A 60948-nucleotide genomic window follows, 5' to 3' on the forward strand; every position below is an offset into this window, starting at 1 on the left:
CCAGTAGTCACAACCCTTTATACTGCCTTCCTTTGGCCTTCTCTCAACAGCTTCCGGGACTTGGTCTGGATGGCAACCTGGTTTTGAGCTGTGGCTGTGTCATTACCGCAACAGTAATTATGGCGGAGAGGGAGATTCTCTGTCCTCCCATGCGCTTGTGCTTTCTTGCTCTAGGCCACTCTGGTCATCAGTAACTGTTTTTTTAAGTCTGCTGATCCCTGCTGCCTCTCGCTGGTAGAGCATGTGGTCATCCATGGCCACCTAACAGGTATCACCACTTTCACCTGTGCAGAAGCTACTGCACAGATCTTCACACTCAATCCCTTCCAATTCCTTTGGTCAGCTGGGCTGTTTAATTTCACCTGCTTTAGCAGCCACCTCAGCAGGCCTTTGTAAGAGTCTCCACTTATCCTCTGGGCTCTTTTAGTAGCTTGAGATCCACACTGCGTCCCACTCAGCATGGGGACACAGCCACCCACACCTACAGTATGCACTTTACTTGTCGCTGACCTCCACCACTTCCCTCAATTTCAAATTCACAAGACACTGGGCTCAAAATGGTGCCAGTCATGGCTCTATATAGTGCTTCTATTATCCTCTAACATATGGCTCCATAACTCCAGAGGGCAGAGCCTGGCTCCCAGTGCTTCCCTACTGGTGCCCTTGTCTTCCATGTCAGTGACATATTGATCACATTATCACTTTCATTATTAAAGGGGCCGAACTTTCCTTCTGGTACTCCAACCACCTGTGTTGCTGAAAGGAGTGGAACTTCAGATCCGGGACCTGTTGGAGTAGCCGGAGTTGTTCTTTCCTCAGTGGAGGAGCCACCACTACATATGGTTCTCCTTACCTTTTCCTGAGTGTTATACTGTATCTTTAAGGGGTTGGACATTGACTTTCATGGTAGCCACTTATAGGTAACACTAGATACACATTTTTCTTCTTTTTGGTGGAGAGCCTTGCCTACTCTATCAGCTAGATCTCTAAAGAGGGAATCAATATCTTGCAAGGGTCGTTAAGAACCTTGTTATTCATGTGACCATCTTCTGAATAGTTACGTCAGGACTATTTGCACTTCAAGTCTCATTGATGCATGTCTGCTCTGAGGTAGTATAAGTAAGTTTGTACAGTGCCGCAGAGACGGGAAGGGCCCACGGCTATGAATCCAAAACCTAAAAATGATATATTTAATCTGGGATCCAAGGAGGGACACAAACAGCTCATTATTCTGGATGTCTTACTCTCTTGAGAAAAATCAAAAGCATCAAGTTATTGGGGATGTGTCCGCCATCACTAAACACATTGTAGTCAAGTTCAGACAAACATAGCATTGTTACATGGAAACGAGGAGATCAATTTAACACGGTGAGATGAAAGCCTGAACAATGTCTCCTCTTATTACTATGAGACTTGGAATGTTCTTCTAAGAAAGTGCAATTAGTATAAGAGGAATAGCTCTTAAGTGAATGCACATCGTGGGACTCTTTCATTCCCCGATCCTTAGTTTACATATAGAGCATTCTACTTCATATAACATCAAAATGTCTGTCCACAATATCAGGCCCGGATTTCAAAGAACCTAGATAGATCCCTAGGACTATACTGTATATTTAGCCCAAGTTCATTAACTATGGGTCATAATGGCCTTGGCCCTTTTAGGGCAGGTGCCACAGGGTCATTGGCTGTTAGAGGACCAGGAACATTCATTTTTTTTTAATGAAGGCCACTGCAAATTCTGTGGTTTAAATACAAGGACGAGAGCTCCTACTGTGGCGAACCGCAGGACACAATTCCCTGCAGTTCCCAAGCAAAATCCTCCTGTAAAACAGCAGAAGTGGCTTAAGAGAAGGACTCTGGTAAGTGTAACCATGATGGGCCCATAGCTTGACCTGTATCCCTATTAGGAGGCAATTGTTTTTTCATTTAGATTTTTTCTTTCTTTCTACTATTCCAGTTACTGTTTTTTCTGATAATCTTAAATCTGCCAAGAACATCCCAGAGTTTTGCACAATATGAACAATAAGGAGTAAACTTAAGATGCCCCATAGACCCATTTAGAGAGTCCTCCCCAGCCCCCTTCTCATACTCGAATTTACAGATGGCTTAAGCACATTCGAGCCACAGACGTAGCTCACTTCATAGATCACATCCCTAGATCTACATTTAATGAAGTCAGTGATTTTATAAGACTTTTGGTTGCATTACTCTTGAATGTGGCAACACATCTGCTGAATCTAAAGCTGGCTCGTTTTTCTAGCAAATTCCCTTCTTGGAAGACAGGAGTAAAGTGCTTCTGTACCAAGCTATCTCAGGGAGGGTCCTCTCCAAAAGTGAATTTGGGGGTATAGACTGATAACATCTATGATGTCTGTATCTCCTCAGAATATCCCACTGCTTCTTCTTCAACTTTCTTGAGCTTTTATCTCACTCCCCTTCATAGGTTGCTATCCATCTGAAAGTATCATCCCACTTCCCTTATTTTCAGTTTTAGGGTTAAGTACGGCTCTACAGGCACATCTCTGGATCTCATCCAGGTATCCCTTATTCAAAAAATTGTGCCTCAAATCATTGGCTTGGCTCACAAACTTTCTCTTAGTGGAGCAATTCCTATGGAATCTCAAATATTGCCCACCTGAGATACCTCTTTTTAGAGATGTGGGGTGATTGTTGTCCCACTTTAGTAAAGAGTTTATACTGTTGGTTTCCTATACACTGTAGTTCTTTATTGAATAGCAGATGACTCGCTAATCCTTGCATCAATGAAGAACAGTGTCTGTAGGTCTATGTCAAATGCAAATCTCAAGCCAATCATATTGTCATTCAAGCAGCCGACAAAATCCTCAAACTTCCTTCCCATGCCACTAAGTAAGGAAAAAACATTGTCTATGTACCAAGCCCAAATGCAGACCTTCTCAACACCTGCTAGGCCTTCATCACAAAAGACTAGAGTCTCTTGCAGGTCCCATTGGGTGACTCTGGACACAGGGCATACGTTGAGGAGCTGGGAGGGTTCAGTGGTAACTGGTCACGGTGGCACTTACCAGGCTCCCTCCTGGACGGACATATGTAGTCTCGGCCAGAGCAGCACTGGGCCTCTTCCGGACACCCCTAGGAGAGGGATGGCCAATAAACATAGGAACTGCAGGTAACGCTGTCATGGGTGATGCCACAGTTCCGTTACCCACCAGAATGACGGCGGTAAATAAAGGATCCGTAGACTATGTAACGTACCTCAGGTCCCTGGGAATGGTCAGGGCCTGGCCAAACGTTACTGCATAACTTTGCAAAAATACATTACTCAAAATACTGGTGCAGGTAGACAGAAGATTAGAGGTCATGGAGGAAGCTCAGGATGAAAACGGTCCTGCAGTCCCAGTTCTGCTAGGCACCGCTCCTGGAAGGGGAACTCTCCAATCGAGGATAGGGGTAGGATCACTCCACAGACACTCATGTGGTACAGCACCTCTGCACGAGGAATTTGGCTTTCTGTTTTCACGCTCTCTCTTAGTCTCTCCTCCTTTCTATTCGGTCCCTGGCATTCGGATCCTCAGGGTATCTCTCTTCCTCTTCCATTCTCTTCACCACATGAGGGTTAAAGGTACCCCCATGTGGCCAGCACTCCACTCCTTTCTACAGTAAAAGAGGATGAATGGACCCTCTACCACACCCAAAACACTCATACATATAGATTACACAAATCACGTGACTAGACAAATATTGATACATTTGCAGACATCTCCCAGTCTCATGCAAACATTAACCTCTCATTTGCTGCAGCTGTGCAATACATATAACAAATGACGACAGTTTTTGCACAGTGTACCTACAAAAGACATGACCTGGGTAAAATGGAGTGATCTCCGCTGTAGCCATTCCCCCTTCAAAAACCTCCCTCACCCCACTTACCTAAAGTAACCTCTGACACCATTTCATTTTTGGATAATTTTGGCCACAGAGGCCATATTTACTGACAAACAACATTAACATAAAACAACATTTTAGAACCCTCTGGAAAAACTGGGGAGAGATCTGCCGCCCGTCGCATAGTAAACGACTCGGGCGACCCTATTTCCAAACACACACCTCCCGCCGCAAACCAACTGGCTCGGGAGGCTCACCAACTCGCCTCTAGTCGCTGACCTCCCGACACCGAGGCCGACTAGCCATACCCTGGCTAGCCACACCCACCAACTTTGCAGGGCACCGACCTGGCAAAGCAAAGAGGTGACCGACCAACCAATTAAAGAATCACCAAGGACCACTCCCCTCACCGTTGCCATGACAATGCTTCCTAACCCCTTTTGGCCATCCTCCCTCCCTCCTGTAATCCTAGGGTGGGCGGGTGGGACTCTTCTTCCATGGCTCTGTTTTTTCTTAAAGTTCTTTAGCTACTGGTCTGGCTCCTCCTCTCTTCCTCTCACACTTTCCTGTAAAAACTCCACCCCCTTAGCTCCCAGCATTCCCCTGGATTAGTTAACCCCTTCACGCCCCGTTAACCCTGTCATGCGACCTACTTTTATTGCCCTCTGTGCTCAGCTCCGGTATTTCTTTACATGTATTACATTTATGGAGGAGCCAACAACATAGACTTTTGGCCACTACACTCTTCCCACCAGCTCAGGAACAAACATGCATATGTGAAGACATATGGGCTACTCATCACAGTGCCCCTGGGGTGTTGGTAAAGCCTACTATTAAACAAAAAGAAGTTCCTTTTAGGGAGAACTTTAATACTTGCAGGATAAATGCATGGTATTGACATCCTCTGGTATTGAGTAAGTATTTGTTCATTTTGATGCCAAAGTGATGTGGGGTTGAAGAGTTCTATACCTCTATATTGATGCTAGCCAACTGTACTTCATCCTCTATTGAGATACTTCAAGGTGTTTCACACATTAGTGATAACTCTAACATATGAGGGTAGGGCTGTTATAAGTGTTCTCAGTATCCAGGTATATCACCACATTTTGGCATAGGCTACCTATCCCCAATACTGTTTGCCCTTGGGAAAACTATAAAAGGTGGTATAACTAACACAAAAAAAAATCAAACGTGGCGTCAACATTCTAGTGGGTCTTTCTTGTTTCCAATAGAAGACTCAGGTTCATCCCGATAATTATCAATTGGATCAACCAACAGAAACTCATATTCACTATCTACAAAAAGTTCTTCAGGCGTTACTTGGTACTTGTCCATATTTAGAACAATCCCATTCCCATTTTTGTGTGATTGTTTTTTTGGGTTAAGTTTGGGCCACTTTCAAGAAACTTCAATGTCTCGATTTCTTATCACTGGAATTGCATTGAAGTTATTGTTTGGTATACCGGTATGTATTGTAATATATGAATGCTGAGTTTCAATCATCACGTTTTAATTATGGAAATACATGTTTTTATGTGTCACCTTTTCTAAGTATTGTACTGAGCTAATGGTAGCCATTTGTTTTTGTTGACTCTAATTAGCTATTTGGACTGTTTTCATGTTTGCTCTCTCCCACACACAATCTGTAGGTATGCACACACCTTTCCCAGGCATCAACTGACTCCTCTGTCTACTGCCTACCACAAGTGCTAGATTACTCTAATAAACAGCATTCCATAGTATGAGGTTTGGCATAGAGGAGTGCATTGAATGGGAAAAATCTGATACAGTAAAGTCCAAGGGTATGTCAATGTTCCACTTAGTGCTCCAGTTGATAACCAAAGTGGTTGCTAATGGACTCTAGAATTTGCTAATGATGACATGCACTTACATGCATGTCTCCACTTGTGACTGGCTCCACCATCCCTTCACTGTGGTTGTAATTTTGCACAAAAATGTTCAACTTTCTTTTCTTTCTCAACTCGCCACTTTTCTAAAAAGTGGGTGGGGTTGGTGAGAGCCTCTGGTGGTCCAAGAAATGTGTTTATTTTACTCATTTATATAGCATGTCTACAGTCCACAGTGCTGAATACAGTATAGATTATTATCAGTTATACTAGGCCCTGACCCATGGGGGCCCACAGTCATTTGCCTATTAGTATGTTTTGGGAATGTGGAGAAAACTGGAGAACTCTCCGTGAACACACAGAAGACATACAAACCCTATTCAGATGTTGCCTTTGGCCGAACTATAACTCGAGACCCAAGTTCTGAAAGGCAACAGCGTTAAAGGGGTTGTTCAGTTGTAAACTATTAATGGCCTACCCTTAGAATAAGCCATCAATAGTAGATCAGCAGGTATCTGCTACCTAAGACCCCCACTGATCAGCAGTTTACCCCCACAAACATGCGGGGAACATACAAACTTCAAGCAAATCTTGCCAATGGCCTGATTTGAACCCAGGACCCAAGACAAGCAAGGTACGTTTTAACCTGTATAGAGGTCTTTGTCAAGCCTATCTCTCTAGTCTCCACTAGTACTAGTTCTCATTAAAGAGACTCAGCAGGTGTATGGGAACTTATTTGTTATGCAGTGCTCCATGGGAGAAAAATATGTACATTTGCTCATATCAGCCAAACCAGAGATTACTTCAAAAGGACCCATCTGCAGACAGCTATTACGGGGTTCTTACCCTTGTTAGTACAGAGTAGAGTACTTGCTGGCCCAGTGAGATGCTTAGTGGTCCTTTACGCTGGCAGTTAAACTGCCCGTGCTAATAACCACTGACTGACAATAAGCATGTCATTCATCATTCCTCATTTCCTCTGTGTACATGAGCAGATTATCTGTATTATGGAGATGATCAATTCTTCACAGGATTGATTGTCCTCATACAGCTGAAACTAACCAGTTGCATGTCTCTCCATTCACATGGGTGGATATGCAGCCAAACAATTAGCTTTTTTATGCTCACATAAATGGCGCATTCAGCCGATGAATGAACGCGCATTTATCGGTTGCTTGTTGTTCCCTTTACATGGCCCGATTGCTGGGTGAACGAGCATTTGGAGGTATGCTCAGCCATGATAATCTACCTGTGTAAAACAACCATTAGACACAGCTTTGGGAATAAGTCTACTGGTTCTCATTGAAGAGACCCAGATGATGTATGGTGACTTATGCTCTAGGCAATGCACCATGGGAAAAAAAGTATGCAAAATAGATCATGCCCACCAAATCTAGTCTTAACAAATTGTGAGAGAAGTGTAACAGACTGCTCACAATTTGTGCATGTAGTTTATCATTATCAACATCCTTGTTTACAAGAGAAATAAAAGTTTCTACGGCTTTATCAGATTTGGGGGGAGACATAGTTCTGTGACACATAAGGACATGTTTGATTTCACCCACACACAGTCTGCAGGTATGCACACACCTTTCTCCGGCAACAAGTAGCTCCTCTGTCTACTGTCTTCCACAGGTGTAACATTATCCTCGTAAACTGCATTCCATAGTGTGAGGTTTTGCATAGAGGCATGTGTTGGATGGAGAAAAACTGATACAGAGAAGATTAAGGGTATGTATACTTTTCAACCATTTCTTATTGTTCCAGTGTTTGAAAGATTAATCAACTTTGCAAATACTCCTAAAGGTTTTTTAGGGACATAAAAAAAAAATTCTACAGGGTTAAAAGGCCTCTTCTGGTAGCTCTTCATCCAACGCTGCAGCCCTGATGCCTACAGGTTCTCTACTTTGCCCAATCCCTACTTGTGATAAGAGTCCCTTTGATAATAAGCAGACCCCCTGCAATCAGCTGTAATCTGTTGGATAATCTGTTAGTAAGTCCTAAATATTTCTGCAGCGCCACCACTGAAGAAATGAAGTATTACACAATGGCCATTCAAATCAATGGATTGTCTGTGTAATGCAAACCAGGACAAATCCCCCCAAAATAGAGACGCTCTTTGCAATTACTCTCCACATTGGCTAAGAGATGAGAAACAGGGGACCCCTTTCTATTAAGTCACAATTCCCTAATAGGGTAAATATAAATGGGCATTTTTAAACTGGACAACTCCTTTAATGGTAATTGACCGTCCCTTAAATGGGAGAACCTTAAAGAGACTACGGAACAGCACCATAAATTAAGTAATGAACTGTTCCAACAGGCAATGGGAAACCAGAGAATATTTTTATACTTACCCACTCCCCAGTTCCCACGGTGACCTTACATGAAGTCCATGCGCAGCTTAAAAACTTCACTGCTTCCAGACTGCGGTGCGCGCACTTTCCTAAAGAAGTCTGTGGGAGAGACTCAATTTCTGAGACCACACACAAACTTCACAGGAGCTTATTGTGGGAACTTGAGATTGGGTGAGAATAAAAACCACATCCCCTGGCTCCCCAACACCACTCGGAACAGCACCACAACTTAGTTCATGGTACTGTTTCATAGTGACAGCGTCCCTTTAAAGAAAGATAGAGTACAGTGGCACTTCATATAGATGAAGAATCAGTTTGCCCCGGCCACTCAGATGAGCACTCGTAGCACTGGACTGAAGCCCCACCACCTATCAGAGGCACAGCCAGGAGTTAGGGAAGATACAACCAGCACATTTCCAACCCAGAACATTAGGGGAACAGTAGCGAAAGTCCTGCCTTCCTTGGTGATACAGATAATGCATCAGCAGCAGCTTTGCCTAGTAGGAGGAGGCTTAATATATAAGGTGCATATGTCGTCATTTTGGGGCTTTGTGAGTGGCAGAGTAAAGAAGCAGACATGTGATGGACGCGCCTATAAAGAAAGCACATGTATGCACCACATGTGCGTCAAGAGACCCAGGAGAAAGAGGTCCATGAGTAAAGACCCACTACGGCTGTTATCGATGTATATGAAATAAAGAGTCCTAGTAACTATTCACCGAGTGAGCCAAGTGGGGCCAGAGGAATGGCTTCCGCCACAGCAGGTAGAGGGAGCAAAGCCTTTGCCTGAGTGTCCATCAGGCCCAAAGAGGGCTGGAGAGGCCAAAGAGTGTAAAGGTTGGTGCAACGACTGGTGTGCTGGTGGAATAGACTCTCAGCAGACCGGAGAGCACCAGCACAAGAATGGTTATCTGACAACTGCCACACATGCTGTATTTGTGACCCTGAACAAGGAGATGGCCTTGACATCCTGGATCTAAGATTACAGATCGTAATGCCTCAAACACCATGTACTGCATTAATAAATTTTTTACAATTCACCCATTTTGGGTCTACATTTCGAAACCCATACAGACAATGAATGTCAGTCACCCGGTATCAGTAGGCATCTTACAAGCTTGTAGACTGTTGAACTATGTGTGACGGATAGAGTCTGTCTTGTAAAGCTTGTTGTAAAACAGTCTGATGTATTATCATTGGAGTAAGAGACAGTGAGAAGTGGATTTTATTACATGGATGAACATTACTGTCTGTAAATAATACTGTTTTATAGAGGGGAGGCCTCCCAGAAGAGCAGGCATGTCTCCCACTGCCAGGTCCTGACCAAATACTTCTCCTCATTCCTACAGTTCTCTTCACTCTCGGCTGCCGCCAGAGCCGGTGTCAGGACATTGTCTACGGCGGCACCCGGAAATGAAGAGGATTGGATATTGTAAGAATGAAGAGAAAGTGTAGAGTTTTGTCTGGGCCGATATATATTTATTTGGTGTGGTTGGGGGTCTGGATTAGTTTAGTTGGTCTGGGGTCTGTATTTAGGGGGTCTGTTCTGGGGTGCTGAATTTAGAGGGTCTGTATTAGTTTAGGGGTCTGGTCTGAGCTCTGTATTTATTTAGGCAGTATGTGTTTATTTAGGAGGTCTAGTCTGGGGTCTGTATTAGTTTGAAGAGTTGTCTCGGGTCTGGATTATTTAGGGGCTTCATATTTAGCGGTCTGGTATGGGAATTATATTTAATTAGGTTCGTGGTTTGTGGTCTGCATTTATTTATGGGATATTGTTTGGGGTCTGTATTTATTTACAGGTTCTGAAGTCTTTATTAGTTTAGAGGGTCTGGTTTGTGGTCTGTATTTATTTAGGGGGAGTGGTCTGTATTAGCTTAGGGCATCTGGATTGTGTATTTTTCGGAGGTCTGGTTTGGGGTGTGTATTTCTTTTTCGAAGTCTATATTAGTATAGGAGTATGGTGTAAGGTCTGCATTATTTTAGAGGGTCTGGTCTAGGGTTTGTTTAGTTTTTAAGGTCTGATCTGTGGTCTGTATTAGTTTCTGGGGTCTGGTTGGAAGGTGTATAGGTCCATTTTATTTAGCAAGTCTAGTCTAAGATCTATATTAGTTTAGGGGTCTGTACTTGTTTTGGGATGAAGACAGTCATTTTGCTATTTGCAGTGGTATGCCATCAATGTAGGCAGACTAAGTGACTGCTATTGAGCCCGTGGGACAGGTGGACCTTGGGCCAAATGGCACTGTCCCTCTGCTGACTCGCCTCCCCTTTCCCCTGAACGCAGAGCAGCACAGTCTCACTTACATTGTAGCTCCTGAGAAAGGAGCTCTCAGTCAGTGCAGGCTGCTCCTCCAACTTCTCTCAGCAGCACTGACAGCAGGAAGGAGGGCAGAGCAGCCTCCACTAACTGAAAAAGCTACATCCCCAGCAGCTACAATATAGGTGAGACTGTGCTGCTGCTAGCCTGACATTTAAGGGAAGGGGGAGACACAAAGAGGGAAAAAAAGCTTCAGAGGTCACAGAAGGGACGCCATTAATTTGTGAGGCCACAGAGGGGACCCTAGGACTTTGTGGGGCCATAAAGAGGACGTTGAGACTTTGTGCGGCCATGGGGGGGACTGCTGGACTTTGTGAGGATGGTTCTTTGTGAGTAGTGATAGGATAGGGAGAGTGTGCAGAGATGAGTCATGGCTGGAGGACGTCTTCATGGTGGTCTGGGCCCACATAAAGAACAAATAAAAAAAATGAAAGTCGCCAGTCTGAGAAGATGCTACTTGTGATCTCTGGAGGTAACCACTGTATTCACTATCACAGTGTAGAGTTGGTATCTGACTATTATATAGTGACTGCTTTATTCAGACCTATACTAGAGCTGAGCTGCTATATCTAAGTCCACCATTATATATATATATATATATATATATATATATATATATATATATATATATATATATATATATATAGATACACACACACACATACATACTATCATCACTAATATAAATTTTATTGGGGGGTGGGGGCAATTCTGAATTCTATTATGAGCCCTATGAGTTCTGTCTACACCCCTGGCTACATGTCATTGAAACACCCACAGCTTTCTTCAAAGCTCCATTTAAGAAATTTTGTACTCCAACATGAGCTGCAGCCAGATAGTATTTCCCACGGTCCGGGAGGCCCATGCCATTCCACCTTTCTTATTAGGTTTAACAAGGGTGTCCTAGTGGATGTACAGGCGACCATTTGACCAGAATTACAAAAGTAAAATATGATCGGCATCCAAAGGGCAGATGGTATAACAATTGCGATGCTTTCAGGAGATATAAAAAGTCTAGAGAGGATGCTCATTTTAATGACAACCATCCTTCCTTCCTTTCTCTGTTGTGTAAACATCCCTAAAAGCATGCCCTAAAGCAGATACACCATCCCGCAATGACAGGCCATTCCAAAATAGATTGTAAAGAGGACCCCCGGCTGGGGACACCTCCGACAGGACCAGAGATAGACTTAGTGTCACTGTAGGGACCACTGGGCTAGCCGTAGATTCGGGTCAGGGCCTCACTTCTACAGGAAAAGGGGGGGTGAATGCTCTATCACTGGGCTTTCCCAAGCCACGGCCTTGTTTCATGTCATCAAGTAGTAGACATCACATCTTTGCAACTAATGAAAACTTTTTATTGTTGGAACAGTACACTTGAAGTTGGCATTCTCCTGGTAACGGCCTTGATATCCAGATGGTGCATAAGTGGCAAAAGATAATCAGCGGCAAACTCTGCCTTTGAGGAGCACTCAGCCTTCATCACTACTCTCAAACCGACATGGCTTACATAAACTGGCCTTTCTCATAACAGTCCATGGAAGTAGGATACTCAACCACTCCCTTCTGCTTGGCCAAGTCCGGTTGCGTCAACTCCCCACCCTTCCACAACTCTCCTCCTTTCGTACCTTTAGGCATCGTTTAGCAATGCTCCAACCCATCTCCTCCATCCCACACTGCTCCATCTGTCAATCAGAGAACTGGCAGCTGGGGATACAAAATCTTAAAAACTGCTGCAAACAATGAAACACCAGCATTTGCACCCAAAGGTACACCAGACACCTTATACGCCATTATATCAGCAGTCCACTTCCTTTACCCAACATCTGCCCTAAGATATATGATAATACATTCAGAATAACTACAATTCCCCCTGCTCCGGGAAGCCATAACTGATTGGAGCTCCTAAATTAGACCCCAAGCAGCAAGATGGACCTCAAGATCTTAATGTGTCTTGGATCTTTTGATTTTTTAGAGCCCTGAGGGGACCTTCTGAGCAGTGGTGTATGTAGAGCAAATGTAGCCCCTTGTTAAAGCTGATTCGTGTGAGCATACCCCTTTATCCCACCCGCCACTACCTTTCCATCCTCACTGTGAAGGCATGCACAACTGTGCTGGTGGAGGGGTGAGCTCTACACAGGTCCATGTGGTCCATAGCAAAGATCACTAAATGGATCCCTTTTTTATTGGATCTAAAGCAGTTTAATTGGTTGTCTCTATGGTAAGTACAACCCTATATATGCCGGTCCCAAGGGAGAGTTAGGGAGAGACCTGGAGACCTACCCTGTAAAATCTTTGCCTTGAAAACCCTATGAAAGAGCTTTCAAATGATTCAGATATGGTATCCAATGGCAGGCCCTGCAGGCCAAAGAATTCTTTAAATGCTACTGGTGAAGAGCAAGGTCTGAGTACAAGTAGTAGGGATTTTCTTCATGACGCAACTGGGGGAAAGCCTTCAGGAAGCCCAGCTGCTGATGCACCTCATGATAAAAGGAAAGGACTGCGCTGCACGAAAGCTAGGGAAGAGTCTAGGGAAATTGGACATTGTGAAACACGAAATAACAAGACTTAACATTAATATTCTTGGAATTAGCGAATTACACTGGACAGGTATTGGATATTTAGTCCGATTATGTCACATTGCACTATGCCGGACATGAGGAAATCAAGAGGAATGGAGTAGCCTTCATTCCAAAAAAGCAGACCTCAAAGGCAGTAGAAAGTTTTTGAACAGTCAGCAACCGTATCATTGCTATCTGGATACGTGGTAAGCCAGTGAACATCTCAATTTTACAGGTCTATGTCCCAACAACAGATGCCGATGAGGAAACCATTGAAGATTTTTATGCCGACGTCCAGAAGACTCTAAACGAAGTGCCAAAGAAGGACATCATTTACATTATGGGTGACTTCAATTCCAAAGTCGGCAGTCAACCAGAAGCAAGCATCACAAGAACATTTGGGCTTGGGGAAAGAAGTGAAGCCAATTATCGCTTGGTACAGTTCTGCCAAGAAAATCAGCTGGGGATAGCCAACACATGGTTTATGCAACCCAAACACCGACAGCAAACGTGGACATCTCCCAATGTCCTCCATCGGAATGAGATTGATTACATCCTGCGTCATTATCGTTGGCGAAGTTCAGTCGTTGCAACAAAAACCTTTCCTGGCACTGACTGCGGAACTGATCACGAACTCCTTGCAGCTAAGATCAAGATCAAATTCCGTAGTATTAAGAAAGGTGCTCCATTGAAAAAATATGACGCCTCTAAAATCACCCAATCCTACACTATTGAAGTAGCAAACAGATTCACATCAGAAAAGCATCCAGAGGAACTATGGCACGATATACAGTCCACAGTTATGGAAAGAGTCACTAAGCATCTCACCTATAAGAAGGAGGAAAAACAACGCTATTGGTTGTCCAAGCTACCAAAAGAAGAGCAACAAAGGTGGCCGGCAACAAAGACAAAGTTCGGCAAATAAATGCCGATTTTCAGCAAGCTGCAAGGAAAGACAAGGAAATGGACTGGATGAGCTTTGCAAACAACTCGAAGCAGAAGCCATGAAAGGCCATATGCGAGGCTTATTCTCACAGGTCAAGATGGCCAGAAAACCTTTCATGGCACACAACAACACAATCAAAGGCAAAAAGGGGAAGGAACTGAATGACCAACAGAGTATCAAGGATCAGAGGAGGGAATACTCAGAGGAAATATATGCCTGCAACCATATACCTGGACCATTGCATGAGGTGGAGCCTGTGGACTTGGAGCCCTCCATTATGGAGTCAGAAGTGGTTATGGCAATGAAACAACTAGCCAAAAATAAAGCATCAGGCATAGATAACATACTGGTAGAGCTATTGCTGCCAGTACCAGTGAAAACCAGCACAGCGCTGTGCCAGCCAGTATGGGCATCCACACAATGCCCACACGACTGGAAAAGATCTGTCTTCATCCCTCCACCAAAGAAAGGTGACTCCCAGAATTGCTCCAACTACCGAACAATAGCCCTCATTCTGCATGCAAATAAGATCCTTCTCAAAATTATACAGGAAAGACTGAGACCAGTAATTGAATCGGCTCTTTCTGATGCGCAGGCAGGATTCCGGCGAGGATGCAGCACCCGCGAACATATTGCAAACCTGTGATGGACCATGGAAAAAGCTCGAAAATACTAAAAGAATATCTACATGTGCTTCATTGACTACATCAAGGCTTTTGACTGCGTCGACCAATACAAGCTATGGTAGGCCCCACAAGAGCTGGGCGTATCGGCACATCTAGTCAAGCTGATAAAATCACTTTATACCAATCAGGAAGCCACTGTGAGAACACAGTATGGGGACACAGATTGGTTTGGGATCAGCAAAAGCATCCGGCAGGGCTGTGTCCTCTCACCCTTCTTGTTTAACCTATATGCAGAAGTGATCATGTGTAAAATGGGCATAGACGAATTGGAAATCGGGGTGAGAATAGGTGGCAGAAACATCAACAATTTCCATTATGCAGATGACACAAGTCTGCTGGCCGAAATAGAAGCCGGTCTGAAACAGCTGACATGTAAGAGTAAATCTGAAAGTGAAAAAATGGGCCTCTAGCTGAATTTAAAGAAGACTAACATTATGACAACTGCAAAAAATGGCCAAATTAAAATCAAAATAGACAATGAGGCCATAGAATTAGTGCGAGACTTCATTATCCTTGGCTCAAAAATTGACCAGGCAGGAGAATCTGTGCCAGAGATTAAATGAAGGATAGCATTGGGGTGAAGCGCGATGCTAAACATGGACAAAATCTGGAAAAGTAGGGATATCGGTATAGATACTAAACGCAGGATAGTGCAAACCACTGTTTTCCCCATAGCCATGTATGGATGTGAAAGCTGGACAGCGGAAAAAGCTGATAAGAGGAGGATTGAGCTGTGGTGCTGGTGAAAGCTGCTGCATATGCTCTCGACGGCAAGAGTAACAAACAGAGAAGTTCTGAATCGTATAAGACCCGATATATCACTGGAGGGGAAGATGGCCGGGCTCACACTCACAGACGGCAAGATGACCGGACTCACACTCACAGAGGGCAAGATGACCGGACTCACACTCATAGAGGGCAAGATGACCGGACTCAGACTCACAGAGGGCAAGATGACCGGACTCAGACTCACAGAGGGCAAGATGACCGGACTCAGACTCACAGAGGGCAAGATGACCGGACTCAGACTCACAGAGGGCAAAATGACCGGACTCAGACTCACAGAGGGCAAAATGACCGGACTCAGACTCACAGAGGACAAAATGACCGGACTCAGACTCACATTTATATATTTTTATAGTATTTTACATTATTTTATATCTATAGTACTTTATTTGACTTGTATTGGACTGCACTGGAACCAGCGGGAAGAATCCCAAGCAGTGGTTTGTAAAAAAAACGTTTATAGTATGGCAGTACCATATGGGACCCCACTCTCGTTATTGTCTGCCTATAGTACCTGCAAGTACTATATACTTGATAGGCTAACTACGCCTTTAATCAGATGGGGGCTTATTTTAATGTAATCCTTTGATACACCTTTTCCCACCTCTTCCCCTTAGCATTGATAGCATTGTTTGACATGTCAGTCATCCAACTATCCCTGCATTTAATTCCACTTATTACTAAGGTACATTTAGGCATATGTACAATGTGATCATAGGTGGCCGTTTGGGTGTCATGGTAGCCTAAGCCCTTGTGAAGGACCCGAGGGCTTCTATGATTGTTTGCCTGTTATGCCCTACCTGTGGTATGACTTAATCGAATGCCTGTCAAAATATAGTATTTTGAAGTACTACAATTCATTGTATATGTGATCAAACCATTGCAAGTTCAAATCCCCTATGGAGACTAAAAAAAAAAAAGTAAATAAAGATATATTTTTTTAACTATTACAAAAAATAGGAAAAGTAATTAAAATATTAAAAGTTTATCCTGCCTTTTCCCAGTCTTTACATCAGAAAAAAAAACTAAAATATGGTATCACTGCGTCTGTAAAATTTCATTTTATGAAAACACTGTCTTAGATTTTATTAAAACTTCACATTTTTAATTCCACACAGTGAACGCTGTCAGAGAAAAAAAAAATTAGCAACAACGAATTGCTCTTTTCTTGGTCACCCCATATCCCCAAAAAATGGAATAAAGAGCGATCAAAAAGTCGTCTGTATCCCAAAATGGTACCAATAAAAACTACAAGTCACCCTTCCAAAAACTGAGCCCTCACACAGCTGCATCAACAGAAAAATAAAAGCGTAATGGAGGTAAAAGTTCACATTGATTGCTCTGTGTAAAAGCACAGAGTCATGTATGCTTTATATGCTAGCTTTCCCATTACTTGTGGTTGACTGCACAGGAGATAAGGACCTTCTGCTCTGGAGGAAAGTGATAAGACCAGTCAGTCTATCTCACAAGCCTGTGCTTGCATCAAGAGGTGACTGTAAAAGCAACTTGCACAAGTATCCTATCATGAAGTAATGCAAGTAATGCAGAGGCGCGCTGTCAAAGAAGAGAGGTAACTATTACCGAGGCGGGGGTGGGGGTGGGGGGGTAATCATGCAGGATATTTGCAACATTTAGAATAACTATTAGAAGAATTTAATGGATTCTTAATGGAAATAGGATGCGGAATGCGGGATGGGGGGGATCTCAATAAATAAGCTAATTTAGCTTTAGCACTGGCCAGTGGTGAAGGGGTTAAAACCTACATGTCCAGTAACTGGCGAGCCCTGTCCTCCCTTCTAACATTCCTGATAACCACAGCACAAACTTCAGTCCAGTCATCCGAACCAAATGAACTACTTTCGGCCCATGCTCTAACATTACATCCAGGGTCTGCGCAGGGTCAGGAGTCAGTCAGCTGCAAAACACACATTGCATGACTCTGCTCTGCAACTTACGGCTGATGGTTACGGTATGCCAGGGAAGTCTGGGAGTTGTAGTGTCACAAGACCTGAAAAGCCAAAGTGCTATCTAAGTGGAAATCAATATGGCTGCCATTACAGCTCCTTCAGGGGTGATTACCGACCTCTGAATGGAAAAACTTTTTAAATAGTCCCCCCCCCCCCATCCTATTATCACAGCATCAACAAGATGCTCAGCAAGCTTGAAAAACTAAGTGGAATATCTGTGGAATTTTTGGTCTGTAATACCAAGTCTCGCCACTACAGGGGGAATGGAGCTGTCTGCTTCCTGCAAAAATCAGCTCAGTGCACTATCACACCGGCTTGGTGAACAGCTAATCAGTGACGATCCCGATTGACAAACCCCTGTGGATAAGCCATCATTATCTGTGGAATCTTAGCGTGAAATCACCAGCGATAATTCCACAGTAAATTTGGGATATGTCAACACACCGTTATTCTGTCATTTATATATGTAACTAATATACATCAGTGACATCAAAAAGTCTTATTCACACTTTCTTGCTTCATTTACTCTTCAAAGGGTGGAACAGCTAAAGCTCCCTTTACCGATTATTGTGCAAATTGCTCATTAGATCGATTGGTTTTCACGATAATTGTGCTGTGTGAATGCATGCCGTGAAAGTCTGATCAGTAATAAATCGCTGATCGGATCTTCCATGCAAACCTAAAGATCATCGCCGGTCTGCCACTGCATTGTTCTGTGTGAACAGGCCATCCTTTATCTATAATGCCAGCCTCTTCACTGTGAATGGAGGAAGGCCCGTCCCTCCGTCCCGCTCCGCCTCTAGTCTCAGAGCGATGATTACTGAGAATGCAGTTGGGTACTGAAGTGCTTGACAGTTGCCCTGTGCAGAATGAGCTTTGTATCCAGTACAGAAAATGCTCTGTGAGCTAAATATATCAGGAGCACAAATCTGTTACAATTTGTTACATTTTGCTTGTACTTTGTATCAGTCTACAGTCCAGGTTGTTTAGTTCACAGAGGATTTTTAAAGAGACAGTCACCATAATTTCCCAGCCCTCTTTGATGGCAGCACAAGGTAGTGACAGTCACACTGATTGCCGTGATATGTCTGCTGTGTGTATCTGTGCAGTAGTTTGGGAAAAACTTACATTATTAGTAGCAGCCAGAGACGGAGGACTACAGGAAGTAGTCCTCGATATTCATGAGCTGCTGCTAGCCATGCCCACCACGCCCTCGAGCTACTGATTGACTACTGTCTGCTATTACGGTACTCTACATAGGGAGATTGCTGTCAATCAGTGGCCAGAGGGCAGGGTCTGCATGGCCAGCTGCAGCTCGAGGACTACGTCCTGTGACTTCTTGTAAAGAAAAATTCAAGTTTCTCCCAAACTATTGCAGAGATACATACAAGAGACCCATCACTGTAACCAGCATGACTGTCACTACCTCATGTTGCCCTCAATATAAGGCTGCAAAAAGGTGGTGACAGATTCTCTTTAAATCTAGAGACAACTGAAGCGAACCATCAGCTGTGAGAAATATTAGGTCTGTACAGGTTTTTAGCCCCTGTGTGTAAACATGAACGTTCTTGTTCACTGATAGTAAGCAGACATCTTGAAAATAGATATTACGGCACAAGTTATATTATAATGGTTGGACTATTCAGCACTGACGTAACTATAGGGGATGTAGTTGCACCCAGGCCCAGGAGCCTTAGGGGGCCCATAAGGCCTCTCTTCTCCATATAGGGACCCCAGTACTATGAATAAAGCATTATAGTTGGGGGCCCTGTTACAGGTTTTGCATTGGGAGCTTCAAGTTACACCTCTGCGGTAAAGGGTTAAGAGAAGTTAGTGGGCCCCAAGATAAACTTTTGCACCTGGGCCCATGAGCCTTTAGCTACACCCCTGCTCATCGCTATACAGTGTTTAAGCTTTCCTTGCCATAGTCATTGCACATTTACTGCCACTGGGTCCTAATTTGGGATGGAAACACTTTAAAAGATCAGATTGCAAGATGAGAAAATAGTATTCCTGCTTTACAAACAAACCACAGAGCGAGAACGAGTCAGCCGAGTAAACTCTCCATATGCAAAGTGCGCCTGTCCTCACATAGCAGCAGACATAGTAAAATGTGTTATTACACCAGCATGCAAATATCACACCGACGGAGACTGTCAGGAGTTTGTGTTGTGGTGAATACTGTGAAGCGTGTACACATCCGTACATGATAGATACCATCAGTGCCCGCATTATAAGGGCTCATTCACACAGCCCTAGTATAGCTCCATACTACCTTCCAGATGTACCCCAATAGGTTAGTCGGACCCTACTGTACCGCCATATGCCTAATGATCTCATATTATACATTTTTGGCATCTTTAATTTTCCATCATCTCTCCTCTAGAAGGAAAAAAATGTCTTTACAATACAGAGATGTATGGAGGCACCATAAATAATATCACCAAACCGTGCACATAGGAAATACTACCATACTGTGCATTTAAAGGGGTATTCGGATGACATTAAAGGGGTATTCCGGTTATGCAAAGTTGCTGTCAAGTGAATGCTAATCAAATGTTATCAAAGTCTGTAGTGTGGTTCTGCTTTGGATTCTGTGCCCGTAGCTGTATAAGCCATCGCCTTCTCCTGTACTTCAGAAGTGTTTATGCTCAGGTTGCCATGGATACGTCCTGTACACATTCCAGCACTACAGGTCGGGCTCACTCAGTAGGAACGACCACGAATGGCCTTATTCCTATTCGGATCCCAGGACCGGATTGCTGACCAATAAGAGGGCCGCTAGCGGGGAAGTGCACAGGAAGCAGGGAATTCAAGCTGCATGTCAGCAGGAATGTGGCGGCCATCTTGGAAAATAGTGATGCAGGGAAACCTCAGGAATGGAAGACAGGATAAGAAAGTAATGGCTGTTCGATTTCTACCCATAACCAGATGTGCATAAACATCTACATATCTGGCATTTTTGAAAATTCACTTCACAACTGGAATATCCCTTTAAATTATACCAGCATCGATAAAAGGGGTTGTCTCATCAGAATGCGGCTCCCAGGGCAATCAGTTGATCCCCTGGGTCATACTCTTGAAATCCCCATCAAATAGCTGATTTTGCTAGGGCAATTGGCAGCAATCACCCAGGAAATGTAGTATTACAGGGTGGGCACTCGGGTGATTGTACAGTGTGGGTCTGCTTATGCTAAGAGGTAAGTCCCGAGTGCGGATGATGATGTGGAAGGAGTTCTCTTCATGAGACAACCGCTGTAGACAAATATCATCGTGCCATACTGTGGAAACACTGTATTTCCCAAACACAGTACACAAATACAGTTGCAATCAAAATTATTCAACCCCCATTGCAAATTAGGTTCCTCCCGATGTACCGCTGATCCAGAGGCCCCAAAAGTTCCTGTTTTGTTTCATCGCTCCACAGAACAGAAAGCCAGAACTTCTGTGGCTTATTTATATGGTTTTCAGCATATTGGAGCGACTTTTCTTGTACTATTAAAGGGGTGGTCTCGCGAAACCAAGTGGGGGTATACACTTCCGTATGGCCATATTAATGCACTTTGTAATGTACATTGTGCATTAAATATGAGCCATACAGAAGTTATTCCACTTACCTGCTCCGTTGCTAGCGTCCTCGTCTCCATGGTTCCGTCTAAATTCGCTGGCAGCTTGCTTTTTTAGACGCGCTTGCGCAGTCCGGTCTTCTCCATTCAGCACGAGCCGCTTCAGTGTGCTCCCCGCTACAGCTCTTCTGCGCATGCGCAGACGAGCTGTCACTGCTCGGGAGCGCGCTGAAGCGGCCATTCTGCACCATCCTCTGTTAGAGGAAGGTGCAGAAACTGGAGCTGCCCAGCGGAGAAGCCCAGCCCAGCCCAGCAGCCCCGAGAAGCGTCCCAGGTAAGTGATTTGTCGGGGGGGGGCTGCCGCCGCGCTGCGCCGCGCCGGGGGGGCTGTCGCTGCGCCGGGGGGGCTGTCGCTAGGCCGGGGGGGGCTGCCGCTGCGATGGGGGAACTAGCGCTAGGCCGGGGGGGGGCTGCCGCTGCGCCGGGGGGGCTGTCGCTAGGCCGGGGGAACTAGCGCTGGGCTCCGGGGCCTTCACCTGGGCTGAGGGTCTAGCGCTGGGGAGCCGGGGGCTAGCGCCGCTTACCTGCTGCCTGGCGGTGGGCGTCTGGTCGGCGGCTGCGGGGCGTCCGGTTGCCATGGAGACACAGCTGGCGGCGTCTCGGGAGCGCGCACGTCGGGCTGCAGCGAGCGACGGGGAAAGAGCCGGCGGCCATCTTGAGGAAACTTATATAAGTTGCTGAAACGCTGGAACGGTAAGTACGAACCAGCTAGAAATGTCATTTACAGGGGGGCTTAGTAATGTATGTTTAATGGGGGGGACTGGGCAAAAAAAAATTTAACTGCTTCCTCAGTAGAGAAGACCGTCTTGGATGCCAAGCATGAAGACCTTCAGTGTCTAGTATGTGCCTTCCTGTGCAAACCTCAGTGCCTACTGCCACCAAATATTGCTGGCCGTCTTTGGCAGTCACTCAAGGGTTTTTGGCCAGGAATCTGGTGTCAGACGGTGATAGCTTCTTATTTCTGTCACATCCAGGTAGTGGTGCCAGTGTTCCTTGAACTTGCAAACTATGCTTCAAACTGCATCTCTAGAAACTTTTAGTGCCTTTGCTGTCTTTTTCTATCCTTCTCCTTGTTTGGACAAGGCAATGATCTCTTAACATTTTGGACCACTCACTTGACTTATTTGTAACATGCAATCATACGGTACATCACAGTCAACAAAGCCTAAACCAGTCCAGGAATTTGATGTGTTTTAGCTCAAGGACACCAGATGCAACTAATGGAGGCCTTGATTAGTTGCATCAGGTGTGCTTGAGACAACATCTGATTTCTAAATGTGTGTTCTTTTGAGGGATTCTATTCAATGGAGTTGACTAATTCTGAGACTGCAGAGTATTTTTTGCTAATTTAAAGTAAGCCTCTGGTTTCAGGATAAATTTCTGCCCCAGAATAAAAGGCTGAGGGGGTATATCACCTGCAGTTGTTCTTTTCTGCCGCTTCTCTAATCCACTGGCTATGGGGTCCTGTCTTCAGTCGTCCAAGATGGCTGCAGCAATTTTCTATTTGGCTAGTGCACACTGTGCACTGCTTTCTGATTGGCCAGAGTTGATCAGATGAGTGGCTGTGGTCAATCAGAGAAAATAGAGTACACTGGTAGTCTAAGACTACCATTGAACTGTGAGAATTAGCTAGTTTGAAGATCGACCATCTTGGGCGGCTGAAAATGGACTACTGTAGTCAACTTTGCTGCATACTTTTGCTAAACAGTGCCCGTTCAGTGCTCTGGTATCACATGACTTATGACATCACCAGCCCAAATGACATCACATATACAAGTCACATGGGCTACCAGCTGATGTTCCAGCTCAGTATACTGGATATCACTGATGACGTTCCGTTTTGGGTCATATAGGTGGCAGGATATTGGCTGCTGCAGTCAGGTGGGTATACAGGCAGGTCACCGCTGCAACCATGTACACCAGTGTTTCCAAAACTCCAGTCCTCACGACCCTCCAACAGGTCATGTTTTCAGGATTTCCTCAGTATTGCCCCAAGTGTTCTCTCTATAGGATATCCTCAAATCAGGACCCGTTGGGGTCCTGAAGACTGAAGTTTGGGCAACACTGATGCAAACAAAGACCGGTAGCGTGGGCCAGGGCAGCGGGCAATCTACAAGGTAAGTACTTTTTTGATTGTTATTCTATAACATTTCCTTCCACTGTCGGAGAACTTAGACGACCCCTTTAAATTTAGTGCTCAAGCTGCACGCTGTCAGCCCAGGTCAAAATATTTGCAGATTCTAGTATATACAGGAGACAAAACTATTCCGCTCGTGTAAAGGTTGTTATGAAGGTCATAAAGTCTGGAATGTTCTGCTCTAAGAACGTGCAGGAGGACTCCAAAGAGCACTTCTCATCGACAGAGTATGTAGTGCCCCCTGCAGGTCAAAAGTGTAAATAGTTCATTTGGCAGGTAGACAATGGATGGGATATTAGAACTTTATAACTACAGCTGCAGCGTAGAAAGTGCTGGGAAATTACCCAAATAGCAACTACCTAATACAGTAGTATCACACAATGAAATGTCTTGCAGCTGCCTCCACAAGATCAGAGCCTAGAAGAAGTCAGCTTCCTGATGGGCAGACAGGAAGGACTGGGGGGTATTTATGCCAGGAAGACCTACAGCAGGGGTACTCAGCTAGTGTTTACCATTTACCTGTCAGGTGGAGGTGCGGCAAATCAGGTAATGAGGGTTAAAGCAATGCATGTAACTCTAATTACACATAAACTATCATACAATCCCGCTGATACCAAGTATTGGTAGGTTTATTTTCTTCCTACTTTTGCCCCTAACTTACCATATTCTCAGAGGCGTCACTTTTTTATTTTCCCCATCATGGAGCTGTGTGAGGGATTGTTTGATGCAGAATGAGTTGATGTTTTCAGTTATATCATTTTGGGGTTCTTACAGCTTTTTGAATGCTTTTGAGCCAGAATACTAGTTCTACACAGTGATAGTGATTACAGTGCAGTTACCTCCATTGATCACTGGTTGTGTCTCCTCTGATTAGCGTTGTCTGTTTAGTTTTCCTTATCTATCCAGGCCCAGGCTGCCATGAAGACTTCTTCTAGCCGTGACTTGTCTTTGCCCCCCCCCCTCCTGCCAGAACCCCCTCCTCTCAGTATTCTCCCATAGTAATAGTGCCCTCTCTGTGGCCCCAATTTATAATAGTGCACCATGTGATCCCAATTAGTAACAGTGCCCCTACTGTAGTCTAATTTAGTAATACTGCCCCTTTTGTGGCCCAGTTTAGTAATACGGCATTGTTTGTGACCACATTCAGTAATATTATCCAAACTGTGACCCTATTTAGTGACATGTTCCCTACTGTGGCCCCATTTAATAATATTAACTCCACTGTGTCATCATTTAATATTAAGCTGTTAATAGTTAAGCATTAACCTATTACATTATTAACATATTAACCTATTATCAGAGCCTAATAGGCTGCTGCCATGGACTTAGTAGAATGCACTACATAAGTGATCAAACAATCACATCTCCAAGTCACCTCGAGAGGCTAAAAAAAATGTCAAAGAAGTTCAATGAAGTTTAATTTAAAGATGAAATAAAATCAGTTAAAAAATATACATTGCCTCCCATCCCCCATCCCACCTCCCCCCACCCCAAAAAATGTAAGAAAAGTTATACTATACATTATATGTTCCCAAAGTGCTGCAATAAAAAAAATACAACTTGTCCTAAAAAAAAACAAGCCGTCAAACAGTTATGTCAGCGAGTTACGGCTCGCAATCTGACAATTAAAATCGCTTGTCTCTTAAGGCAAAAAAGGCTGGTCACCGAGGGGTTAGGAAAAGTCATTTTCTCAGTATAGACTGACATTAGATACTAGCAAATGAAAAAGCGCAGTTTCCCTTCTTACCAGCAGAGGTCAGCATTAGACTACAATTTGTAGAACGGTTCTGTTGTCTCACATTCTCCTGGGTCTTTTTTTACCCTCCTTGAACCTTCCTGCCATCTTAAGGCCACCTGCACATGACCGGGTCAGATTCCGCATTCGGGAACCTACAACAGAATCGGACCCTCTCCCCGTTTTTCGCAGTACGAGTTGGTTTCTCCGTGATACCCTTTAACGTTTATGGAACAAGACTTGAAAGCTAAAAAAAATTTAAGTGGGGAAAAATGTCAAAAAAATTCAATTGCTCAAATTTTTGGGTGTGTGGGGCCTTAATGACATTCGTGGCGCAGTAAAAATGGCATATTATCTTTGTTCTGTGGGTCTGCACTGTTACGGCAACACCCGAATTTGTATAGTTTTTCAATGTATAGTGAAACGACTGAAAAAAAAAATTTACAAAATAAAAATGTGCTTTCTGCCGCCATCTTTTGACCCCCATAATTTTTTATTTTCTGCGGATTGGATTTTTATAGTTTGTTTTTTTATATGGTGACCTATCGTTTAAACTTTTGTGTTTTTTTTAGTAACTTTTACTACCTTTTATTTTTTTTTCTCATAATTACTAAAACGTTTTTTTTGTAATTATTTTTACACTTTCGTTTAGTCCCTATAAGGAACTTTAACTTCCAATCGTTTGATCGCTCATGCAGTATAATGCAGTATCATGGTATTGCATTATACTGCTTCTGGCAGGCAGTCTATCTAGACATGCTATAACTGAATGGCACCCCCTGATCGCATTGCAGGTGGTTGCTCAGGTCCCCCGAATGCCAATCGGGGTATTTAACTGCCTCTGTCAGAATTGACAACGACACTTAAAAGGTTGACATCTGCCATCGGTGTGACTGCTGATAGTGGCTGTTGCTGGCAGGTGTCAGCTGTTAAAGATAGCTGACACCAGCCATGTATGTAGCGGGCTCATAACTAAAATACTTCCACCATGTGGTTGGATAAGCACATGACATGATAAGGCATTTATATATGTTGGCCAATAGAGGGAGACACCTAATTGTTTATACTGTAGAGGCCATTGTGGCCCTTCACCAGCCAGGGGGGTGGGAATTGAGGGAGAACGATGCCATGCCATCCCTTCACCAATGTAGCGGAGAACGGCTTCTACTACACTCATTCAGCGCCCACAGTGATGTGAGCGGTGATAGTGGGGGAAGGGAGGCACACAGCCATTCCATTAATTTTAATGACCGTGCCAGGGATTGCTGAGTGCCTTAAAATTGAAAAGAATGTACAGATTGTTGGTGCCCAAAGATGTGGTGCCAGTCTGAGTTGTTGCAGTTCCCATACCGCAGTTTTAAGAGTGTACAAGTCTGGTTGAGCCATGGCCAGACATCCAACAGAAGATCACACAGTGGCAGACCACATGTGGTTGACCCTTCAGGCAAGCATCAAGTGACACGTCTGATATCTCAGCAATGACCTGCCACAGTGAACCAACTGACCCAGCAGTACAATAGCGAGGAAGTTGGACATATTTCCACAATGATCATGTGGCGTACCTTGCGTCAACTGGGGTTCAACAGCTGAAGACCAACAAGAGTGCCCCCTGATGACCCCACGTAATTGTCAACAACGCGCTGAATGGGCCAGAAAAGATGTCAATGGCCCTTAGACACACGGCAGAAGGTCATCTGGACTGGAGTCCAGTTTCCTGCAGAACCATATGGATGGCCGGATCTGCATCTCGCGTAAACAGCATGAAGTAATACTTCAGAGATGTATCGTTGGGGTTCAACAGGCTGCTGGTGGCGGTGTCATGATCTGAGAAGTGTTTTTCTGGAATGGCTTAGGACTGTTGGTAATCATATCACAATCCTTGAATGATGAACGCTACAAGGACCTATTAGTTGGACATCTCCAACCATATATTCAAGATGTCTTTGACAACCACAGTGCCATCTTTCAATAGGACAACACTTTGTGTCATCGAGCTTGGAACATGGCAATTAATTCTCCACACTGCCTTGGCACCAATACTCACCGGACTGTCACCCCATTGAACATGTTTGGAATATGCTGGAAAGGTCTGTGAGATCTGCTCCCACTGTTCCACAAAATGTGCACTAGCTAATGGAGCTCCTACAGCGGACATGGGGCGAGTTGACTATGGAGGATGTTTGCCAACTTGTGGAATCTGTTCCCCCAACGTCTGAAAGCCGTGATCATCCAAAAAGGTGGACCAATCCATTATTGAGTAGCTGTTCCTGCTACAGTGATTGTTCAGTGTAAACGGTAAAGTTTTAAAGACTTTACAACTTTGCAAAGTGTTGGTAAAACATTTGTCACAGGAATAACCTTACCTCTGTACATCGGGGTGCACTGCTTCCTTTCCATCTTGCAGAATTTCACATGCAGAATTCTTGGTGACCCTATAGTGTTCTTCTTTAGAAGTCATCTACAACCTGAGGTTATCAAGCCTTTGCCAAACTAGATCTCCCAACATACCCACAACTGCTGGGAACCTGCGTTATACCAGCATTTCATCTGCTGAGTCCCCATGGTGGCAAAAAGTCCTCCCAGCTCTCCAGCTGCCCCCTGTGCTAGAATCACCCACCCGAGTACCCACCACCAATTTCAATAAAACACAAAACTTTCGAAGACTAAAAAGAACAGCACTTGTTGTATTCAGGGGAGAAACCATATTTGTCCCTGCTGTTATTAACATTAAGGCCTCCTGCACACTGGCGGGGTGGATTCCACATGCGGAATCCGGCCCTGGCAGCAGCGGCATCCGCACGTACCTGTCTTTTTTTCTTCATCTGTACTGCAGATGGCCTGCACCGCTCACCATCAGACATGTGCCTTAGGTTTTTGTTTTAATCTGCTTTCCCGCAGGTTCCAAGGCAAGTCCAGTGTCAGCTGTGGGTGTGCCTTGATCGGATGGCTTCCATTAACATCAATGGGACCCGCCCAAAAATGGAGCATGCTAGGATTTGTTTTCCCAGACCGAAAGGTCCACAAAACAAATCAGTATGCTTAATTTACAGACGCTCACGATTCTCTATGGGCAGCTTGATTTGCGAATCGCTTCCGCAAATCAAACACAACCATGAACATTGGGTCTAAAGAGGAAGGACCTATGTACCTTGCAACAAAAGTCTGATATGGGTGATGCAATAGCACCACCGTCTTGAGGTATAAAAAATTGCTGTCCCGCGAGGCTAAAACTCAGTGTAATTCTGGACTCCACTGTCCAGAATTACACTGATGTCGTTTGATTCGGCGCAAAAGCAAATATCTGAGACTTTTTGTGATGCGAGGTACAAAAAATGTCATTCTTTCACAAAATGTTGCCACATATGGCTTCTAAATTATCGAACACACATTCGCGAGGTCGGAGAGAACAAAGTCTAAAATCACTCATGCTGAGCATCAAAAGACTTATCAGGAGTATCATGATTTATGCTACCGGAGGCCCAGCCGAGAATATCTAATGCCCCAGTGCTGGGGCTGGAGTTGGACAATGATTTGGAACTGATGATGTGGCTACTAATCACCCCGGTGACTATGAAGAAGCTCCAAGGCAGTTATGAGCATGCAGGAGGAGCAGTGATTACAAACTTGTCTTGGGGGATGTGTATATTCATCCCAACATCTCCATCTCTGATTTGGATTTGCTGTTTGGGCGGATGAAGGCTTAGTCTGGGGCTCAGTGAAAACATGGGAGTCAACAAGTGTCCATCATAAAAATAAACAGCTTGTTATTGGTATAGCACAAACTTATTCCACAAGACACACACACTTTAACCTTCAAGTCTGCAGATGCCTTGTGGATTGTAAGCTCCCAGAGATGAATGGAGCCGCAGCCGCTGTAAGATGGGTCATGCTGCTCAAGTTCAAACACATCTGGATGTGTTAAATGAAGTGCGAATGTCCCATGCTGCACTATGGGCGGCTCGATTTGTGGATCTCACACATGGGGGCCATGTAGATTCCACAAAGCAAATCCATTTGTGGTTATTGGGCCTATTCTTTTGCACGAGTTGTGTCTGTGGGGTACAGTCTCTTTTTTCGACCTCCTCATAGTGGATCTTAGCGGGCTTTTCCACACAAAATACTAATAATGGCATATCCTCAGGATAAGTCATCAATAATTGATCAGCTAGGGTCTGCCGCTCTGCACCGCAGCCTATAAGCTGTAGGCACAGGGGGTCAGAGAGGAAGCAGGACCAACATGGATGTTGCAGATGCCTTTCCTTTCCAACAAGGCAGCTGACAGGACACCCTCTGCCCCCGCCTGTGTTATTCAATCTTGCCCGTGAACCTCTAGCTGCCACAACACGATAGCCACAGTATTAACACAACCCCTTTTTCCTCCCCACTTTAAGGCCGGCTGTCTACAGGCGTTGTGGAATATCGGTAGTGATATTCCACCGCCTGGGAGAGAATGGTCAGGCTCACCGCAGAGAAGCGCTGTGATTCTCCGCTCACGGACAGGGGGATGCGCTTTCCATAGCAAAACTATGGAAAGCGTTCACTGCTTTCCCCACGACTGGATTATCGCCACAGCGAATGCAGTGCACAGTCGCTCATGGGCTTAAAAAGTCACAACTCTTATCTATCATCCATCCATCCATCCATCCATCCATCCATCCATCCATCCATCCATCCAACTGTCTGAGAGCTTGTCTCTGCCCAGCAAGTTGTTTGTTGTCTGTGCAGACCTCTCCATTCCTGGGTTCGCTGTGCTGCACCTTGCTCTTATGGCTCACCATCAGACACGCACAGTGCTTTTTTTTTTAATCCCTTAACGACCAGCCCGTAGTGTTTTTATGTCCTCCCGAAGTGGGCTTTATTCTCTGAGGACATAAAAACATGTGTCCTGCTGAGAATAAAGCCCCTCGGGCTCTGGACGTGACAGCTCCATGCTGTCGGTGTCCGCAGGTCGCCGACAGCAGGGAGCTGTCATCCTGGGCTGCACAGACACCCCCCCCCCCCCCCCCCCCAGCATTGCGATTGGCGCTATCCATTGGACAGCGCCGATTGCAAAAAAAAAGTAAATAAAAGTGCAAAAAAAGTTGAAGATTCAGCTGCCCTGATGGATCGGATCCATCAGGGCAGCTGAAATTACTCACAGAGGTCCGCCACACTGCTCCCCGCTCTCCCGATGCTCCGGGCCACGTAGCCATCCTTCTGCGCATCTCCTGGTAGCCGGGAGGTAGTAGATGTCAGCGGGGACCGCGATGAGCAGTCCCCGGTGCCGCGATCGCCGTTATCCAATGGATAACGGCGATCGCGGAAAAGTAAAGAAAAGTGTAAAAAAAGAAAAGCTTCACCTCCCCTCATGGATCGGATCCATGAGGGAAGGTGAAAATACTCACCCCGCTTCCTCCATGTCCTCCGGCTGGTCTCCAGGCCCCCCCGCTGGCTTCTGCGAATGCGCCGATGTGGCGCGCATGCGCAGAAGGCCGGCGAGCCCGGCAAATTTAAAATCTTCCTGCATCCGGCTGTCACAGATAGCAGAGTGCAGGGAGATATGACTGGGGACCGCTGTATCTATCAGATAACGGTAATCATATAAAGTTAAAAAAAAAAAGGTTAAAAAGTTTAAGTTTCATCTCCCTTTACAGATCGCATCTGTAAGGGGGGATGAAATTATGTACCCAAGGTGCCCGAATTTGTTCCCTGATGGGATGTTCATCTGCGGACCTTACCCCAGCTTCGGCGCATGCGCCCGTCAGCATGATGGCGGACGCATGCGCAAAAGTGAAAGATTGCCCAAGAAATGTAAAATCTCCCTGCTGCTGGCTACCAAAGGTCGCCAAGAGCCTGGAGATGTCAGGGGGAGCCGCGGTATGCGGTTACTGGTCACGTGATCGCCGTTATCCAATGCATAATGGCGATCATGTAAAAGTTCTTTAAAAAGTGGAAGTTTCATCTCCCCTCACCGATGCGATCGGTTGGGGGAGATGAAACATCTTCTCGGAGGCTTCCGCATTTGAATCCAGATGCGATTATCCTCCATGGACCCTTCCGGCTGCTGCGCATGCGCCTGCCAGCAAAATGCCGGACAAATTCGCAGGAGGCGGGGAGCCCAGGAAATTGTAAATCTCCTTGCTCCCAACGACCAACGGTCGCTGAGTGCTTGGAGCAGTGACCGGCGGCCTCGCTGAGCGGTCCCCGGTCACGTGATAAAGTAGCGATCTAACATTAGGCCGGTCACACAAGACCGGAGAGGAATTATGGGTTCTGCATGCGCTTGATCAGCGGTAATCCACGGATCAACCGCATGCATTGGATTACACAATTGCCCCCAATTAGCGGGTCGGAATTACGTAATCCACTCGCAGAAACAGAACACGGCATGCTATATTTTACTGCGGATATCCGCGACCTAGAGCCCATTGTGCTCTATGACCTCGGATATACCCGCAGCCCATATGCAAACACATTGTGAACGGGCTGCGGGTACCCGGGTCATCTCTAAGCGATGGCGCGGGAAATCTAAACAAAAAACAGTGTACTGTGCATGACCGTCTGTGTGAGTAGGCAGTTAGGCGCAGTGCATTACGCGGTCGTACGAAGAGTCACAGCCGGGATCCCCTGCGGGCCTCCGCATGCGGATTCTGCGTACGGCCGTGTGTCGGGCGTTATTCAGACCGCTACCTGTAATATGTAATTTACAAGAAGCCCCGGGAACGCTCGCCTTCATGCAGTTCCAGGAGCAGCTTGTTGAGCGCCTTCTGTGTGAGACCGCCGCACCGCAGCAAGATTACAAAGCCTCACAGCGCCACTTTTTACACCCCATACCTGCCGCTGAGGTCACGAAATCCCCCCCAAAAAGCATGAGGAGGGGGGATACACGGTTTTCTTGCCCCATGTGCCCATCCCAACCAGCCTCCGTAATTACCCCTGTCTTCGGACATAAAACGCAGTTTATATTATTACCTTTATCTAATATTTAGGGAATGCCAAAAAATGATGGGGGGTGGGGGGGGGGGTGTTATTTTTAGGAAGTCAAATTTTTTTCTGTATAAGTGGGCAATGGGGCCTGGAATTTATTCAGTTCTGCCCTGAAATCCAGCGGGCATTCCCTCCATTATGGGCCTAGCCATGTGTCCTGTAAGTAGATTAGGGCCACAATGGGTATGTTTCTGAACAGGGGACAAACAGGGGGATCCATTTTGGGGGTAAACGTCTTCATTCCTATGTACACTGTACAAAAAAACCCTGTTTTTAAATTGACAATTGCCAAAAAAATGAAAATCGTAATTTTTTCCTTCTGCTTTGCTTAGATTCATTCAAATACTTTGGGGTCAAAATAAGCAGTACACCCCTAGATGAATTCGTTAAGGGGTCTAGTTTTCAAAATGGGGTCATTTGTGGGGGTTCTCTATCGTTTTGGCCGCTCAATGGCTCTACAAGTGGGCAATGGGGCCTGGAATTTATTCCGTTGTACCCTGAAATCCAACGGGTGCTCCTTCCATTATAGGCCTTGCCATGTGTCTTGTAAGTAGATTCGGGCCACAATGGGTATGTTTCTGAACACGGGACAAACGGGGGTATCCATTTTGGGGTGAACTTCTTCATTCCTATGTATACTGGACAAAAAAAAAAAATTTAAATTGCCAATTGCCAAAAAAATGAAAATCACAATTTTTTCCTTCTGCTTGGCTTAGATTCATTCAAAAACTGTGAAGTCAAAAAAGTCATCTTACCCCTAGATAAATTCGTTAAGGGGTCTACTTTTCAAAATGGGGTCACTTGTGGGGGTTCTCTATCGTTTTGGTCACTCAGCGGCTCTACAAGTGGGCAATAGGGACTAAATGTCCTTCAAGCAAAATTTCTGTTCCGAAAGCCACCGATTGCTCCTTTCATTTTGGGCCCCATGGTGCATACAGACGTAATACTAGGGCCACAGTGGGTATGTTTCTGAGCACGGGACAAACAGGGGTATCCATTCTGGGGTGCAAATCCTCATTTTCATGTGCACCATAGAAAAATTTCCTGTCTTTAAAATGACATTTGCAAAAATATGAAATTTTAGTTTTTCCTCTTCTAAATTGCATTGACTCATGAAAAAAAAAAACTAGGGTTAAAATACTCATGACACCCCTCAGTGAATACGTTAAGGGGTGTTGTTTTTAAAATGGTCATTTGTGGGGGTATCATTTTGACTCCTATGAGCCTTTCCAATCTTGGCTTGGTGCAGGAAAACAAAGTGTTCCTCAAAATGCTGAAAAGTAATGTTAAATTTGTACGTCTCCTAAATGGTTAAATGTGCGCCCAAAATAAAGTAAACGGGTGGAAATATAAATCTTAGCAAAAATTTCTATATTATGTTTGCACATATTTGAGATATTGCAGTTAGAGTGAAAAAATGACGATTTTTTTCAAAATTTTCCCAATATTGGCGCTTTTAATAAATAAACAAATTCTATCGGTCTATTTTTTCCGCCTAAATGAAGTACAACATGTGGCGAAAAAACAATGTCAGAATTGCTTGGATATGCAAAACCTTTCTGGTGTTTTTCCATGCTAAATTGACACTGGTCATTAAGGCGCAAACAGGCTTGGTCACTAAGGGGTTTAAGTCACCTGCTTTCCTGCAGAATCTGCAGCACATCCGCAGTGTCAGCTGTGGTCGGGCCACGGATCAAACAGCTTCCATTGATTTCAATGGAAGCCGTCTGTGCGGGAACCACACAAGTGGGGCATGCTGCCATGCTTTCCGGTCCACAAAACAAATCTGCATGCTTTAATCCATCTGCAGGCTTTAATCCATCTGCAGACGCCCATGCATCTCTATGGGCGGCTTGATTGGAGGCCCTCCCGTGAGAATTCTGAAAGTCAAATTTGCCTGTGGACAGGAAGCCTAACTTAATAGATTGAACTTTTATGGACAAAAAAAGTTTGCTTTGTTATAAATAGGGAGAAAGGGTAGTTTTTAAACTTTTAGTACACTTTTTTAATAAAACTTGGAGTTGATTTTTTTATTACATTTTTAGTACCTATAAGGGACATGAACTTGTAATAGTTTTGATCGCTCCTGCAGTATGCTACAATACATTATACCATGATCCGATAGGCAACCAAGCCCCATTAAAATCAATGAGTTGTGCCTGCAGTTACAAGCACTGACCACTAGCCAGCAGTCAAGACCAGCAGCTTCTGCTAGAGTATGGCAGCGCTGACAGTGGATCCCTGCAGATCAACTATTGATGACCTATCTTGATAGAGGTCATTAATAAATAGTATTTCCCTGCAAAAACCCTTTAGTGGCTTGGATAGTTGTATGCTGTTACAAAAGGGGGAACTAACCAAACTAGTCTTAGAGCTTAATGATACCGGCAGTAATGCACAGCGCATAAAGCCCATATAGTTGTTCGGGTTTATTCACATTTTTGCAGTGTATTTTGGTTACAAACAAGCACAGCATGCCTATCTGGATGAATATTACACACCATAAGAGCCCATAACTTAATTGCCAATTGGGATCAATGGCAGCATCGAACATAAGTAGGAGAGGGCATGGAAGGGGGGGGGGGGGGGGGATAAATGCCTTTCGCCCTCATTTTCTAGAACTTCCAATGCAGTGTGTTAAAGGGGTTGTCCTGCGCCGAAACGGGTTTTTTTTTATTCAATAGGCGCAAGACAAACCCAAGGGATGGGTTAAAAAAAAAAACGTTTAGTTCTTACCCGAATCCCCGCACTGCGGCGACTTCCTTACCTTACCAAGATCGCCGCCGGGATCTTCACCCACGATGCACCGCGGGTCTTCTCACATGGTGCACCGTGGGCTCTGTGCGGTCCATTGCCGATTCCAGCCTTTTGATTGGCTGGAATCGGCACACGTGACGGGGCGGAGCTACGAGGACCAGCTCTCCGGCACGAGCAGCCCCATTCACCAGGGAGAAGACCGGACTGCGCAAGCGCGTCTAATCGGGCGATTAGACGCTGAAATTAGACGGCACCATGGAGACGAGGACGCCAGCAACGGAACAGGTAAGTGAATAACTTCTGTATGGCTCATAATTAATGCACGATGTACATTACAAAGTGCATTAATATGGCCATACAGAAGTGTATACCCCCACTTGCTTTCGCGGGACAACCCCTTTAACCACTCCTATAGGCAGCATTCCTTTTTAGAGGTGTCTACAAGCTCAGCTTCTCCAGCCTTTGCCAACCTGCCCACAACTGCAGAGAACCACCACACCGGTGACTGGAGGACTCCACATGGTGGCAAAGAGTCCAACGACCCCGTGCGATAGGATCATCCAAACCCATCCCCATTTTACTATCAAAGACTTTAAAAGCCCGCTAAAAAAGCAATTGTTTTATTTAGAAGAAAACAAACATTTGATCAGCTGCTATTAACATTAAGGCTGCAAGGGCACAAATAATCATCAGGATCTGTACAGAATAGAAACTCAAGTGTATCAGTCACATCACAGCAAAAGCATCCGCAGACCACGGGCATCGTAACAGTCCCAGGGCGAGTTCTCGTCTTGTCCTACTTCCAGGTGAGAGTGGAACATTTACACGGTTAAAAATCACATTTGCAGGTCAAAACAGGACTTATTTTGCAAAGTCTGCCAGCTTTTTATGAGAAATGGCTGAGATTTCCATCCAGTGCAGCCTGTAGACATTGCAATATATTACTGTATAAAAAGGTAGGTGGTGAGCATAGCCAGGCTGATCCGGGTGCAGGAACATATGAAAGGTAAAGCTGCAGGACCGTACAGGCTATTGTCAGACGTGGGCACGATCGCCACCCGATCCTGCAGCAAACCCTGGCTGACCACGTTTCTCTATAAGGCAGTCCTTCACATCAATGCTGAATGCCAACTCCGTAAAATCATTGTCCCCAAAGACAAACCCAGTACAAATATAGAATGGAAGTCACGAGCAGAGCAACAAAACTTCACGAAGTTGTACCAGAATTACAAGACATCTCCTTTATCCACTGGACCTGCTGATCGGTGGGGGTCTCACTGCAGTTTGACATCTTCCAAGACGAAACATTGCATGCTGCACCCATTTCTTCCCAACTTTTACATTACTCTGCCACCGGCTCCGATCAGTACAGATATATGAATGAAGTCTTAAGGTGGGGTCCACATGGGGTGAAACTTTTGTGCAGACCCTCCACACAGAAATTCCACAGCAATTACAGTAGCAGCAAAGTGGAGAAGGTTTTGAAACACTCTTCCACAAGCAGCAGAAATAATCCTCACAAGACCCGTGTGGAGATAGACTTGCGGTGCAGAATTCAAATGCATGACGATTTTATCAGCGTCTTCACAATGAGGGGGTGAAACCCACACAGGAATCTGCAATAAAACCAGCAGCAAATAGTGCAGGCTTGGAGGAAGGCATTCTGTGGCTGCTCTGCAGATGGCCGCTGTGGAAAATCCCCTGTAAATCAGCCCCGTGTGGACCCGGCCCACAAGGGTTTTCCAAGACTCCGATATTGATGTATCCCCGGAGGGTGCGCACCAGCCAGGACAACACGGTACAATGGGAACAGAAAATGATCATCCGACACGGGTCTCACGATGCACAACTTTGGAACGGTAATGACCAAGGAAAACTAGACACTTTGCATGGGTTGATGCAATATCTGTCTGAAAACACATTTAAAGTTAATCTGGAGAGAAGCTTTCCGTGTTTTTACCAATCCACTGGTCTGACCGTACGGACCCCCACTGTTCTTAACATAAAACCTGTGGTTCCCCTTACCAATTCAGGGTTGCTTTTCCCCATTTCTGATGGGCCACTGGTTGCGCAGTACTGCTTTATCTCTTTCAATTGGGCAGTCATGCGTCATCATAGATTTCAATGGGGCTGACAAAACTAGCTTAGTATATTTGCTTTGCTAGCTAACTGTCCCACTGAAATGAATGGAGCTGCAGCCAGCAGCCCAGTCACTACAACACTACAGAAATAGGGAGAAGCAATCCTACATTGAGAAATACGGGGACATGGGCCTCCTTTGGATGATGGGGGTCCCAACAATCAGCTGATTGCTGAAAACGTGGAATTTTATTTTTTCCAGGTTACCCTTTAAGGAAAGATTTCATGTTTAAATAGAAACCAGCTCTACAAAACAACTTAAAGAAACTATATATATATATATATAAAAGAAAAGGTTTTAAAGTGGCATTTCACTTTATGTCAAGGATGGATCAATCTCAGCGGTCATTCCTGTGTGTGCAGATTGGCAGCTGTTCAGGAGCTACAGACTAAGTTAAAAGGTGGAAGAGCTACCTCTACCTCTCTGCTGCATGCACCCGATACTTTAGTTAATATGTACAGAACAGCCATGACATGGTGTGTAAAGAGTCCATACCATCTGACCACCTAGTGTTGGAACAGGACAAGTAGCAGCTCTGACACCGCTGGGTCCAGAAAAGTATTTTACCTCCCTGGACAACCCTTTTAATATCCATCACCCACAGCTGTAATGTATACAAACATAAAAAGTCAAAAATACGCAAGCAAATACAAGCAATCCTTTGCTGTGACAGCAGGAGCACCGAAGAGACGGCATTAAGAGGCCAGCAATAAAGTTAAAGAACTCGCTCTCCCAAGTTATATATTGCTCACGTCTAACATTAAAGCCACCTCTGATCTCAAGAGGGGTTTAAGAGTCTGTATTTAGCAAGTGGTATACATGTGTTAGGCTCCTCTTCCAAGCATGTCTTGCTGACTGGTTATGAATTAAAAGCCGGGTATGAAAGCGTTCCAAATCTGTACAATCAGTCACCTGAGAATAAAGTACATAACCAAAGAGTGACAGAACGGCATAACTTATTCTGTCACTAGAGGGATCCACTCCGTTGACAAAGCACCGGCAGCTCAGCTGTTCCAGTATCAAGTGCTTCATCCGAGAGAACAAGTATAGCTGCCAGCAATAATATACAAGAGTTCATTGTTCTATAGGAAGCTGCAACATAAGCAGCAAATACGAGCTCCGACCCAGCAAGCCCTCAATGGAAAGGTGTGGTGTGTACCATGGCTGGAAAGGAGGAACATCTGCTGACTCTTCACTATGCAAACTCCGGGTCGGCGTCATTATTTAAGCAGGCGTTTAAGTCAAAGCCTCCTTCAGACTCCACTTTTCTGACTTTGGTTGGAGTTCCTGCAAGCTAAACAGAATAAGTTGGTCATAATCAAGATAATGTTAGTAACTGCACAGCATTCAATACAGGAGCTGTTGTGGATGCAGCCAACACAATCTGTTATGCTGCCTGTCCACGGGCGGGTATTCATTGTGTTCCCCGTGGCGAGAATCCGGTTGCGGGGAACGCAGTAAAAGCTCTCCATAGCATTGCTATGGAGAGTGTTTCCCCAGTCCACGAGCTGAGAATCATTGTGATTCTCTGCGGTCAGCCTATCTGATAGGTCAGCCTATCTGATAGGCTGACCGGTAGAGTTCCGTCTGCCAGCTCCTACTCCCGGGCGGCGGCATACCAGGCAGCCTTACTCTGATCAGTACAGGATAAGTAACTATTCCACTACTTACAAGGGTGTCCGCAGATGCAGTCTCAGAAGTGGAGCAACTCATCTCTTCACAACTGAAAAAAAGGGAACATAACCAAAATTCTGTTTCATAATCTTATTGAACAGCAAGAACTAGTTTACATTTTCGGGGGAAACAAGCTCTTTTTTTTAAACCCCTCTAACACCAAGTTTCAGAAAGCATCTTTAAGCTTATAATGTATTCATACAAGTCAGTATAATATGAGGGAAGGTGTTTTGATCATGCTGTGTTCAAAAAGCCAAATTAGGAGGTTTCTGATCCCATTAGAAGAGCTAGGTTGTCATTGGATAGCCTAGCATAGGCTCCAGGCACCCCTGCAGGGCTCATACCACAGCACCATAAAAACAAACCCCTGTAGAATAGGACCCCTTACCGTTTTTGCTTTGGATCCACAGCAGTTTACAGCCTTGCAAATGTAAGGGTGAAATCCACTGTGGCTCCGCAACACAACAACTTCAAAATATGCACCTATGGTTTGGATTGTGACAGGTTCTGAGTCGCGGTTGATGCAGAATTTGCAGCGGCATGTCCATTGCAGACATTCCAACATTTCCCAATACATAACATCCTTAACCAACCATCGGCTTAGAAGTCAAAACTGCCTCAGCAATTGGTTGCTGCAAATACTATTATACATGAATACAGGGATGCCATGGATTTTGACACCTTTGGGCCAGATTCAGCAACACTATTACTTCCGGTTACAGGTTAAAGTCTGCATAGCTGTCCTTTTTCTAACACTTTTTTTTAAATATTGACGTAGCCTACGTTGATTTTTAAAAACAATTGTAAGTCATCTGCCATGAACACTGGAGAATTCACTTCACAGGTCATTCATGCTATTGGAGAACATCCCAACATTTGTGTCACAGGCATTTCTATTCCAGGCTATTCCCCACTTCAGTATCTGTACAGAAAGGCATTCACATCTGTAATATTGGGCATGTTTGACAGGCCCCAGCCGGCCCCAGACAATACCAATCTCACCTACTGTGCTGCCACCCACCATCTACTGCCAGAGGCAAAACCACATTACAGCTACTTACAATGGTTGCAGGTCATCACCGGCTTCATCTTTTGGGGGATCCCATTCATGTAGTGCAATGCGCCAAATTCTTATCTGTTGGTCCCAAGACCTGCGGCTGTATTTCTTAAATTTATTTGGGGTTCGTGGGTGAGCTCCTTGCTGTCTTTTGTGTCTAGGAAAAAAAAAAGTATTAGTACAGAGCCGGAGAACGGTAAAACACCTGCATATGGACGGACAAATTAACTAAAGACTTGCAAATCTGATGCTAGTCTTTATAGTAGCAATATGGGAACACGATACTCCAACTTTGTAAAGCAGTAGAAAATCTGGCACATTCATGCTCCAGAAAAGCAAATCCCACTTTACAAAAAAATAAATTAAGACTATAAGGCTGCATGTCTATGGGTGAGCCGGAATATCGCTAGTGATACTCTGCTGCGGGGGAGCACTGACAGGTCTCCATGGTGAGCCAAATAGTCTCATCGCGGAAAATCGCAGCATACCGCGATTTGAATCCCGCGAGCGGAAAATTGCTGATTCTCCGCTCAGACGTCGGGCTGCGCTTTCCATAGTTCGCCTATAGAAAGCGTGTCATGCGAGGTCTGTGGGTGATTTATCACCACAGATCTCACAATGAGAACTCAAGAGCCAGCCTAAAGTTGGAAAAGTTGTAAACTTTAGCGCTAAACAGAAGTATTCCAGAACGTGCTGCTTTCTCTACCATAATTTTGGTGAACATTTAGTGATTAACTCCAGTTTTTGAAAATATTTTAAAATCCTATCTTTCCATAAGTGCAGGATTCTTGTCAGCAGAATCTCACCAGAGCTTTATTAGACTTCTACTGGACCCCGACGCACCTACTGCACAGTTTACATGTTTCATCCTTAGTCTTGATAAGTATCATAATTTCCATGACAGTTAAAGGGGTTTTACAGCTATTGATTACCTCTTCAGAATAGGTCATCAAGACTTAACCATCAAGGATCTACGCTCGAAATACTGATGGATTATCTGAGCGCCCGGCCTGTGTCAGTACACCGGAGGCAGACAGTCATAGGGGACATGAGCAGAAATGATTCAACTACTGTATCTAACCCAGTGTCTGAGATGGAAGTGAAATGGTCGATTCAGCTTCCATTGATTTCAAAGGGACGGAAGCCAACCATGGGACAAGTGTCCCCCCATGACATGACATTCGGTCCTGTTACACCGACAGAGGGCCAGGCGATCAGCTTATCGCTGGGGATGCCAAGTGGTGGGTTACTGGCATTTAACTATTCAGAACCTATCCTGAGGATAGTTCAACCATAGTTTTTGCACGGAAACACACTTTGATACTGTTATGAACAAGATAAATTTTTTACCTAGGCACGGCTTGTAGGTATCTGTCATACGAGATTGTGTTCTTTCCATAGTTTATTTGCTTCTGTCTTCTTGTGAGGGTTTCCATATCCGTTTCGATTTCTCCATGAATTGAAGAATCCTTTGAATCAGAGCTGCAAAAAGAAATAAGATATAAAATTGTTAATAGCAAAATATGAATTACAACTTACTTTACACTTCCAGGCTCGTTATAAAACGTAGGGTTAATTCACACAGGAGTATTGCAGGTTTCGGGTCACAAATACTGTGCAAAAAACACACACACACTTTTGTGCAGGCCATTTACTTGCCACATACCAATGCAGTATGTTGCTGCATAAATACGTACAAAGATAGGACATGCCATTTATTTTTTAATGCTACCGAAATACGCAAACAATCAGCTGGTCGAGCTCCTGCTGTCAGCATGCTGACACACCGATAGAGTGCAAACGGCCGCTACCCCTGTGTAGTGGCTGGAACAGTTCATTAACCCCTTCTCACTATAGGGCATACATTTATGTCCCGCGGGGTCAGGGTATACAATAAAGGGAAATTGCAAGTCAACCTCCCTTGATACAGCATGGGCGCCAGCTATTTCTTGCGGCACTCACCAGCAACAGCTCCACTCAGCTGCGAGGAGCTATTAAACCCTTTAAATGCCACGAACAATGTTCAAGTGTCCTGTATGGCCCCCTGCAAGGAGAACGCAGGGAGCCGTGCGGGTGCAATGACCGCTGTGGGAATTCTGAAAGGGGATGTTTGGGGGCAGCAGGGGGAAGCCACCTGTGCGGTGGCTTGACAGACTACCTCATCTCAGTATGATGTAATGGTATCATATATACCGCAGGAGCAATCAAAGCATTGTCATCCTCTGTAGGGACTCAAAAAAAAGGTAAAAATCAAAACGTTTTACCAATTGTTGAAAAAAAGATAATTAACCGCCCCACCCTATATTTACAATAAAAGAATCTAAATTATAAAAACCAATACATATTTGGTATCGCGTCTGTAAAGAGTCCGATCAAAGTAACGCATTTACCCCGCACAATGAAAGCTGTTTGATGAAAACAAAATAACCGCCAGAAGTGTGTTCTTGGTCACCGTTTAAGAAAAAAAAAATGCAATAAAAAGTGATCAAAAAGTCGGATGTATTCCAAGATGGTAACAACGTAAACTACAGGACAGCATGCAAATACAGGCCCTCGCATAACTAGGTCAACGGAAAAATACAAAAGCTAGTATGCGAAGATGGGAGCAGAAAATTTTTAAAAAAATTAAGTGTCAAAAAAAAAAACACAGCAAAAAACAATCTATAAGTTTGGCATTGTGCCTTATCTCTCCCCTTTATCAGCCCCACCCCTTTGGTTCAAACAGATTGTATACATGTATTCTGTTGTATTTGTCTGTGTTCTTCTGTGATTGAAAGCACTGTGGAATAAGTTGGCTCTAAACAGTTCGTGCGCTCTAGAAACATGATGCAACGAAAGATGGCGAAGTTCGGATTTTATCGTTTTACTCACTTAGAAAGTTTTTTATGTTTTTAAAAAAAAGGGGAAGAAAAACAAAAATGGGGAAAAAAAGGGGCCATGTCATTGAGGGGTCAAAATCAATGGAAGTTGTGCTTGCGATTACCAGCATCAGCCACTACAGGGCAGTCAGAGCAGCAGCTCTGTACCCAGGTGTAGCAGCACTGACAGCAGGGGTCTTGAGGGGAAGACACCTGCCCATCAACTATTGATGATTTATCCTGAAGATAGATCGATAGTATTTCCCTGTAAAACCCTACAGAATACATAAAGCATACCTCCCAGATGAAGACCTCCGCTCTCTTGAAACACACTCATTAAGGTGCAGCTTTCTCCTGTAACTGAAGGAAAAAAGTGTTAATACGTCTCCAAGTGCTTTAATAAAAATCTTGCGACTAAAGTTGTTTTAGCAGTAGAGTTAAATATTGAAGACAAGTCCAATTTTAAAGCATCAGCTACCATTTCTGAAAAGTTTTACTTGCAGCCAACTGAGGGGTGTCATCCAATTTACATGACAAACCTAGAAGTCCTTTATAAGTTGCATTACCCGTCCTGTCACTTGCATCCATAATACACTGATTAACCTGGCACAATGTTACATTGAATATTGCCGTTTAGTGGAGGACCTCAGGGATTTTATTCCCAAAAAACTGGTTTCACAGTAATTTTTTCGTTTTAAAAACACTAACGCTGGAGACAAATGTTAGCTGCAATAGCCAAATATTAAAGGGGTTGTCCCGCGCCGAAACGGGTTTTCTTTTTTCCAATAGCCACCCCGTTCGGCGCGAGACAAACCCGATGCAGGGGTTTAAAAAAAAAAACGGATAGTACTTACCCGAATCCCCGCGCTCCGGTGACTTCTTACTTACCTTGCAAAGATGGCCGCCGGGATCTTCACCCTCGGTGGACCGCAGGTCTTCTCCCATGGTGCACCGTTGGCTCTGTGCGTTCCATTGCCGATTCCAGCCTGATTGGCTGGAATTGGCACACGTGACGGGGCGGAGCTACGAGGAGCAGCTCTCCGGCACGAGCGGCCCCATTCAGAAGGGAGAAGACCGGACTGCGCAAGCGCGTCTAATCGGGAGATTAGACACTGAAATTAGACGGCACCATGGAGACGAGGACGCTAGCAACGGAACAGGTAAGTGAATAACTTCTGTATGGCTCATATTTAATGCACGATGTACATTACAAAGTGCATTAATATGGCCATACAGAAGTGTATAACCCCACTTGCTTTCGCGGGACAACCCCTTTAAATAGAGAGAAGTGAGGTGTTGTATGGCAGACGGCTCTCACATAGGACCACCAACTGGACCCAAGGCCAGAATGAGTACAAGAATGCCTACAGTTTTGTAGGAAACTATCCATTAGCTGAATTGGGCCAACTCTTCCTGCTCCGTGTGGGCTGCACATTCAAAAACGTATCTCCCATCACAGTGAAACATGTTACACTGGATGCGTCTGGGCAAAGCTGCACTACGGAGACGACATCTGCCGTGTCATTAACAGCATCTACACAAATCTGTCAGGTGCATTAAAAACATGAATTCTTTTATCTTCCCATAAATCTGTTATGACAATTCATGTAAGAAATCAGGTTTTTTGCACCACTATCACCCTGTATATTGGGTACTCTTACCTTGCCATGTCTCTCTCAATAGTTTCCATCAAGACTTCCTCCTCTTCCACTGCAGACCCCCAGTCCTTACATCTGGACACCGGCTTGTGGCCTTCTGGTGTGGTGAAGCTGGTAGGAAAGGAATGCCGAGAGGTCAGCCTAGCAAATAAGCAGAGTTAAATACCACTTATCTGACTGGACGACAAGCAGCAAAGCTAGTATACAAGAATATCACAATACACTGGAAATACTACATTTGTGTTTCCTCTCAAACTCCAAAAACATACAAGGTTATTAATTTGAAGTTTAGATTGTGAGCCCCAATGGAGGCAGGGACCAATGTATACCTTTGTACAGCGCTGCAAATAAGTATGCACTATATACATATACAGCAGCCGTCAGCAAGTAGGGAAAACAGATATTCGCACTAAAGGAAAGCTTTCTTACTGCTCTTTTAACCCACCAAATATTGCTCCGGAGGGCAACAGCCTTGTGGGGGAGCAGAAACAGCAGTGAAGCACTTTATTACCGGGGTTCTCATGAAGACAATACCTGTCCCACATGCCCCGTGGACATCAGACGGTGCCCCCCACTCACAATCCCCCTCTACCCCTAGAGAGATCTATACAAGTGACTGAATCCGCTATATGGCCGCCACGTAATATACATTGCCATTACTACAAGCCAGCCGCTGCTGGGAGCAAAGCCTTCAGCACAAAACAGAATTAAAAATGAAGTGAAGGCAGAGGCGAGGCATGGCTGCTTGGGAGAACAGATCAGATGTCCCACATTAACCATTACAGTGCCAACATTGGGTGCTCTGCCACTCTGAATCTCCCTTTAGTAACTTCAGCAGTGTTGCTGTAAAAGCCAGTTTATGCTACAGAGGACTTGGCACAACCCTGTGTAAGGCCGGCTGCACACGACTGGTTCGGATTCCACATACGGAAGTCTGCAGCGGAATTCATCTGACCGCAGCCGGCGACCCTGCATACCTTTTCTCTGTATTGCGGATGACCACGGACGTTCGCCGCCTGTCATGCACAGTACAGATTCTTTAAAATTTAAATCCGTTTTTCCCACGCCTTCGCTAGGCGATGACCCACCACCTGTTCACAATGTTAATTGCAGATAGGCCGCGGGCCTGGCGGATTCCATTGACTTCAATGGGAGCAGTCTGTGCGGAAAACAAAATAGAACATGCTTACTTCTTTAAAATTGCAATCTCTATCCGCTCTATTCTTTCTATGTGTGCGGACCACCACGGATCGACTCCGCAATCCAAATCTGGTCGCATGCCACCGGTCTTACACTCCCGACTATACAAAAAACGTTAGCTAGGAGCCATTGGCTTTTAAATGTTTTCACACCTAATGTAAATATATGTATATTGTATTAAAGCCACAGTGTGTGCCGACCCCTGCACCCTACACCGACAGCCGGAGAATCTCATCATACTGCAAGTGGTGTCTACTAGCCATTAATATACTAAGGACAGCCAGAGCGGCTACTTTGCAGTAGACATTCAGAGCTCCCCCTTCCTTTATCAACTGGAGCTGTGCCCACTTGTAGATTGGGGACAAACACCCATAGAAAAAAATCCTGGTGCCCCTTAGCCATTGCAGTAGAATCAACACCCCCCCTCCCCAAACAATAGAATCCAGACACCTCTCCATTCTTACAATATCCAGGCACCCCTCCCCACAACAATACAATGGAGACACTCCCTGATTACAGGGGTGACCTTTGAATCCAGCAGGTAGCAGTTCTACTACAGCCTCCAACAGATAACCCAGTTGGTGACCCTTCCACAGCCGGGGAAGGATGGCAGCTGAGGCGGGATGAAGAACATTAATGTCTGACAGACATTTGTAGACTACAGTGTAGAGATGAGCGAACACCAAAATGTTCGGGTGTTCGTTATTCGGAACGAACTTCCCGTGATGCTCGAGGGTTCGTTTCGAACAACGAACCCCATTGAAGTCAATGGGCGACCAGAACATTTTTGTATTTCGCCGATGCTCGCTAAGGTTTTCATGTGTGAAAATCTGGGCAATTCAGGAAAGTGATGGGAATGACACAGTGACGGATAGGGCAGGCGAGGGGCTACATGGTGGGCTGCATCTCAAGTTCACAGGTCCCACTATTAAGCCACAATAGCGGCAAGAGTGCCCCCCCCCCCCCCCCCCCCCACTGTCAGCATAAAGATCGTCCTCCTCTGGCACAGCTGTAACAGCTGTAGCAGAGAAGAACGATGTTTGCCCATTGAATTCAATGGAACCGGCAATACAGCCGACTCCACTGAATGCAATGGGCTGCCGGCGATCGCAGGATGAATGGTCGGAAAGGGGTTAAATATATAACCCCTTTCCTGCAATTCATCCAGAAATGTGTTACACTAAAAATATATACCGGCGTATAAGGCGACGGGGCGTATAAGACGACCCCCCAACTGTCACCTTATACGCCGGTAATACAGTGGAGCAAAGAATAAAAAGCATTACTTACGTTTTTAGATGATCTGCGGCGCTCCTGCAGGCTGTCACTCCCTCCTAATCCACGGCAGACAAGCTTTCTCTATGAAAGACTTTAAATCCCTGCCTCCAGAAGCACATGTGCCTTCAGCCAATCACAGCCAATGACAATGATGTCATTGAATGGCTGTGATTGGCTGTGTTTCTGGAGGCGGGGATTTCAAGACTTGAAATCCCCGCCTCCAGAAACACAGCCAATCACAGCCATTCAATGACATCATTGTCATTGGCTGTGATTGGCTGAAGGCACGTGTCTTTCTGGAGGCAGGGATTTAAAGTCTTTCGTGGAGAAAGCAATACTCTGCCGTGGACCAGGAGGGAGCGACAGCCTGCAGGAGCGCCGCAGATCATCTAAAAACGTAAGTAATGCTTTTTATTCTTTGCTCCACTGTATTACCGGCGTATAAGGTGACAGTTGGGGGGTCGTCTTATACGCCCCGTCGCCTTATACGCCGGTATATATTTTTAGTGTAACACATTTCTGGATGAATTGCAGGAAAGGGGTTATATATTTAACCCCTTTCCGACCATTCATCCTGCGATCGCCGGCAGCCCATTGCATTCAGTGGAGTCGGCTGTATTGCCGGTTCCATTGAATTCAATGGGCAAACATCGTTCTTCTCTGCTACAGCTGTTACAGCTGTGCCAGAGAAGAAGGATTTGTCTTCTATATGTTCTCAATGGGGTCAGCGCTGCTGCCGCTGGCCCCATTGAGCGCATATAGAATGCATCCATAGCGAGCAGCGGGAGGGGCAGATTTCAATACTCGGGTGACACCTTATCTCCCCAGCCACTCACAGCAGGGGGGTGGTATAGGGCTTAAACGTTGCAGGGGGAAGTTGTAATGCCTTCCCTGTCTTTATATTGGCCAAAAAAAAGCGCTAACGTCTCAGGGAAGAAAGTTTAATTTACCAGAACACCGCATGGTGTTCGTTACGAATAACGAACATCCCGAACACCCTAATATTCGCACGAATATCAAGCTCGGACGAACGCGTTCGCTCATCTCTACTACAGTGATCTGCAAATACTAAAACGAATAGCAACAAGCGGGCCGTAGTGTTTTGCATGAGACCGGAAACCTCACAGCAGTAGGAGGATCATACTGCCACAACCAGACCCCTTATGGGCTGCTCCGTCCTTAAGACCCCATTTAACCTCCTGCACTTACTGCTGTATTCACCAAGTTAAGGGCTTATTCACACAGGTGTATTTTTCATCAATACTTTGTGAGCTAAACCCAGGAGTGGAACGTACAGAAAGCATAATGGAAAGATCTGCATTCCTTCCGTATTTTGGACCCGCTGCTGGATTTGGCTCACAGTATACTGATGAATACGCCGGTGTGAATAGGCCCTAAAGGGGAGTTTAGTCTGAAGCAACAATATGGAATCCTGCAAATCGCATTCTGTGAAGAGCTATCCCAACCGGTCTCACCTGTCCGGACGCTGAACGCAGTTCTCTGAAGGCATCTCTTTATCAAAGACAGTCTCTTCCTCATCATTTAGTCGTCTAAAATGGCCATCCGATCGGCGCTTGCGCCCCTGTGACCATCGGGTGGGCGGCGCAGAGCTGGAAGAGAAAACATCACAGCAAGTTAAAGCTTTAACTCCGAGAAGAGGATCCTTGGAGGAACCACCAATGCCAGATTGCTCTTATGGGAAGAAAGGGTCACACAGTGAGATACATCCCGCAGATGTACAGCCGGACTACGGACACCGCGATCTGTAGTCTCTATAAGCCAATTCTCAGCCCATGTGATACAACTAAACAAGCACTGATCAACAAGGCAGGTCCATTAGTGCTGGTTCCATCCGGCCCACAACTAGCCCCGGGTAAGCGGACTTTCCTCTAGTGTGCATGTACCTTTACCCCAGCTTTGAATGCCCTAAAGTTCCATGGTGACCACATCTGATTAATTACACCCACATGTGAGTGACCCCATCAGTGGCCGCATGTACACAGGACGGCCCTCAACTCGCTGTGCCCAGCTATTATTCAGGCGATGTTCCCCCCGCGTCACGGACGATGCTGAAGTGGGTTTTATTTGCAATAAAGATCTTTTTTTGCACGTTAATAAAGAAGCCTTCATTTAATAAAACTATATTGGAGGAGGCGGCCCGGGGGAACGCAGGTGAAGGGCATAAAGAGAAACAGATGGGCATTAATGTGGAACTACAAAAATGATTCAAATGGTTAAATGGGGGTCGGGTCACCGAATTAGCGCAGCCATGACAGAGCATGAAACCTGCCACAAATCTAGCCGAGATCGGCCCGGGCCAAAGTGGTTCTTGGCATAATAGCTGGGAGTCTGGACTGGTTTAAAGTGAGTTTGTACATCAAAACGTGCAAAAAGCCACTTTTTACTGATTGGCATTAAGTATGCCCACTGTGACGCCAGCTTTCATGCCCAGAACCACTTTGCTCCAGGCTGAACGCCACTACACTTGATACAGGGACAACCCCATTTACCGCTTTGAATCAGTGTTGTATGCCCACATTAATGCCCATTTATCCCGCCATTTCCGGCGCCTCTATGCATTTATGATTAAACTACGCTCTTCCTCTGAAGAAACGTCAGCATCGGATGTAACGGTACCTGAAGGCCGCGATCACACGGGGCGGATCTGCTGCACATTCTCTGTGCTGACCCTCCGGTGTTTACAGCAGCAGTAAAGTGAATGAGCTTATCAAATCCCATCCACACGCTGCGGAAGAAAACCTGCACGGAACCCGAGCGGAACTTAAACCCGCAGCGGGTCAACTCTATCGCTGTTCATGCTTGCGGATTCGAACTCTGCGACGGAGGTGAATTCCACACCGAATACTGCGGCCTTGATGCAGACTGTCAGCTGCTGCAAAATGGCCGCTGTGCACATCCAACATGTCCGCCGCCCCGTGTGCCCGCTTCCTAGAGGAGCCCGCAGACGGAACGACTATCATTCAAACGAGGGAAAGTGAATAATCGGTTGGTCTTCTGGAGCTGCTGGTGATACTTATGTGCAAGAGACTAAATACAAAGGAGAGATCAGCGTCAAATATGGCGCCAAGACCCATGTGACAAGTATCTTGTAGCATTACGGGCGCATGCCCACGACCATCTACACTCATCACACGGCCGTGACATACGTGGTGAATGGAGACAACGGGCGCTGGTGGGTAGACAATACATACACCTATGCACTGGTACAGGCAGCGTAGGATACGCCGTCCATGCGCAATACATCGTATAGGAGGATTTTCATACACATCACGCTCTGAAACAAAAGATATTTTGAGTCGCACTGTGTCCGTGAGTGCGTGATTCAGACAAGCGCAGTGCCGCAGCGGTCTAAGCATACGGCCGCGAGCATGAGCACTAAGGCTTTTAGTAGTTCAACATGGCCTCACACGGCGTATTCTACGCACAGCATTCACTGAAATGAATGGGGAGTGAAGAGCGCAGTAGATACACTGGGAGGGGAAATAAGCTGACTTCAGCGGGCGGCATGGTTACTGCACAGAAATACAGGCAAACGTGTCCAAAACGCAGGCAGAGAGGCTGCCTAAAAAAATGCAGTTTACAGACACTTGTGCCAGCGGTCCAAGGCAGCCGTGTGCGGTTATGGGGTTTGGGGGAGGTCAGCCTCACAGGGCTGCTATACACACTGCCATACACAGCCCTGGGGCTACAAGCTGCAGACACCTCCGCTGTCTTGTACATATTGGTCGGGAATGTAGATATAATAAAGTTCGTTCAAATTTGAAGTGGAAAAAAAAACAAAAAAAAAAAACATTTCCTTTTGAGTGGAAAGCAGTAGAGCGCGGAGTGTTACCGGCCAGGCAGCGACCACGGACGACTAGGCCCAAGCGAAGCTTCTCCCCCCACTTACCGGTGCTTGTCGGTGCGGCTCTCCCTCTGTCTGTACATGACTGTAATCTCAGCTGCTCTCCTCCTACTGAAGGAAGCGCGCCAGAACCCAGGCCTTTTACTTCCTCACGATGGCGGAATATACCACTCTTATCCGGAAGGGGTGTGACTATCAATGCGATGTTCCTTTCACAACGTTTCCAGTCACCACCAGCTTCTAAACTGAAAACCTACGCCAGAAAATAAATCTGTGACTAGAATGGTCAGAAAAGTCAAAGATTCATTGTGATGGAAATATTTCAATGATTACGTGCATGTTGACTCCACCCCTACTAAATGAATGTTCTTGGTATGTTCTAAACGTGACGTAAGAGATCGAAGACCATTGGTTCATTGTCGCTATCAGTTAACGATTGGGCGGGAGCGGAAGGTGCTTTTCAGTTGATCTGATTGGCTGTTGGGGATTGTGGGCGGGCGCGGTGCGAAGAGATTCCCCGCCAAATATTGAAAGTGGTTTTGGCGCTAAAATAAAGGAGGGATTACAGGAGGGAGAGACAATGGTGGTCAGAGGGGCTGAAGAAGGGATTGTATGCCGGCTACCGCACATACCGACGTGTTAGTGGGGGTTTATAATGACTGGCTAGGAATACACAGCCATTTTGGGGTCACTGCCCCCGGTGCATGCAGATGATGTGTTCAGTCCCTATTTGTTATTGACAATATGGAACAATTGAACTAAATTGGTGTCTTCTGATATTGCGGGCGTGAAAACCCAAGTGACTATGGCTATGACGTGGGTGTAAGAAACGTACAAACGCTGGAAATGGCGCACATTACACTGACTAAAATTGCACATACCTCTATAGATGAGGCCCTCAGGTGCCTACCTGCCGGAGTATGCTGCTGTCTAAATCCGTATGCCTGCACCCTGTGTATGTGCGCGCCGCAGTACTGTTTTGGTAGAATTATTTTTTTGCGCACGTATCGGCGTAGGTGACTGTACCTTTTACACTGCAGGGCGTGTTCATATATACACAGCAAACAAGACGCTTGAAATGGCCAGTTAGTTCATGGTGGGGGGGTTTTCTAGCAGAACTAGGCAGCGTATCGCGCGCACATTTGCGTGCCGCCCACTGACATTGATACGCAGATAAGTAAAGCTGCCATGTTGCGCATGTGTAGTGGTACATAACCGAGTCCACGACCGCAGTGACACGTAGCGCTAAGCCTTGCGTCAAATGAAGCTTCCATGTGATTAGTGTAGCAAATGCATCAAACCGCATGAACCGCGCATCATACGGGCACATTTGTCACTGGTATATCCGTATTCTGACAGGCCGACCTCTTATTACATCCTCCATATAGTACTGTAGCCATAATACACAACACAGCGCACTATTCAGTTCACATCTCCTATAGCATACATTACTTGGACGGCAGCCATCTTGTGAATGAAACCAACGTATGAGCACCCACAGCCAGCAACATCCCCGTGGTGGTATTCAACAATACCGAGTCCTCAGATTATTTTTTTAGGGATTGTATGTTTCCAATTATTTCTCATAATGCAATTAAATCCGGTAGAGCTTGTAAAATGGCTGCCTTGTACTTGCATTGTGTGAGGTAACAGAAAATGGCTGCCTTGTGTTTGCATTGTGTGAGGTAACAGAAAATGGCTGCCTTGTGCTTGCATTGTGTGAGGTAACAGAAAATGGCTGCCTTGTGCTTGCATTGTGTGAGGTAACAGAAAATGGCTGCCTTGTGTTTGCGTTGTGTGAGGTAACAGAAAATGGCTACCTTGTGTTTGCATTGTGTGAGGTAACAGAAAATGGCTGCCTTGTGTTTGCGTTGTGTGAGGTAACAGAAAATGGCTGCCTTGTGTTTGCGTTGTGTGAGGTAACAGAAAATGGCTGCCTTGTGTTTGCGTTGTGTGAGGTAACAGAAAATGGCTGCCTTGTGTTTGCGTTGTGTGAAGTAACAGAAAATGGCTGCCTTGTGTTTGCGTTGTGTGAAGTAACAGAAAATGGCTACCTTATGCTTGCATTGTGTTAGGTAACAAAATGGCTGCCTTGTGCTTGCATTGTGTTAGGTAACAAAATGGCTGCCTTGTGCTTACATTGTGTGAGGTAACAAAATGGCTGCCTTGTGCTTGCATTGTGTTAGGTAACACAAAATGGCTGCCTTGTGCTTGCATTGTGTTAGGTAATACAAAATGGCTGCCTTGTACTTGCATTGTGTGAGGTAACAGAAAATGGCTGCCTTGTACTTGCATTGTGTTAGGTAACACAAAATGGCTGCCTTGTGCTTGCATTGTGTTAGGTAACAAAATGGCTGCCTTGTGCTTGCATTGTGTTAGGTAACACAAAATGGCTGCCTTGTACTTGCATTGTGTGAGGTAACACAAAATGGCTGCCTTGTACTGCATTTGTGGGAACACTTACAAAAAGCTTGCAGGTACATTTTAAGAGATGCTTTTTAACCTAAACCCTTGTCTGGCATCTTTCGCATGGGATGAAGATATGCCGCAGGACACAGCCACATCTTTAGCTACCGAATTTCACATCACAGTCCACCAGGCCGGACTGCTGCTTGTGATGCGGAATCGCAGGCAACTGAAGTGTCAAAATCAGATGAGAGTGGTGCGGCCTGTTCTGTCCCGCGTGAGAGGTCCTTCTGGCCCACTTCTTCTTTCGGTGCGGCCTGCTCTGTCCAGCGTGAGAGGTCCTTCTGGCTCACTCTTTCTTTGGTGCAGCCTGTTCTGTCCCGCGTGAGAGGTACTTCTGGTTCACTCCTCCTTCAGTATGGTCTGCTCAGTCCCGAGTGAGAGGCCCTTCTGGCTCGCTCCCTCTTTGGTGCGGCCTGTTCTGTCCCGCGTGAAAGGCCCTTCTGGCTCAGTACTGCTTTCGGTGTAGCCTGTTCTGTTCTGCGTGAGAGGTCCTTATGGCTCAGTACTGCTTTTGGTCTGGCCTGTTCTGTTCTGCGTGAGAGGTCCTTATGGCTCAGTACTGCTTTCGGTGCGGCCTGTTCTGTCCCACATGAGAGGCCCTTCTGGTTCACTACTTCTTTGGTGCGGCCTGTTCTGTCCCACATGAGAGGCCCTTCTGGTTCGCTCCTTCTTTGGTGCGGCCTGTTCTGTCCCACGTGAGAGGTCCTTATGGCTCGCTCCTTCTTTGGTGCGGCCTGTTCTGTCCCACATGAGAGGCCCTTCTGGTTCGCTCCTTCTTCGGTGCGGCCTGTTCTGTCCCGCTTGAGAGGTCCTTCTGGCTTGCTCCTTCTTTGGTGGGGCCTGTTCTGTCCTGCTTGAGAGGCCCTTCTGGTTCGCTCCTTCTTCGGTGCGGTCTGTTCTGTCCTGCTTGAGAGGACCTTCTGGTTCGCTCCTTCTTCAGTGCGGCCTGTTCTGTCCTGCTTGAGAGGCCCTTCTGGTTCGCTCCTTCTTCGGTGCGGCCTGTTCTGTCCTGCTTGAGAGATCCTTCTGGCTTGCTCCTTCTTTTGGTGCGGCCTGTTCTGTCCCGCTTGAGAGGCCCTTCTGGTTCGCTCCTTCTTCGGTGCGGCCTGTTCTGTCCCGCTTGAGAGGCCCTTCTGGCTCGCTCCTTCTTCGGTGCGGCCTGTTCTGTCCCACGTGAGAGGCCCTTCTGGCTCGCTCCTTCTTCGGTGCGGCCTGTTCTGTCCCACGTGAGAGGCCCTTCTGGCTCGCTCCTTCTTCGGTGCGGCCTGTTCTGTCCCACGTGAGAGGCCCTTCTGGCTCGCTCCTTCTTCAGTGCGGCCTGTTCTGTCCCACGTGAGAGGCCCTTCTGGTTTGCTCCTTCTTCGGTGCGGTCCGTTCTGTCCTGCTTGAGAGGCCCTTCTGGCTCGCTCCTTCTTCGGTGCGGCCCGTTCTGTCCTGCTTGAGAGGCCCTTCTGGCTCGCTCCTTCTTCGGTGCGGCCCGTTCTGTCCTGCTTGAGAGGCCCTTCTGGCTCGCTCCTCCTTCGGTGCGGCCCGTTCTGTCCTGCTTGAGAGGTCCTTCTGGCTCGCTCCTTCTTCGGTCATCTATTTCTGCATTACCAACTAATATGACCGCCGTTCCAGTGCATCCCTCAGACTGGCAGATCTACATATTACAGCTGGTCACGGGTGAGAGGATTCCTGAGGCATTTATGCGCCCACAATATGAACAGATGTCTCAGGTCCTGATCCGACCTACATCAATACCCAGAGCCCGTTCAGGAGACCAGTCCGTACTATGGAAGCATCAATGTGGCCAGAAACGGCTCCCCTTCTGAGGAGTGGGGGTCACTGATATAGGAGGTGGATTTGCTGTTCAGGTGCCTGGAAAAGCTGGGTGGTCATTACTTGTGGGAACTCTATTAATGGGCATATTTGCATAATGTAATTGATAAAGCTTTGTGTTGCACCTTGCTATCGGGCAGCGATGGGCACCGTGCTAAAGGGGTTGTCTGGTTGTAAACTATTGATGGCCTATCTTCAGGATACATCAGCAGTAGTAAACTGGCGGGGGTCTGTTGTGCGGATCACTCGCCGATAAGCTGTTTGCTGGGCTGGTACTGAACTGAATTCTGCAGGAAGCAGACAGCTCCGTTCTCACTGTAGTGGCCAGGCTTGGCATTACCGGCCAGGTTCCCATTGAAATCAATGAAAAAACTGTCGCTGGCTTCTTGTTACGTGTAAACACTCACCAATGCCGATGAAGCGCTGAGCGAGAAGCCTGCAATATCTTTCAGAGTAAACGCTCTGGACAAGCGCTGACGACCTCAGCGGTGACATGAGCGCTAATGCATTCGTTTAATTAACTGTCGGCCGTGTAAAAGCGCGGTTTGGCGGTGCCTAAAAAAAAAAAAACTGTACTGTGCGTGACCGTCGGTGAGCGTCCACGGTCATCTGCAGTACACAAATAGCAGGTACGCTGGGTCACGGCCAGATTCCACTGCGGGAACCCGGTCCACTTACACTGGAGGAACTGTTGGGCCACAACGCCCGATAGCGCATCCCAGTGACGCTCGCTCGTGTGCTGCAGGAGCGAGTATCGCTGTATTGCTCAGAACGTGGCCAGCATTGAGGCGGGGCGGCTGAGGGTACGGTCTCCTCCCCCACCGCCATTTTCTGTAAGCAGCAGTCATTCAGAACTGAACGGCTGCTGCTTACACTGAACGACTAGTCATCCGGTCTCTGCATGCATTTACACGGGGTGACTATCACTCAAATTCCCGCAGGAGCACTGGTATTTTAACAACTCTGACAGATAATCCTTACGTGTAAATGGGCCTTAAGAGGGGGATTTGGCCAACCCGGACATTCTAATTTTGCAGGCTGGAGGGAATGAGATCAGCGAGGAGAACACCTTACATCCCATATGGGACATGAAGAGACTTCACAAGCCCTAAGGCTATTTTTCCAAAGTTGTACCGTCTGGTTCCGTCCTTCCCTGCCTTTCTATTACAATGAGAAGATTAGGAAACAATTGAACAGGCAGAGTGAAGAAGTTTTGCCGTCCCGTCGGGGGTTTTAGTTTTCGGCACTTTGAGTTTGTGAAATTTGCACCTGGCTCTTACAGAAGGGACAATGCCCATTTATCGGACATGGCGCTGGGTATATTTAATGTCAATCTCCAAGCTATTGTTAAGGCTGCGGTGTTGGGGGGGGGTCATGTCATGGCTGGCGGCAGGTTGTCACCAAATGCATATGGGTGGACAGTGTTTCAATAGTTTCATTCAGTTTTGGACTTGGTAGACTTGAGTCTGTAGGACTAAGGCTAGGTTCACAGGGTGGAAATCCCACGTAAATGTCACGGAACGTCCATAGTGGGACCGCACGGAAACCTTACACGGGCCGACAGTCTTTTGGATGACTGCACAAGCGCTGACGTCACTACTAAGGTCGTCGGCTCGCAGGCTTCTTGCTCAGCGCTTCACCTCCTAAGGGAAGTGCTAAGCGGGTAGTATTTACACGGAAGGAGAAGCCAGCGAGCCAACAAGGCTTTAAGATGACCTAAACAACCGCGAACGACAAGTGGCAATTCTGCCACGTCTCGACACTTTCTGACAGTGTATTTCATGGCCTGCACTATTATAGCCTATGAGGATACACATATGGGTGGACCTCATGCAATGGGCATCCAGGACACTTCTTCACTGACATGGTTTGGCTCCCCTGAGGCCTGAAAAAGTCCAACATGAAGAGTTTTTTTACATTTTTTGAGGATATTGTGGCCCATTTTGGTGGATCCTATACATATTCGCCCCATTTAGCATTTGGTCACCATCCTACACTGGTAATCACATATTATCTGTAGAGTCTCCAAGAGATCAACACCCGCAGCCCTATACAAACCCAAATTAGTGCAAAGTAGACAATGGATTAACAGATGTGTCATGGGGGATGTTACAGATCAGCACTCACTAGTATTTACCCTCCGACCCCCTGCTGGGAAGTTTATGGAGAGAGCATTGGTACTTCAAGTTGGCAAAACAAATGCACATTAACCCCTTTCCACTACAGGACATAGGTAACGTCATGGCAGGGTGGTACTTAAGGCAACATGACGTAATCGTCATGTGGATCTCGCGGGATCTGAAGAGATCCCGCGGGAGTCTACTATTACGGATAGCGTGTTTCATTGCAGTCTACTCATGCGCCATCTGTCATGTGTCACTGGTTACTGCAGTCCTTAAACCCCACACTAATACGAGCAAGACCGGGCTAACACTAGCGTCTGGTAAAACGCAGCAATTTAAGGCTGTACGCGCCAGCGCTTTGCTGCGCATGGCAGTGATTTTAGACAGTGTATGACAGCGTATCACATGCCCGCTGTCATGCGCAGTTTTCCTGGTTTCATTTTTTTTTCTATTTCCGACTCTGTCGTTTTGGGAAGGTGCAAATAAATGTCGCGCATACGAAATGTAGTTGCATATAGACAGCGTTTATTACACACCCATAAAGAACAAGGGGCTCTATTGGGCATAATACACGTAAAACAGAACATACTGCATAGTTTTTTACGCACATATTATACACAATGTATTTACACAAGTGTGAATGGATCAATAAAAATCAATGTGCTGTCAGTGACTCCATTCATTGCGTACTATGTGCGCGTAATATGCAATGAAATGATGCTTGCCCAAAGGGCTCTTTTAGTTGAGCCAAATTGCAACTTAGGTCACCACTAAAGGCCCTTTTACATGGGATGAGTGTTGGACAGATGATGACTGACACTCGTCCCCGTGTGTCCTCGCTGCTGCACTGTTACACAGGAGCGAGTATCTCTGGATCACTCACAGCGCGGTGGTGGGGTGGCTAGAACAGAGCGAGTATCACTGGATCACTCACAGCGTCTTGGTGGGGCGGCTAGAACGGAGCGAGTATCACTGGATCGCTCACAGCGCGGTGGGGGGGGGGCTGGAACAGAGCGAGTATCACTGGATCGCTCACAGCGCGGTGGTGGGGCGGCTAGAACAGAGCGAGTATCACTGGATCACTCACAGCGCGGTGGTGGGGCGGCTAGAAGAGAGCGAGTATCACTGGATCGCTCACAGCGCGGTGGTGGGGTGGCTAGAACAGAGTGAGTATCACTGGATCGCTCACAGTGCGGTGGTGGGGCGGCTGGAACAGAGCGAGTATCACTGGATCACTCACAGCGCGGTGGTGGGGCGGCTAGAAGAGAGCGAGTATCACTGGATCGCTCACAGTGTGGTGGTGGGACGGCTAGAACAGAGCGAGTATCACTGGATCGCTCACAGTGTGGTGGTGGGACGGCTAGAACAGAGCGAGTATCACTGCTTCACTCACAGCGCGGTGGTGGGGCGGCTAGAAGAGAGCGAGTATCACTGGATCACTCACAGCGCGGTGGTGGGGTGGCTAGAACAGAGTGAGTATCACTGGATCGCTCACAGTGCGGTGGTGGGGCGGCTGGAACAGAGCGAGTATCACTGGATCACTCACAGCGCGGTGGTGGGGCGGCTAGAAGAGAGCGAGTATCACTGGATCGCTCACAGCGTGGTGGTGGGGCGGCTAGAACAGAGCGAGTATCACTGGATCACTCACAGCGTCTTGGTGGGGCGGCTAGAACGGAGCGAGTATCACCGGATCACTCACAGCGTCTTGGTGGGGCGGCTAGAACAGAGCGAGTATCACTGGATCACTCACAGCGCGGTGGTGGGGCGGCTAGAACAGAGCGAGTATCACTGGATCACTCACAGCGCGGTGGTGGGGCGGCTAGAAGAGAGTTCTCTCCTCACCCCTCTCCATTCACTGTAAGCAGCAGCCGCTCAGTACCGAACGATGTGTCGTTCAGATTGTAAGTGGCTTAAAGCGATAGTAACTTTAGTGCGCTGAATTCAAATACTTCCGTTTTTTCTGCCACGTAAGGTTTTCCAGTTACGGGGAATAATGCCATCCAATTGTCGTTATACTTTACTTTTGGGAAATATGACTATACAATTAATCCAGTAGGCACGCCCTTAACCTTACACACTGCGTGCTGACTGAACACTATAAAGGTAGGTGTATGTAATATATAGGGTATGTTTCCATGTGGCATAAACACTGCGAATCATCCACCAGTAAGTTGTAATTAATGATCTGTGCTTTTACAAGTCATTGGTTAGACTGGGACTGTAGTTATTAATGTAATAACAATGTGGCTGAGCGGCGCGGATGTCTGAACAACCCAACAATTTCTGTTATGTCTCCGGACAGTTCACAACAAGGACACAGCGGAGGAAGATAACATCCTTGGTAAAGTGGGCCGATCACAAGTCCTTGGGAATAAAGCTTGGTGACTGTAAAAGAAGATATTTGATTATGGACAATTGAGATTGCGATATATATATATATATATATATATATATATATATATATATATATATATATAGTATGAATTTAAACTGCACAGTAACAGATACTGTCGAATATACGAGAAAACAACTTGTCTATGGACTAGGAGACATTTGGTGATATAAGATAAGGACATCTTCTACACTTGGCCTCTTGGCACCCTCCCAAGAGGTTATTCACTGCCACTTAAAAGTTTCTTGAAGAGTATGCAAATGAAGGATAGAATACATCCCATGAGTGAAATGAATTGACCAATGAGATGTCGGGTTGAGAACGGTCCAATGAACTATGATATTTCTTGGAATTTACAAACTGTACTAAGAATAATGAGATGTAACCAATGAACATGAGAAGGTCTTAAATTGACCTATGCAATATGTTGAATTGTAAACTATCCAATAACCTTACAACGTTACCTGTCCAATCACCAGTGACACAGCCAATGTATTGGGGCTATAAATAAAGATGCCTGATATCCATCAGGTAGGAATGGTTTGCTGAACCTATAACTGTGTGGGCTGTCATTTAATTCCTCCATCATAGGACGTCCTTCACAAGGTACACTCAGCAGTCCTTAAACGGCCATACAGTGACCAAGATAAGAAGTGGCACCGCCATCATCTGTGTATCATGTAAAACTCATCTCACACAGGGGCTGAAAGGCAAGAGTAGAACGCCATTTGCCATTCCGATGGTATGGTGAGAACAAAGAGACCGCCATACTGACTGTTACTTCTGCATGACAAATACCAAAGGCTTCTCCAGTAAACAGAAAGATAACATTCTGTATCCAGATATACCTCCTGCAATAAAACCTGAGCCTCATGACGCCAGATTACCTATTTCTCATCCAATGGGAGGGTTGCAATTGGCCTCTGGCTGGGCAGCATCCCTGGAACTACTATGGTGGTCACTATTACTACTGAGGCCTCAATGGGGGGGGGGGGGGACACTGTTACTACTTGGGCCTCTATGGTGGTCACTATTACTACTGAGGCCTCTAGGGGGGGGGGGGGGCACTGTTACTACTTGGGCCTCTATGGGGGTCACTATTGAGGTTCATTCCCATGGACGTAAGCACATTTCAGTCGTGCAAATGCGATATGTATTTGCATGACTAAAAAAAAAAAAAAAAAATCGCTTACGCCCACGTTTTTCACCTTCTCTGACATGTTTTAAAGTGCACAAATATACTTATGTGAACGAAGCCATTGAAATTAATGGGTTCTATTCACTTCGTATTACGCACACAAGACATCTCAATAGGGAATAGTTTCTAACTTGATAATGAGCCGTGTTGCTAGTATTCAATCCTACAGAAACATCAATAAAGGCCCATTTACACAGGACGAATGTTGGGCAAACAATGCCCGACACTCGTCCTCGTATCCCCGTGTTCCTGCACAGGAGCTAGCACAGCTGGTTTGCACACGGAGCGGCCAGCAGAGGGGGCGGGGTAGTGCAGGGGATTTCTCTCCCCTCGCTCCCCTGCCCCCCTCTTTGAGATAACACAGCAGCGGTTCACTACTGAGCGGCTGCTATTTACACTGAACGATGAGCAGATCTATCATTTATGCAGCATAAAAGATCAACGATGAGCTCATTGTTCAGTTTAAACAGCCGCCGTTCAGTAGTGAACCGCCGCTGTGTTATCTCAAAGAGGGGGGCAGGGGAGCGAGGGGAGAGAAATCCCCTGCATTACCTCGCCCCCTCTGCTGGCCGCTCTGTGACCCAGACAGCTCTGCTAGCTCCTGTGCAGGAACACGGGGATACGAGGACGAGTGTCGGGCATTGTTTGCCCAACATTCGTCCTGTG

At 46.0% G+C, this 60948-nt stretch overlaps 1 protein-coding gene across 2 annotated transcripts; it reads right to left on the reverse strand.

Annotated features, from left to right (window-relative positions):
* Positions 1 to 35153: 35153 nt before the first annotated feature.
* SLBP (stem-loop histone mRNA binding protein) lies at positions 35154 to 50420 on the reverse strand. 2 transcript variants are annotated; one of them, XM_066573017.1, is made up of 8 exons: positions 50325 to 50420; positions 47890 to 48024; positions 43940 to 44047; positions 42576 to 42638; positions 40771 to 40902; positions 39425 to 39577; positions 38361 to 38412; positions 35154 to 37983 (listed from the first exon to the last, which is right to left on the reverse strand). In XM_066573017.1, exons 1-8 carry the CDS (start codon positions 50360 to 50362, stop codon positions 37885 to 37887), a joined length of 780 nt encoding a protein of 259 aa, XP_066429114.1. In that variant the 5' UTR covers positions 50363 to 50420; the 3' UTR covers positions 35154 to 37884. The 2 variants fall into 2 exon arrangements, with proteins under 2 accessions (XP_066429114.1, XP_066429113.1); XM_066573016.1 differs by having other exon boundaries at positions 43940 to 44077.
* Between the last annotated feature and the right edge of the window lie 10528 nt (positions 50421 to 60948).

Source organism: Eleutherodactylus coqui, chromosome 7 (assembly GCF_035609145.1).
Source record: "Eleutherodactylus coqui strain aEleCoq1 chromosome 7, aEleCoq1.hap1, whole genome shotgun sequence".
Classification (NCBI taxonomy): Eukaryota; Metazoa; Chordata; class Amphibia; order Anura; family Eleutherodactylidae; genus Eleutherodactylus; species Eleutherodactylus coqui.

Bases quoted from the DNA above. Each gene is read 5' to 3' on its own strand.
- SLBP (XM_066573016.1), bottom strand. From the start codon at position 50,362: ATGTACAGACAGAGGGAGAGCCGCACCGACAAGCACCG. The intron at 48,025-50,324 runs GTAAGTGGGGGG...TTTCTCTTCCAG, and splicing joins AGCCGCACCGACAAGCACCG to CTCTGCGCCGCCCACCCGAT. The intron at 39,578-40,770 runs GTAAAAAATTTA...TTTTTTTCCTAG, and splicing joins TACCTACAAGCCGTGCCTAG to ACACAAAAGACAGCAAGGAG.